This window comes from Grus americana, chromosome 19, assembly GCF_028858705.1.
Source record: "Grus americana isolate bGruAme1 chromosome 19, bGruAme1.mat, whole genome shotgun sequence".
NCBI classification, from domain to species: Eukaryota; Metazoa; Chordata; class Aves; order Gruiformes; family Gruidae; genus Grus; species Grus americana.
Window position 1 is genome coordinate 9062633 of NC_072870.1, and position 60439 is coordinate 9123071.

General features: G+C 42.8%; 3 protein-coding genes and 4 non-coding genes across 20 annotated transcripts; 2 read left to right on the forward strand and 5 right to left on the reverse strand.

Moving 5' to 3' along the window:
* Positions 1-1702: 1702 nt before the first annotated feature.
* LOC129214988 (pinopsin) lies at positions 1703-4542 on the forward strand. Its single transcript, XM_054847450.1, has 5 exons — positions 1703-2051; positions 2639-2821; positions 3319-3464; positions 3686-3925; positions 4399-4542. The coding sequence occupies exons 1-5, from the start codon at positions 1703-1705 to the stop codon at positions 4540-4542; spliced, it is 1062 nt and encodes a 353-aa protein (XP_054703425.1).
* Positions 4543-7547: 3005 nt separating this feature from the next.
* Positions 7548-41159, reverse strand: TEX14 (testis expressed 14, intercellular bridge forming factor). 7 transcript variants are annotated; one of them, XM_054847677.1, is made up of 32 exons: positions 41128-41159; positions 40506-40659; positions 34150-34264; positions 33688-33853; positions 32831-32967; positions 32079-32160; positions 31506-31636; positions 30562-30675; positions 30011-30134; positions 29021-29199; positions 27694-27845; positions 26707-26897; positions 26342-26495; positions 25011-25996; positions 24199-24302; positions 22992-23068; positions 22168-22434; positions 21515-21615; positions 21012-21176; positions 20317-20410; positions 19518-19608; positions 18154-18216; positions 16955-17082; positions 16166-16356; positions 14595-14646; positions 14048-14119; positions 13159-13236; positions 11527-11644; positions 11234-11329; positions 10148-10260; positions 8727-8790; positions 7548-8545 (listed from the first exon to the last, which is right to left on the reverse strand). In XM_054847677.1, exons 2-32 carry the CDS (start codon positions 40639-40641, stop codon positions 8512-8514), a joined length of 4575 nt encoding a protein of 1524 aa, XP_054703652.1. In that variant the 5' UTR covers positions 40642-40659; positions 41128-41159; the 3' UTR covers positions 7548-8511. The 7 variants fall into 7 exon arrangements, 2 of the variants coding, with proteins under 2 accessions (XP_054703652.1, XP_054703653.1); XR_008579877.1 differs by lacking the exons at positions 11234-11329; positions 11527-11644; positions 13159-13236 and having other exon boundaries at positions 8727-10260; XR_008579876.1 differs by lacking the exons at positions 11234-11329; positions 11527-11644; positions 13159-13236; positions 14595-14646 and having other exon boundaries at positions 8504-8545.
* On the reverse strand, positions 34732-34945 carry LOC129215306 (small nucleolar RNA U3). The gene has a single exon (XR_008579947.1). It is a non-coding gene; the product is annotated as a small nucleolar RNA U3 (small nucleolar RNA).
* Positions 36131-36344, reverse strand: LOC129215316 (small nucleolar RNA U3). The gene has a single exon (XR_008579956.1). It is a non-coding gene; the product is annotated as a small nucleolar RNA U3 (small nucleolar RNA).
* Positions 38030-38243, reverse strand: LOC129215318 (small nucleolar RNA U3). The gene has a single exon (XR_008579958.1). It is a non-coding gene; the product is annotated as a small nucleolar RNA U3 (small nucleolar RNA).
* LOC129215317 (small nucleolar RNA U3) lies at positions 39429-39642 on the reverse strand. Its single transcript, XR_008579957.1, has one exon. It is a non-coding gene; the product is annotated as a small nucleolar RNA U3 (small nucleolar RNA).
* A 165-nt stretch (positions 41160-41324) lies between the features above and the next one.
* RAD51C (RAD51 paralog C) lies at positions 41325-59962 on the forward strand. 8 transcript variants are annotated; one of them, XM_054847686.1, is made up of 9 exons: positions 41325-41483; positions 42682-42940; positions 43204-43370; positions 44364-44497; positions 47228-47359; positions 49667-49733; positions 53307-53367; positions 55956-56016; positions 59650-59962. In XM_054847686.1, exons 1-9 carry the CDS (start codon positions 41366-41368, stop codon positions 59749-59751), a joined length of 1101 nt encoding a protein of 366 aa, XP_054703661.1. In that variant the 5' UTR covers positions 41325-41365; the 3' UTR covers positions 59752-59962. The 8 variants fall into 8 exon arrangements, with proteins under 8 accessions (XP_054703661.1, XP_054703663.1, XP_054703664.1 ...); XM_054847688.1 differs by lacking the exon at positions 55956-56016; XM_054847689.1 differs by lacking the exon at positions 53307-53367.
* The last annotated feature ends 477 nt before the right edge of the window (positions 59963-60439 follow it).

The following is a 60439-nucleotide window of genomic DNA, read 5'->3' on the forward strand; positions in this document are numbered from 1 at the left end:
AAAATATGTGCTATATATACTATATAAGACACATGATAAATATATCTCAAATATTATATAAATAGATATGTGAATGCATATTATATATACATGCAGCTATAGGTAGCTATATTTAAAGGCATACACATGAAAGCATGTATATATAAGCATTCTATATAATATATATAATAAGAGTATATACTGTAAATGTCATAGTTTATAGCATATGTTTTTATATGTATTCTTTTGGTACAAATTAATATGCATATATGTGTATACAATATTTTTATTGAAAATATTACCTAAGTATACACTACACATTATATATGTAGTATGTATTGTACTCTATATAGTTATAGGTAGCATGCTCTGTCACACTTTCTCGCATGCTGTCTCCACATACATCCATGTATGACTGTGTATGTGTGCATATACACATTAATTCTTCTATATAGTATAAATATATATATTATATAGTTTGCATTCTATTTATTATTAAAATATATGAATACCATTGATCTATTTAATACATGTATATCAAGTACACGTATAAGCAGCGCAGCAGAACCAGACGGGACCAGCCTGTGGGTGCTGGCAGCGGCCGGCGTGGCTTCCCTGGAGGCTCAGCGTGGCTGGCGGGGATTTTCCTTTGCTCCTTTCCACGCACTCGCCCCCACCCAGCACCCCGCCCCCCCCCCCCCGGGGTTGCACAGCTCAGGGCTCCCCCTGCTCCCAGCACCCGTCAGTGGGACGGGAGCGCCCGCAGCCCGGGAAACCCACAGCACGGCACGGCATGGCACTGGGGGGTAACGGCTGGTGCTGGGCGCCGAGGCTGGGCGGGTGCCCTGGGTTCGGCTGGGACACAGTTAATGTTCTTCCAGGTCTAGTGCTGTGTTTTGGGTTTAGGAGGAGAATACCGTTGATAACACACCGATGGGTTGGCTGGTGCTGGGCGATGTGTACACCAAGTCAAGGGCTTTTCCGCTTCTCATCCCGCCCCGCCAGCGAGGGGCTGGGGGTGCACAAGGACCTGGGAGGGGACACATCCAGGACAGCTGACCCAACCGGCCCAAGGGATGTTCCATACCGTATGATGTCGTGCTTGGTCTATAACTTGGGGGAAGCTGGCCGGGGGTTTAGACCACAGCTCAGGAATTAGTTGGACATCGGTGGTCTGCAGGTGGTGAGCAACTGCGCCATGCGTCACTTGGTTTGTGTATTCTATCATCCTCATCTTCCTTTTCTGTCGTATCGAACTGTCTTTATCTCAACCCACAAGTTTTTCCTTCTTTTTTTTTTTTTTTTTTGATTCTCTCCCCCATCCCACTGGGGGGGGTGTGTGTGTGTGTGGGGGGGGGGGGGGGGGTGTTTTTTTAGCTGCCTGCCAGGTTAAACCACAACAGGGGGCACGCTTATGGGGGCAGCTGGGAAGCACAAGGAGAAAAAAAAAAAAAAAAATCTATTTACTCAATTAAATGATGCACCATTCAGTCATCAGATTTTTTTTTTTTAAGTCACTCTTTATTCCCTCCGGAATAAAAAGCTGATTATAAAAAGAGGGGGTGGGAGGACAAACCCTTCAGATTAAAGAAAAAAAAAAAAAAAAGCTTAAGGTATTTTAATGCAAAGCATGTCAGGCCCTCCTGCTTTATAAAGAGGCTTTGCTTTTGGGGAGGGTCACCTGCATCAGCTGGACCCGCACTGCTGCTCCAGAAGAAGACCGATGTACTCCTCCAACAGCTCGCAGGAGCCCCCAAATAATGGGACCCCAGGGCCTTTCGATGGCCCCCAGTGGCCCTACCAGGCCCCACGGGGCATGTACCTGTCGGTGGCCGTGCTGATGGGCATCGTTGTGGTCTCTGCCTCGGTTGTGAATGGCTTGGTCATCATGGTTTCCATCAGGTACAAGAAGCTCCAGTCCCCCCTGAACTACATCCTAGTGAACCTGGCCGTGGCCGACCTGCTGGTGACACTCTGCGGCAGCTCCGTCAGCTTCTCTAACAACATCAATGGCTTCTTCGTGTTTGGCAAACAGATGTGCGAGCTGGAGGGCTTCATGGTCTCCCTGACAGGTAAGTTCATGAGCCTCAAGGCCTGTCTTGGTCTTTGGTTGGTGCTATTGCATTTAGCAAAGAAGCTTTGGGGAACGTTTCATCAGTTTGCTGCATCTCCTAAAGAAGTCAATGCTTTCATGCATGATGTACAACTTGTGTCCTTTGGCTGTTCTGTAGCACAGGGAAGGGTCAAGTAGTGGTTGGCTGTGCCAGGTCACCACATGCTTCGGTTTCATCTTCACGGGGTGGGAAATGTCACTTGGGCACATGAGGAGTCCTCGCTCAGGATGCGCTTTGTGGCTGCTGGCTGCTGTGTCAGCACACGGATGGGTGTGTGTGCACCAGAAACCGCACAAAACCTTTTGTCAAGGACATGCCTGTGGAGAAACTGTGGTCGTAACCACAATGCGTCACAGACACTCAACTGCCAACTTCATTTTTAAGGGCCAAATATCCTCACAGTTATCCCTGCCATAAGACAAACATCTGACTTCTTGTTACAACAATAATTACTTCAACAGCACTTAATCTGCCACGTCCCAGCGCGGGCAGCAGAGCGGTAGGACAGCCTGTTCCTAAGCCGCAAACCCTCCTTCTCTCCCCAGGTATCGTGGGGCTGTGGTCCCTGGCCATCCTGGCCTTCGAGCGCTACATTGTGGTCTGCAGACCCCTGGGAGACTTTCGGTTCCAGCACCGGCACGCCGTCAGCGGCTGCGCCTTCACGTGGAGCTGGTCGCTGCTCTGGACGACCCCACCGCTCATGGGCTGGAGCAGCTACGTGCCCGAAGGTAGGGGAGATGTGCTTCATCCACAGCGTTGTCATCTTGCATATCGTTTTTCAAGCAGGGGCTAGTTGGAGCTGTGCTGGTATTTGAACTGTTAACACCTCCTGCTCGCTTGGTCAATAATCCTCTCTTGGAGGTTGTTCTTCAGAAGTCACCTGCTGCACGGCACGCTGCAGCCGTTCTTACACGCCTGATGGGCATCGGAGCCACGAGCCGCTCCAGCTGCCGGAGCACACCGAGCAGCACACCCAGCCCAAATCTGCCTATGTGGAGGCTTGGTGTAACGCCGCACGCCACAACAAATCACCCTCCTCCACAGAGTAGTCGGCCAGCCAAAAACTGCAGTGGCTGATCTCCAGGTCATCGGGGATGGAAAAGCGAGAGGTGCTTGGGCAGCGCGGCTGAGGGGACAGTGCCAGCGGCTGCTGGTTTGGAGCCTGTCGCTGAGCCTCGGGCAAAGCCCAGCATCAGTTTAGGCTTGGTTCAAAACTTATTTCCAGGTCTGAGAACCTCTTGCGGGCCCAACTGGTACACCGGTGGCAGCAGCAACAACAGCTACATCTTGGCCTTGTTCGTCAACTGCTTCGTGATGCCCCTCAGCCTGATCCTCTTCTCCTACACCAACCTGCTGATGACCCTGCGAGCGGTAAGTACGGCGAGTGCAGGTGGGTTAACGGGTTTCCGCTCACAAAACCGCTGGCGAGGCACACCTCCGTCGGGGTGAAGGGCCTCACGGCAGGTTTTTGTGACGGTCAATGGAGCTGACATCTCCTGGCGCTGATGTCAGGGCACCTAAGGGATGAAAATGCTGTTGGAGGTTGTTAACAGGCGTCTCTCCCTCTCTCTCTCTCTTCAAAACTGCCCCAGGCTGCGGCGCAGCAGCAGGAATCGGACACGACGCAGCAGGCGGAGCGGGAGGTGACGCGCATGGTGATCGCGATGGTGATGGCCTTCCTCATCTGCTGGCTGCCCTACACCACGTTTGCCCTGGTGGTGGCCACCAACAAAGACATCGCCATCCAGCCCGCTCTCGCATCTCTGCCCTCCTACTTCGCCAAGACCGCCACGGTTTACAATCCAATCATCTACGTCTTCATGAACAAGCAGGTGAGAGAGAAAGCCATTAGCTAACGAAACCACAGCTTCACTGGGGCTTCTGGAGAACAACTTCATGGCCTCATAAAATGGGGAGGAACCATCGAGCCTATCTGGAAGCGTAGATGCAGGCTTGATACGGGAGTCGCTGTATAAGCAGCAAGGTTTTGGGGCATAAACCAGAAAGGTAGGGCGCAGCCTCCGAGCCCGAACGAGAGCTCATTTTCTGCTTCTGTGATTTTATGGGGTCAGGCAACTTAATTTTCGATCACAAATTGCTCATCAAGCACACAAAGCAAACAGAATGAAACTTTCATCGTCAATAAACTGCCAGGGTCCGCAAAGAGTTGGGCTGGGAACTAATACAGCTCTCGCCCCAACTCCAAGGGGCGGAGGAACAGCCACCCCGCAGCCTCTGCCTCCAGGTCTCGATGCGGATGCCAGCTTTCTTCCACTACATGTAACCTGCATTTTTCCCTGCCCAGTTTCAGAGCTGCCTGCTGAAAATGGTGTGCTGCGGTGAGCACTCCTGGGGGACAGGGAAAACCGCCCCAGCTGCACCCGGCCCCCGCGCAGGCATCGCTGCAGACGGGCTGCGGAATAAGGTGACGCCATCTCACCTCGTCTAACCTGCACCAACGTCAGCTCTGGGCTCTGCCTGTCCCACCCAGCCTCGTTCAACATGGGCACAGAGGACGGCCCGGTGCTGCGGCTGCTCCCCGCACCTAGGAGATGGGCGGCTCTCGGAGGTTAGAGAGGTCCCCAGCACCCCTCACGCTGCTCCCCGGAAAGACACGACACTTCTCACGGGAGAGGAGCCCCCCCATCACAGGATAACCGGCAAACCTTTATTTTGGTCTCTGAGGAAACACCCCTCCCTTCCAGCCCCTCACCTCGGGTGAACCTCAGGGAGTTGGGAGTCTTTAAAGAACAACAACAATAATGTTTTCTCGACGCAAACCATCCCACGTTGCTGTTCGGTCCCCGGCGTGAGGCTGAACACGCTCGGCTGTGGCACCAGCTCCACAGCGGCCTGTAGGACAGAGCCGCGCCTCCGCCATCGCTAGAGAGACCGAGTCCCATTTGCATCGCCCCATCTCGCTGTGGGGTTCGAGGTCACGCTGTGAAACTGGCCAAAGGGCAGCGGGTATGTTTTAAGTGCAGAGTGTGTTAATAAACATTAATAAACGTTTGCAAGTTCAGCGCATCTGTTTTACCAGCTGATAGAGGGTTCGACAGAAAACACTTCACCTCCCGCCACTACAGCTGGCACTGCTCCTGTGGCAAGCGCCACACGTGCCATCGTAATGGATAGCAAGAAAAAACCATAGTTCAAAGACACGGAGTTATATATTTTATTTATTTGTAAGGCAGTAAGTTCTTATAATCCACTGGTTTCCCAGCAAGGATGGAACCCCTGGTTGTGACAGACCCTGAGGACCAGGCACAGCAGAGCTGCCGCTGCCCCAACAGCCGGGACCTTAACAGAAAGCAAGAGACGCCAAAGTCCGTGAGAAAAAGACAAAAACCAAACCCCTCCGTAGGGTTCCACAGGTACACACCTCACCTTGAATCTCGAAACACAATGTTTATCTACGTCAGCTGCAATGACACTTCCGGACTGCGATGCAGCTCGCGTGATGTAGCAGCCTACGGCTAGGGTTCTAAGCGCAAGATTGAGACAATACCACAGACAGCAATCCCCCGAGACCGTTTTATCAAATCCCTCGATCTTAAAAATGCTATCAGCAGCTTGTCTACCTTGATAGTTAATGCTCTTTCAAAATTTGATTCTGAACACTTAAATGGCTGTCAAAATGAGACTGATCCGCAGTCACAAGATGTAAAGGCTCTCTCTCCCTTCTGCAGTTTTGCTTCTCTCGCCCCTTGTCCCCGGGGTCGGTCCCAAAATACGCCTCACTGCTCTCCTCCTCCCACCCCCTGCCGCAGCTTTTGCCGTTGCAGCAGATGCACGGAGGGGTCAGAGGGAAGCAATGCTAAAAGCTCTGCATCACCTCGCGGGCACGCAGCCCGCCACCCGGCAACAAGCAGTGGAAGGCATTTGGGGCTGCAGGGATGATGGGATTTGGGGGACCAAGGGTTTTCCTCTCTCTCTGAGATTCTCTGCTCCAAAACAAGAACAGAACGAAAAACCCCAAACCAAGACCAGCACGATGAGAGGTACAAGGGAGCTGAAACACGGCTGCTTGGAGAACGAACATCTGCTTTTCTTCTTGTCTTCACTCACCAACGTCCCGCAGGCTCCTGCAAGCGCCTCCGGAGAAACAGCCACAGGCCGTGCCGCGTCCCCAGCACAGGGGGACAGGACCCCCCTCCTCACCCCCATCCCCTGTCTCAACCTCCCTCTCTCCACTTGCTTTCCTACACGCAAACCCGCTCGCACGCTGGCGGCTCAGAAAGGAATTAGAACAGCTCAGTATCACTGTTTTAATTTAATTAATTGGCCTTTTATTCTCAGGGAAGCTGAAAAGCAGCATTAGATGAGCCCACTCTGATCTTCTCTGCTGTCTTTCGCTGGTCCTCATTTAATTGTTCCTGTTAATTACAGCTTTTGTGTCCACGCTTTATGTTATTAAGATGATTTACATTCATGCGAAACATATGAAAAGTACGAGCAGCTGAAAAACTGGAATCTCTCGCTGCTGCATTCTGGCCTCGACAAGGAGAGGAGACGGGCTACGGGACTGCTTGAAAGGCTCTCTACCAACAGAAATAAAAATTCTCCACATTAAGATTTAAAAAAAGATAGGGAAATGGTTCACAGTCTGCTCACCATTTGGTTTGACAGATAAAATAGTAAAAGAAATCCAAGAAGCTAAGGAGATTTCACGTGTTGCAAACCAAAGTGATATATAATTACGTGCATGTAAAAATGCACGTGTGCTTTCTTGGCTCCACCACACTGCTGCAGCCCTACAAGTTTTAATTACTTTTTATTTAACTGAGCAAGTCCACGAAACATACCAAAACATCACCCAAAGTCAGAGGGAACGACCCTCGGCTACCTGTCAGAATCGCACCATAAATTTGCGATGTCACCTCTGCACGTGTTTGCCATCGCAGCCTGCTGGAAGGAGCAGACGGTAACGTAACACCATGCTTTGCACAGCCCCGGGCCAATGTAAAGTAGGACCTTGTTCCAGCAGTTTCTATCAAAGGTATAAAGTTCTTCTGCCTGCAGGAAGGACACAGAACTCGCACACACAGAGAACCGGGTACCTGCAGTTCATACGAGCCTGGGTTAGAAAGTATTAAACTGCCTGAATTACGGAACTGTAATGCCCGAGAGCGAGCCCTGTTTCCGCGCGCTGGCGCTGCTGTTAACCTGAGGTGCAGCAAACTGCAGCCCCCCTGCTGCTGGCGCGTCTGTTCTATCCCCCCAGGACACGACTAAATGGATGAAAGATTTTTATTTTTTTTCTTGATCTCTTCTGATGAAACCTCCCCCAAGTCTGCCAGCTCACAGCATTTTCCCTGGAGTAGCTCTATCAGTATCTGGTTGTACACCAAGTCTGATGATGGAAACATAGTTAATAACAAGTAAAAAAAAAACCAAACCCCCCCAAAACAGAAAGAGAACCACACAGCAGCACAATAACCTAGGAAACTTTTATTAGTATTGTTAAACCAAATTAACTAACAGTTACAGATAGGTAGAATTTCCCTACATGAACAGGAACAAAAAAGCAACACGTGGTACTCCCAGCTGTACGACGGCAGCTAAAATCCCAGGGTCTGTTAAAGAGGGACAAGGACAGTCTTCATGCACCTGAACAGCGTTTATCACAAGAAAAGTTAAATATGAAGTTGCTGTAACCATCAAAATCCTGATCCAAAGTTCAATTTTTTTTTTTTTTTTGATGAGGCCTACCAAAAGTGTTGTTTAATTAAACAGGTATCTTCATTAATACTAACCAGATTTTATCATATTCTTGTCTAATGCTGTCAGGGAATGTATTGCTGCACTTGCAATCTCTGGAGAACACTGCCTTTTTCTAATTAGCTTTTTGCACAGCAATTAATCCCCTTAATCAGTCAAATCAGTTCAATGCTAGATCACAAAAGCACTAAGAAAAGAGAAAACAAGAAATTACCTTGTTAAATTTAATGAGCAAGGAAAAACATACACTACATGGGCTGTAACAGTGCTCCACACTCCAGCATGGAAAAATTTAACAAGTGCCTGAGCAGGAACAGCAGTCCACAGAATTACAATCATTTTGTCTCTAACACTAAAAACTGCATAATGCAACCGAGCAAGAAAGTCTTTTGCTTATGAAAGCACGCATGCTCAGAACCCCACCACGCAGCCACTTTTGTAAGGATGTTCTATTCAGAAAATGGTTCAATTCTGCGATATTACTGATACTGCCTTTACACGCGATGATGGCGTAAAACCACTTCAAACTGTGTTATAAAGCAAACCATTAGATTTTCTTCTGTACTTGCTGCTGCAGTTAAAGTCTGAGCTTTATAACTGGTTACATGGCCGAAAAGGGTTGCGATTCACAGGCTGTGTACTGCACAAATAGCAGTAAGCAGGTGATGTATTAGAACTTATTCACTAGCCATTTTAATCACGTAGGAGAGCTCTGATCCAAAACAATTATCCTGCAGGGAAAAAAAAAAAAAAAAGAATTACAGACTTGGTTTTCTTCTTGTATCAAACTACAAGTTGAAGGGAACAGCCACTCACATTGCCCCTTTCACCTCCTGGGGAGGGTAAACAAGAATATATTTCTTGGAGCCAGATTTCTGCCAGAAGCCCAATTTAATTCACAGAGAGGCTCACCTGAATGGTGAAGATGAAGGCAGCTGTTCCCATAAGTGGAATTTCTGATCTTCAGGACGTGTGTCTAAAAAACATGTAAATTCAGCTCAAAACCTAGAAGAACATACACAGCCACATACCACTTCAAAGAGAAAGCTCTGGTTTTGCAGCACATAGCAGCATGCTGAATCAAGTGCTACGGATCTCTTTGCTAGAGCCATTAAGTTGCACTTGTAACCAGAAACCAGCCTCGGTGCTGTTGCTATTGGGTGCATTACACGGGACCCTCTTTATGATCAGAAATCATTCTGTTTTCAAAACCCAACGCCTGATCCCTACCAGCTCAGTTCTTCTAGAAGTCTGACAGAAAATAGGGTCATATGTGCTAATGCGGTGCCAATAACAAGCACAGTGATGTTACCTCCAGATCTCTAGGTTTAAAAATCAACATTTTAGGGTTAAAAAAAAAAAATCATTTCCAAAAGTAACTAGTGATTTGGAACATTTCAAACTTTGAGCGCCTAACTGGAAAGCAAAACACGTGTTGTACAGCTGAAAGCTGTAGAAATGTTACATGCCCACCACGCTGAAGATCGGCTTCCTTTAAGTCCTCTTGTGCTACACACTGAAAAAATCAAAAGTTCTCTCTGAAAAGGAAAGGTTACTGCCTTTTTCTTTCCAGACAAAATGCCAGTTCTTTCATATTTTTTGCATAGCACTAAATGCACATTAACTTAATGCAATATGTCAGCCCCTTCCCTGTACCAAGAAACATCTTTGATTAAGAAATGCTGAAAACAGCAATCTTTTACTCTAGCTGCAGATTACCAGTCAGCTTTGACAGCTCCTAATGGAGATTTGGACTTAGAGAGCAGAGGAAACGCTTTTATTTTATCTTGTGTCTTCTTACTTGTAGTTTCTATTAAAGGAAAGCCAGGGGAGATGAGACTGCAACAGATGTTTAAGGGATTTGATGGCATTAGCATACACATCACAGGTACATACCAAACCATACTGATAGTAACCAAAGCCCTCACAGTGTGAAGCATTTAGGTGCCTAAGCCAGAGAGGTTGAGCACTAGACAGGACACAGGTACAGTATTACCAGCTGTCTTTCAGTGTTTCTGAGTCAGTAGAAGAAACTGCATTCTATGAGAAAGACACTCTGCAATTCCAGCAAATGGTCCACAATGCTGTCAGTCTCAACCACCCCAAAGAATTACAAAATTTTCAAGTGTCTCTGGAGTTTAAGTCTAGAGCAGCTTCCTCTCCTTTAAAAGCACAGGGTAGAGACAGTACCCCAGATGAGGGGGGCCGTGGGGGTGGAGAACAAGAAAAGCGAACAAAGTAGCCTGTGCAAGCTCGACAAAGTCAGTGCTACCAATATAATAAATGCGATACTGCCCAGCACGGCATCCAGTAGCTTTACAGATTAAGAGGACCTTCTGAACTCCCTGCACGGCTTTCTTCTGGTGCTCCGCCTCTGGCCCCGGTTCCACCTTCCTCTACTCCCTTCTTCCTTCCAACGTCTTCTGGATCTTGCAGGCTTGCAGCCCTTGAATGAGAGTTTTGTGTATCACTCCAACTTGTTGGATTTTCTTTAGACAGGATGAATACATGGCACTAAAACCAGAGCTCTCTGTAAATACTAGATGCATTTTTATTTTTGCTGTGACCTATGATCTGCCCCCTCCCATCCCAAAACAAAGTGCCTCTCCCCTCCAAGACAAGAAATGTGCTTTAGCTTTACATCCATACGCAGACTCCAATGATTCCTTACGTAACAGCATAAAGTAAATGTAGTTTGACTGCAAGCGGCTTTGAATCGAGCCATTTATGAACATGGCAGTGTATGTACTGCAGGAATCTGTCTGCCCTGTCAACAAGATCCTCCTGGTTATCATGACATTTGCCTCCTGTGTTCAATTAAAAAAAAAAAAAAAATCCTGATGCCAAACACAAGAATATCTTGTGTTCCTTAGTGAGATGTATGTTAGGAATGACTTATGACACTGGCATTTACTGTGGAGTAGTTCACAGTTACTAGGCTCTGATCTTTGGTTCAAAGAGGAAAAAAGTTACTTGGACTATGAATTCTTTTTACTTAAAGTGACTTCTGCCACTTTCTTCATTTCCGCCTGTATCATCATGACAGTCTAACCATCTTCCCAAATTCTTCTTTAAAGTCTTTTCTAAAGAGCTTTCATGATTCTGTTCTCTTAACGTACATTCTTCTCTATCTCAAAAAATCCACCATCCTGTCAAATTATCTCCTATTTCTGTGAAGACTATGCACTGCTTTCCAAGCCTACTGAAGTATTTGCTTTCCACCTACAGGAAATTATATTAACAAAACATTCTTTTCCCTCTCAATTTAGTATGGAGAGTTCAGATAGATGTCTCCAGGCAAGTTCCCTTACACACCACAGTCTAAGGAGCAACAGCCCATTTTCTGAGAAGTCCTGCATAGGTCTGTACACAGAACGTACAAAATAAACTTATGAACAAAGCACCAATTATCAGCTAACCCAAGAGTGTGTCCCTGAGGTTGTTCTTGGATCTCCTTATCTCCAGGAATCACATGGAGCATTCTTTCTAAAATATCGTCAAGAGTAGAGTGAGCCCTGTTGAATAAAAGATTTAAAATGGATGCTGGCAAGTTTAATACTACACATTTTAAAAGAAAGAAGTCAGAATTATCAGGGTTCTTAAAAAAGTTGGCTTACTGTAAGCACTGAATCTTATTAAAATAGACTGGAACCGTTATTCTAAATCTTTGTTAACTCAAAGCCAAACATGCCTTATTATCCTTTTTTCATACCTTTCTGTTTCCTCTGCTAGATTAAATGACTCCTTAGTCCATAAACTATGATTTCTCTTCTCATTTCTCTCAGATTCTTTTTTTGACTCTCTGTCTTCCATTTTAATTGGATCAGGAACTATCCATATAAACAGAAAGATTTTAGTAGCAAAAAGTATGAAGGAAGATAAAGAAATTAAAATGTGTTTTTATTTACAGCACTTGGGAAACTTCCAGTTGTCCACTTCTCAGTTACTCTTCCCTCAGTCATCTGATTTTCCACCAGTTAAGCAAATGAACATTATCTACCAAAGGTGGCCAGCAGCAAGACCTAGATAAATATTTTACTGTAGCACATTTTTAGATTCACAGGACTGAACATTTTGCTTCATACTAAAATGAAAAATGCATGTGGAAATTAATCTTTAATCTTTCCCCTTACAATCCTAGATATGGGAGAAAAATCAAAAGAAAACCTGTGGATGTTAGCTTTGTTACCCTACTTAGCAAAATCCAATGATATCCCCCCCCCAGACTTATCTCAGTAAGTTCTGTTCCCTACAGCATGTGAATATATTCAGCCACCTTCTGCTAAGCTATGATAAGCAGGAAGCAGTAGGCTGTCACAAAAATGGAGTCTGAAATAGCTGTACTTTATGCAAATACAACAAAACCACGGTGATTGAACAGCAAGCAATACAGGCTGCTGCATTCCTTACCGCCTAAAAACAAGATACTTCTATGAATAAAGTCACAGTAGCTTCTATCCTTTGGGTAACAATTTTAAATGGGAAAAGATCTAACAAAGCTGTAGGATAACACAAGTGCCAATATCATTCTCAAGTGACTATGCTATTTAGCTTTTTTACAGACTAACTCATGTTCTGCCTTTTTTTTTGTCTTTTTTTTTTTTAAACTGCTCTTCACTTTCTGACTCATTGGAAATAAATGCAGAGCCTGCAAAGATTTAGGTTTTCTGCTCCTCTGACATTACTTGCTGTACATCTAATAATTATTCCCCCTATTTGCAGTTTCAGAAGCACAAAGACTCACTACTGCTATTATCTTTGGTATCTTTATTCCCGAACAGGAAAAAATAATATTGATTATTCCTGTGGATGCTATTTTCTTAATCTATGAGATCAGAGGCATTATTTCATTATGGTGAATAAGAAACATAAGCAGTTAGCGTACACTGGCCACTTTCTCAACTGAACCACCCTCCCAGAACTGAACCACCCTCCCAGAATGGAAACTCTAGCTCTGTTTTACATCAGCTGCCCACCACCTACCCATACTTTTGTTTGCACACAGCATACACTACAGTGGCATGATAAAAGTAGAAGATTGATTCTGATCAGACCTAGAAGCCTTTCACACCAGATCCCCATAGACTTTAGAGAGTGCATACGCAGAGAAAGACAGCAAACGCTGGTGGAGGGGGTAGTATTTGCGAAAACACTGCATATAACCTTACCAAGGAAGGGAGAATCCTCTCAAATTTCTGCTGAACCACAAATACCATAAAAAAGCTAAAGACTGAAGTTTATCGTACAGCTGAACATACAGTGACAAGCATTCAGAGTAATTTTGCAGCAATGCAAAAGTAATTCTCTATTTGTAATTTCTACGTTACGATTACGATCAACTAACCATTTATTTGCACTCCGCAGTTGTACAATCCCTTCTCTTTAAATTCTTGAGTGATGGAATCTTGCTGTTTTAAATATTCTGTTAAAACAGCATATTTCCTTATTGATCTGGATACCCTTTCTAGATCGACTCTATACAACCTGAAGTACCACGTTACTTTATCCATCCAAACCTAGATGAAAATCTTTACATAACCTGTAATTAGTTCATATATTAATCCTACAAATTGTCTCTGACAATCATTTATTCACTGGCTGCCAGTCTCCACATGTCCTTGTTTTGGTGAATGAGGAAATAAAAACCTTAGAATGTGTCTGGGTGCCTCATTTCTAAAGAGTGTAGGACCTACATGCATTTAATTATCTCAATGCCTGGTGCTAGTTTAGGAAGAGTTTCTAGCTGAATAACCAAAGCAAATTCTTCTGTACACACCAGTAAAACCAATGCAGTGTTTTTACAGTGTTCTGTCTTAAGATGTATGTGATTACAAAAAGAAAGGTAAATCGCTGAGACTAAGCTCTGCAAAAATACCTGAGGGATGCAGCTGCCCGGCTTGCATTCATTTTAATGGAGAACATGCATTCCTCCCGGACACCTTTCAAAAATTCAGCCTACACAAAATTCATCTCAGTGTTAAATTACATCTGCACTCAATAGGCTAGCTGCTGTCATGAGCAGCAACTAACCATTACGTGAAACGCAGAAACTTCAAGGACTAACTTAAATAACTGCCAGTGACTTAAGCTGTTGATGCCCAACTTCCTAATTATTGACCTGACTGCAACTAATTTGGAAGCTCTTGTGTATTTTAGTAGTGAATGATTTGTGAGAAATCCTGATGGAACACAGCTGGCAAGCCTCATACCATTTTGGGTGAAGTGCCTCTTACCAATTTCATCCAGCAGCTCTTGGGCTGGTGGAGGCAGCTCATCAATGAAGTGGTTAGATGCCTGTGAGAGTGCTGAGATAAGAAAAAAAAAAGTCTAGTTAATTAGTAGTGATTAATCCTTAATAACTGTGATACAGGCTTACATTATGACAGCATCTTGCTGACATATTTCATTTAACAACCTGCATGAGCCTGGCTCATTCACATTTTATCAAATATCCTTAAATAATTTCATAACGGAAAAATCATTTAGAGCTAGACTTGCACATTCGGTTCTCAATCCTGTATTAAAAATTTTAGGCCAGTGATATTTCCACTTCAAATATAGGTTGATTAGAGGTCAGAGTTCTTAGTCTGCAGGTGCAAACACAAAATCCATAACCTAATGACCACTAGCAATACACAGTTGTGTGCAAAGCTATTTATCTCTATAAAAAGAGATGCGGGGCGGGGGGGGGGGGGAGTAAACCTGCAAAATTTCTTTTCAAATCTGTTTCTCCATTTATTGATCATACTACTTGGGCTGGGGGCAGGTTAAGAGACTTACCCGATGCCTTCCTGGTGCTTCTCAAGGATGAAGCAACTACTAGCAACCCATCCTGTGTAAGATCACATAGAATGAAATTAAATGAAACACAAGAAGGTAAACTGAAGAACTGCTGGTCTTCATTCCTCCCCATGCTAAGTCCAAAATGAGGTAAGGTCTTAATTAAAGCCTTAGCTGACCATTACATTTTTAACCAAGCTCTTCAATCAGTTCAGAATATGAAAACAGAGGTAGCATCCAGGTAAGCTAGATGTGTCACAAATTTTGCTTAGGCTGCTGTGCACTCATCTTTTAGCCGGCCATAAGATACTGTCAGCTACATCATCTCTACTCATTTCAACACTGCGTATGGAAAACTGGATGAGAATTCTCTGAAAGGACAGTTGCAACATCTCTTGAGCTCCCATTCTCTGTTTTGAATCTCTAGTTATTAAAGCCCAGCACACCTATTTACCAGAGGAGCCCCCAAAAATCAAGAATTTGTAATCATAGGCCAACTCCTCACTGTCCTCAAAATGGAAACAGGTGCCTCATGCGCTTAATGCTAGAATATGATTTTAGACAAGAAAATGACACAATCAAGTATCTTCACAGAGCCGGTCAAGGCAGCGCTGCACTGTTAATGGGCTTAATGAATTCCAACTGTCTGCTACACAGGCAGAAAGACACAGACCTGATGACAATGAATGCAGTCACTACTGTTCTGGTTGAACAAACTCTAATTTAATCTTTAAATGACAACCACATCAGTGAGTAACAATAAGGCATAAAGGTGACTATTTTATATATAACTGTCTGAAGAGGCAGTTAAGATAATGCTGCAGCTCCAGAACACTTTTCGTTACAAAAAGATTACTGGAAATCACTACAGCGACCTTGGAAAGTGTCAACTCCAAAGGGAGGATTTTTTTCGTACAACAAAGTTCATAACATATGCCACATCTGTGCATAAAAAGGACAAACTTAATCCCCTCATACAAGGGCTTTCTGAACACTTGCTTACTTCCAGACTACTAGATGGAGGCTTCCACCTTAGTTTTCTTCCTCAAGGAATCACTCATTTACCTTCCCCACCTAGTTTTGAGAATTCTTCAAAAGCCCACAGTTCTCAGATCACTCATTAATTCAGAGTGGTTCAGACAAGCATCCAGCTGTTGACTCACCAGAAGACCAACTCATCAACCCCCTCTCCCCCAACAAAAACCTTTTCTACCCAATCATTTTGCTGATACTTATCACTTTGGTGTTCCAGCATTACTGGATCCAATGCTGGGAAATGGCAATTCTTTACAGCCAGGAAAGGTATGGAGGGCAGGCAAGGACATTTTGATGGTGGTCAACATTTACATAAGATTCGGTGAAAAGGGAAGCCAACTCTTTGTATAGTGGCACACCATGATTGCTTTGAAATCAATCAGAACTTTTGTCATTATGTCAACAGATCCAGGATTCCAAAATACCCACAAAGACCTAGAAGTATTTCTGTCCTTCTCATCTTGCATTTATTTTAAGAAATATTTTAAAAAATATTTTAAAGAATGGCTGGCATAAGGTAAATTTTCTAGACTTACAGGCTCATTCAATTCAGATGAGCAAATTCCTGAAGGAACAGAGGGAATTTCAGTGCTCCTTCCCTCTTCATAGGCTGTAGTGAATGTCCTGGACACTGCAGAAGAGATCTCTTGAGAACTGCAAAAGGAAGAATCTGAAGCTACTTCATGGCAGTGTTTGTATTTCTCAAAGGCTACTGGATCTTTTTCTTCTAGAATTAAAAAAAAAAGAAAGTTCCATCTCAGACATTATTTATGCAAAACTTTGCCAACTGAGAAATTTCAACTACTATATTACACCAAATTGATGAAAGTATAAAGCAAATAATAATTCATTGCTCTTAAACAAGTTCAACAAATATTGAGATCACACTGTCTGTCTTTAAAATGCCAAAATCTACACGTATCACTCCAAAGCAATTTTAAATGTCTAGAACAATTTCTGATTTATGAAGGCTACCATTAACTACCAAGTAATTATCTTTCAGAGACCGTTCAGATATGGGCTTTTCAGCCCATATTTTCCCCGTAAATTCTCCTTTAGTTCTGTTAGAGATTTCTTTTGACCAAACAGGCTTTAACTAAAAGTTGTCACTACCCAGACCAAAACAATGAGATTTCAAACAACAGGTACAGCATTTCTTGTGGTTACTTATTCCAAGCCTGACATTTCTGCATTGGTACCACGTGAACGGAGTTTCCATGATTCACATCAATAATTTTACATTAGCAAGTCTTGGCAGAAAGGTCTAACTCCTGAGATAGAAAGGTTAAGTGATTCACTGCTCCTCCCTTCCTCTCTGCAGTTACCTGAGCTGAGCGGAGTGCTGACGCTCACCGGTGCATGACTCACTCTGGGTGTTTTACAATCTATATCCCTGTAGTAGTTTTCTTGCTCATAGGGAATACTTGACAAATCCTGAATATCGGACGCTGATCTGAAGCATTGGAAGATGTTCTGACAGTTAGAATAGCCACTTCTTACACCTGTGAATCACTAAACTCTGCTATTTTCAGGTTCTTTCAATTTTAATTTTGTTCAGCCTTATCTAGCTTTCCAGAAGGAAGACAGACATTCCCTTTGAAAACTTGCCACAGAATTCTTGGAAGACTAAAGATCACCATCTTCAATAATCTTGCAGAGATAGAAAAAGTTAATTATTTGCCTTCCCTTCCTTTACAGAATTTCTTAATTTTAATAATTCTCCTATAAAACCAAGCTCAGGAAACTGCCTCCAGAAAGGGCAAGAACTTCGAATGTGAACCACTAGGTAGAAAACTCTCTCCAAAGCCACAGGAAGACCTCAAAGTTTAACAAAAATTAACAACCCATTAATTAAGACTAAATGTAGGTCTTGGGAGCTTTTAAAAGAATTACTCAGATAAACCAGAACTGCTACAGATCTGCACAGGCAGTACAAAAATTTTGAAGTGGCTGCAGGACTGGGATTATACGAAGCAAATCAGCATTTTCTGCAGATATACTCTGGATTATATTGTCCTCAGAAGACCGTGAAATGAACAGACATCTACTGTTACCAAATCAGTAATTTCTATGCAAATCTCCATTATCTGTAAAAAGAAACTAACTTAACTAGTTAAAAGTCACAAACCTATTCTGCACATTCTTCCTGAGAATCTCAATCTCAAGACTATTCTTGTAATAAAATGTATTTAACTACATACTACGATTTGCTCTTTAAAGTAATTTTATTTCTTCTGTGTAATACAGACAGAAGAAACAACGAATTGTAACACTTTAGTGTAATTTCAGTATGCTTCTTCACATTAACTTAATTACTTATAAATATGAAAATATTTCAAACTAGGGACAACTATGTGTGATAGCCCTTTTACACCAATTATCCGACTTATAAAAAAAATATTCTTTCAATTCTTCAGATAGTTTTCTCTCTCTACTTTGGTCTGTTTTGCATCAACACAAAACTTTTACAACAACGATGATCAACTTGCTGAAGTTTCAGTATAAGAAGGTCTGTGGCTCTTACACATCTTTTTCTTTGGATTCTTCCTGTGGCTCCCACAGTATCACTTCTTGTGCTGCTTCAACACTATAATGAGGGAAGAAAGGTCACATTCATTGATCCTCCCAGAAAATTATGAAAATAAATGTATTTAATCTCCTCTCTCTCAAAACATTTAAAGGACTACCTGCTGTCTGAGCTAGACTGCAGTTCATAAAAACTTTTTGCTTAAAACCTTAGAAGATGGAGAAAGCTCTAGGAGAAAAATGCCATTTTAAGCACATTATGGATTTGTACCCGGTAAGGACAAAACTTCTAACTAACATATGCAGTTTCAAAATAAAACTGAACATTAAATAAAAATCTTTGAACATACATCACTACATTATCATCCATTGACTGGTCTGTATCATAAGCTATTCTCTCAAACTCTAACAACGCATTCAAGGTCAGAGGCATTTAAAGGGGATTAGTCAGATGGTCAGGCAGCAACAGTCCCCTCTGTCCTGCTGGCAAATTCCCAAGTGAAGGGTGCAACCAAAACCATTACCTTTCATCTTACAGCCAAGTATTTACACACTTGCTGCCTACCTTTGACACTGATAACTCCTCCAGTTGAGGGGAAGGAGCGCAACACTGACAGACAGTAAAAGCAGTTCTCACTCCCACACTCTGAAAAAGTGAGCAGCTGCTAACTCTGGAGGAACACACAGAAAGCTGAGCTACAGGGAGGCTAAGGGCTTTTAAGCAGCCTGAAAACCACTGCTGAAAGACCTTCAGGGTGAGGACTGTTTCTCTTCAAGTGAAAGTACCCCTTCCAGCATGAGGTGGTGATTCTGGACATCTCTGCAAACTAGTAGAATATAAAATTTACAAAAATACTGGATATAAACACCTCATGTTTGACAGATGAGACTGCTAGTCTCCAAGCATGGGCTAATGTTATCTGCAGGCAAGATGCAGCAAGCATACTTGCATCCGATTCTTCCCACGGGAGGGGAAAAGGCATGATATTCATGCCACATGAGCTTCAAAACCAAAGCACAACAAAATCAAAACAGATGACTGAAGCCTTAATTTGAATTATCTGTGCTCTGTTTAAGATTGTAGTTTATCAGTGTAAAAGGAATTATAAAATGTACATGACTTATTTTTCCTCTTTTAGCTCCCTCATTAAGCAAACAAAAAAATACTGAACACTGTAAAACCCCACAAGACTTGTGAAAGTCATTTTAATATTTTCTTGGCAAGGAACTACGATATGTAGATAATCATTAAAAAACACCACTGGCATCTTATTTAAATATTAGATATATAAGCAGAATTAATAAAGAAAGCACACTTCATAACCTAATTTATGCTTGAAGTAATGATGAAAATAAGTCTACCTGGCTACGGGCATATGGCTAAGTTGATTCACTCCTTGTGTGCTATTGCCAGAGTTCTGTGCTGCTGTGCTGCAGAATAGTATTTTTCCTCCTGAATACAAACAACAAATGTTCCCTGTTATTGGGTTTTGCAAATACAAAGGAAAGTGACACAATTCATTGAACAGAAAATTGCAACTTTATTAAGTTTTTTTAGTTCTTGTGACCTTTGCTGTTGTCAAGAGACAAATGTGTTTTAAAGATGCATTTTCATAAACACACCACAGCTGCCAGACAGTCAACCACTGAAACACTAGGGAATATGGCAACATTTACAAATTTGAGCTGAGAGGCAACAGACTGAAGAAACGGCGATGATCCTTCCATTATTCTGCACACACACAATGTCAGCTCTTAACATTTTTAAGCTCAAGATCCTCCTAGCAATAAGAATATTAATGTGTAAATACAACTCTAATTCAGTTTCCAGCACCATAGCAAGTTGCATAAAAACATTAAACTTAGCCTTAGGGTGTAAAACAAAAAGGTTGCAAACAAGTTTTGTTTTTTTAACTGAAACACAGCAAGTACATAATCACTGAACTCAACGAGGTTTCAGTGACTGCAATGCCCAAACCTCATCTTCCAAAATCCTGAGTGTCCTGAACTCTCACTAAAATAATGAAGAATAACAGACCAACTGACCCTGAAGAATCAAGCTCCAGCCTTCTGATAGGACTGCTGCTAACACAAATGTTATGAACAACAAGACTCTGTCTCCCTGACTCAAAAGTACCTTCAAAAGAAAGAGCACATTTACCTGAAACCTGAATACCTGATCCTGCATCTTCAGGTAACTGTTTCTGTAAAAATCCTTCACAAGCGTCTTCTAATTTGCCCTCAGCATTTGAGGTCTGAAAGGGGGGTGGGGGGGAAGAAAACAAATTCAATTTCTCACGGGCAAGCTGTGAAGGGCAGGACAACTCTCACAGGATGACAACTCTCACAGGATGACAACTCTCACAGGATGACGTTTGCAATAATCAGAACGGAGACAAACTTTGCAAGAGTTTATCAGCAAACAGCACGGCTTGGATTTAATAGTCCACACAATAGTTTTGAATCTTCAAGAAATGAATGAAGATTGGTTTAAGACTACCAAGTACTTTAATTGATAGAGCTGTGAAGGAAAGGCTGAGATTATCAACTGCCTAAAACTTTTCCCAGCCACACATTATTAATTTCCTAGTAAATAAATTAAAACATGCCCTTGGTGTTTTGGGAGTCCAGGTGTTTGTGGGGTTTTAGTTGTTTGAGGTTTTCTTTGTTTTGGTTTTTTTTTCAGGCAGGGATGTGTGTTTTAAAGGAACAGGGTTAGAATTTTCTTACTCTTAGATAAAGCTTCATTTGTAGCTATTATTTCAAAAGAAAATAAAACCTGACATTCTCCCATTTTCTACAGCTCTTCTTTGAATCAAATGGAAGCATAATAAAACCACATGTTGTGTAACTTACGTCCAGAGTTCTTGACACAGACTTCATTTCTGTCTTTTCTGTTATTTTTACCTCTAGTTCTGAGCGTCCCTGAGTAGTAGGAGGAAGGAAATAATCAGGAGTCAAGAATTCTTCAGACACATCAGGAGATGAATTAAGGGAACAATGTAATTCCCTTGAACGCCCCTGTGAAAGATATCATCATCTGAGGTGCTTTCTCCACTCTCTATTAAGGAATATACACTTTAGTCAAAAATGTTAACCAGTACTGCATCAAACCGAAATTATATTTCATTTCATCACTCTGAGTTCCAACCTATCTCCTGCTTCTTACATTGCCCTGATAGTTTATAAAACAAACCAAACCAAACAAAAAAAAAAAAAAAAGAGGGGGTGTTTGTTAGTCTGATCACAACTGAAAAGATCAGCTGTCTTGGTAGTTCAGTGTGCAACATGGAGAGACCAGGCTAAACTCTTTTACAGATAACTAGCTGCAGCTAGATTTCTTGGATTACTAAACATACTCTAGAGAGATTCTCGACTTGTTGAAGGAGGACTGAATTCTTATGAATGGCTATTCCAGACTCTGCTTGTTCATCTTGTGATGGTGACTGGCAACTTCTCCCTAGGATGTCAGAATGGAACAAAATTAGGCAAAAAATAATATGAAGCGAGTGATCTGAAACACTGATGGAATATCAACAAGAGCAGACAGTAAGACTACATTGCCTGTCAGGAACATGGACAAATAATGACATTTAAATGCTTATTTCATTAATCTAGGCACGTGAACCCTTCCTTGTTACTTTATCCATAACTATTACAAAATCACTGTCCACTATGCTGCTACAGAAAAAGCATCTCTGTCCATCTCCAATGGAAAGAAATAAAGTGTGAAAGCATACTCGTGGATTTGAAAGCTCTGGGTCTCCCATGCTGATACATGGTAATCAAAGACGATGAAGGGTCTCCAAGCTCAGCAGACATTACCTGCACCTATTAACATAACACTCAGTCTATTATTTATGTCCACTAATGACCGAGTGATTGACCTGCTTTGGGAGCAAGACTCTGGAAGATAAAATTGACAATTATTGTAACAAAACCACAGAAGCTGAAATCTCCAGGGAGATAGAGACACAAAAAGGGAAGTTATTTTTTTCTTTTTCAGCCTTACCTCCAGAATTTCCAAATGCAGACTCCAGATCACTCTCCTCAGATTCAGATCTATCCTCACTGCCCAGATCCCAAGGCTCAACGTTATCACCTGTCTGCCACCTGTATCTTTGTTGGTCTTGACTTTTTTGGAGTCTAACAGTGACATGTTGAAAGGCTTCCTTTATACTCTCTGCTTCACTTTCAGATGTACACTCACTGGCTGGATATGGACAGCCGAGTTCTAGTTGTCCTGAGGCCACTCTTCTGGCCATTTGTGTTACTTCAGCTACACAAGAACAAAATTACCAGTTCACCCAACAGAATCTGGACCTTCAAAGCATTCCCTGTGTTCCATTGTGTCTACAGACTTGAAAATGCTTAAGTTATAGCCTGTAAACTCCTTTATTGTGAAGAGTGTTAAACACTTCCTTCTGTTTTAAGGAAAGCTTAAAACCTGCTTAAATTGATTTGGACAAGTCTTTACATGAACAATTTTTCTTAGTTTGCATTCTCTATTATTCATGCCTGTACTGCCATCCACTGGTCGTTGCTATACTACCCCTTCTAAAATCATATGCTGTCCCTCCCTTACATCCTCCAAAAAAAGGGTAGAAATTCTTTGAGCTTTATAATCAAACCATCTTAATGCGGTTCTGATTATTTCATGCCCTGAATGTGCAAGACACAGGATCCTACTCATATGGATTTCATCCAAGAACAGCCTAACAGAGCTTTGGCAATTAAGGCACACAGACCTTTCTTAAGTAACAAAACGTGTTAAGTTTTAATGCACTGCAGTAAGACTTGCTAACATAAATGCCAAGTTAACACCGATTTACTTACTCCTCCATTCTGACTGCACCGTCCTCTCCTCACTTATTTTTGTATTGTAAATTTCAGATCTTGATTTCGGATAGCACCTATAAGAAATCGCTATGAGATGCATCAAACTCTGTTAATGCACAAGTGGATGCGTTAAGCATTCCCCAGTCAATAAAAGACAAGAAGTTGTTTTAATGCTAATTAAAAGGCTCAGAGCACACATGCTCTAAGAACCCAACAGAAGTAACAGATTGAGTCGTCAGAAGCTTAGAAAGCACAGACAGTTATTTAGGTCTATTATGGATTAATCAGACAAGCTGTACATTAAAATCTGTATTTCAAAAGCTGTCAACTGCCTTCAGATGATGTATCTATATAAACACTAACAGACAGTGAATGCTATGTAGATGTGTTTTGTTCGGGTCAGTAAGGTGATCAGTGGACAACTGAAGATACTCAGAACTTCAGACTTGGATAACAAAATCCTACCACCAACCCAATTCGAATCCAGAGTTCATTCACTTGACCACCTAACCATGAGTCAGCATCTGGCATATTTATGGTCTAACCAAGTATGTCCTCTACCAATGGGTCTTACTGATCCAACTGGGTCATGAAGCAACTCAAAAACTGCAACCGTTTTCCTGATTGATTTGACCCAAATGTTGAAGGAGGTGCCTGTCCCCATATTTCCAACTAGTAAGATACATTAATTTGCACAAATTTTGCCAGGTAATTTTAACATGTACTTTCCACCCATACTTAGAAACATAAAGGGACATTAAAAAGCAGAGCAAACAAAAAAGTAACGTACGCTCTGTTGTCACTGGGTTTAGCAAGACTGTTCTACTCCCACAGCCCCTAACATAGGTCCTAGTCCTACACCTGTGAAACACAAAGTATTTCTACTGAGAACTGAACAAGGCTGTGCAGAGAGAGGAGAACCACCGTTACTAGTAACTTCTTAGATTGCTTTCCTCAGGCACCGCTACAGTTTTGGACCACTGACCTCGAATCTGTCTGAACACCACTCTTTAAACGTAACTGCCCTGTCAGCTCTGCAGCTGACAATGACTCACAGTAGGGTCCTAATTGGACAGATGGCTTTTGGCTTACTGGAAAAATATTTAATGCCATCCTTGATCCTGGATGTGTCTGCTTTTGACAGTGGCTGTATCAAGATAAATCTGGTAGGATAAACTCTTTTGTGAATACCATCAAAACTCACCACCTCTCTTCACTTCCACTTGCTGCAGAATGTGAATCACCTCCTCTCTGACACTGCAAGTTGAACTTTTTTTTGCGTCTTACAGATACACGTGGGAGTAAATGCTGAAATGAGTCCAACAAGCCATGACTCAGCTCACATCGGGCATTCTGGTAATTACTAGTCAAGCTGTCTATGAGATATACTAAGAACTGGACCATGCAAACTTTATTCCCTAGGTTTTATTTTAGTAGCACTGCTCATGAGAAAGGATGACAACTCCAGGCCTTAGCCTAGTAAAAACTCTGCCCTGGATTTACAGCAGGTTTCATATATACACAGGCAGAGGATAACAACACATAGTTCCCAGAGGAATGAGTGGACCTAAATTACTCAAGATTATGCCCACAGCAGATACATACATAAGTTTTTCCTCTCTTTATGCTATACATGTCAATTACTTATATTTAATAATGAAAATTATCTAGAAGCCCTTACTAATGACAACTTAGACCTCCATAACTAAGTATGCAAACAAAAATATTTCTCCACTTGCCTTTTTCCCCTGACAGTTCCACCTCCACTTTAGTACAGGATTTTATTCCCTCCTGAGTCACTGGACTAGTATTCTGCCAAGGGTGGGGGGAAGAAGAAATAGTACTATTGCACTGCTGAGCTGACTATTTTCATTCCTATATATAATGCATATGGTATGCACATATATTTTAAAAGACAGATTCATCCCTCCTCTTGGACACCATCCATAATTATGTCTCTTTACCTGCTGAAGAATACAGAAGTGATAAACACAGTTGCTCTGCTCAACACTTTACCTCATGGTCTAGGCTCATTTGATCATCCAGGCTTTTCACCACACTGAAGCTGAGATCACGATGGTTGTTTTCATTCTTACTCTTACTCATCTCATGAAAGCATTTCCACTTTTCATTTTGAATTGCCTCCATTTCCTTTGCTGCCTTTGAAACAGCTTGGAAACTGTCTCCACCCAACACTCCTTGTGCCTGACATGTTGTCGGTGGTGGAATATAGTCACTTGATGGTGGACCTATAGCTTTCCATAAAAAAGTATTTACTCCAGAAAAAGGGTCATTGGTATTCTGGGAAGTATCATCAGGTCTATTCCAGGGTCCTTCTTGAAAAATTTGCTTAGGAAGTTGATTCATTCTGATCTCCTGGAGCAGCTTCTTTTGTTTTTCAGTGGCCTCTAATTTGTCCAGCTTCTCCTCTGTTCTACACAGGGAATCTGCTGCCTGCTGTAACATGCTTTGAACGATCTTTAAATTAAGGACACATTTGCTTATGTGCTGCTCGTTTTGGGACAGACTACTCCTTCCTCTCCCAGCATCTCCTCTCACCTGTGCCAGCATGCATAGGTCAGAGACCTCACTTATCCTCTCCTTCTCTTCTGTAGTATACGCTACACTTGATTCTGAAAAGCCACCTTCCTCATAAACTGGCTTTTCCTCACAGTGGACTCCAAGGGATGCATATAGGTCTCTGAGGGTAGCCTTATCTCCTTCCTTTTGCTGCCTTTTTTCATCCTTTAGAGTTTGATCTAATCTAGCTCCTTCTTCCAGGAAGTCTTCGTGAAGTTCTGGATAACTGGCAAAGATTTCATTGATTTCAAAGCTACAGAGGCTGTCATCCACATCACTGACACTGACGGTCATCTGGAGTTCAGAAGTTACATCATGATTTTTGTCCTGCCCAACTGGCTGTAGACTCGTTGATGCCTCTTGGTCCACTAAAGCACAATTCTCCTCAGAAAAATTAGAGTATCTTGGGGCAGCGGAGAGGTCTGAAAAATTTGATTTTAAGTGTTAACACCATTTCTCCAGATGTCCGAACACACTGCTTTCGTACGTTTAGTAGGAGTTAACGGCTTTTAGAGTTTACATGAGCAGCGTTTAACACCTCTGCTGAAAACAGTGAGCCTGAACTTCAAATATTAACCAGGCTTAGAGTCTTGAGTTTACATTAACAATTAGGGTAGTAGCTAGAATCCAAAGCTAACTGCTTTCTATTTTCAAACTATGTCATAAACTCTGTAAATGCTCACATTTTAAATAATTGTATTAGAACTTTGTGGATTGAGGAACATGCGAAGTGAAGGACATGTGAGATCTTGCTAGAAGAAACTCACCAGCCTCGGTTATCTCTTTTCCCTGCAATTCCTGTGTTCTCTTCTGGTAGCTAAAAGCTGATGCCAAACAGATGTTGTTCACATCGGCAAAAACAGCGCGTCTTGTTGCTTTTGACATTTCATCAGCATGACCAGTTTGAGACTTAGTTAAGTCCTGTAATACAAAAAACAGAATGAAAGACAACTATATTTGACAGTTCAATGTCTCTACCTTCTCTTTTAAGGTACTTTGCCTCCATGATTAGAAAAGGACACTCAATGTTTAGATTGCCTCCCACCTAGATTTAAGCAGAACAACTTGAATCTAAATGGACACAAAACTTGGCCTGTTTAAATACATGAAAGGCTACAATCCTGGAAGTCACCTTTAAGTCATTTTTCAGTATATACTGAATATCCTGAAGTTTCATGGAGCGGTTCTTCTGTTTAGGTTCTAGCCCTGACTTCACGATACTGTAATAGGGCATAGGAAGTCTGACATCTGCTTCTAATGATTTTCCTGAAATTAAGAGCTGTTTAATAACCGAGTCTTCAACACCTTTCCAGGGAGGGGTCTCTGCAAGACACAGACTTTATGTCACAAGCTGTGTATCAATGTTGGTGAAAATAAAGAAAAAAAAAAAGAAAAGAATCAGAGATACTGAAGCATTATTATCTGCACATTTCCAAACTTACAACTACTGCCACGAAACAAATGCCAGTCTGGCATCTCCTCCCTGTCTTATTTCAACAGTGGATGCTTTAAAGGGAGCCAACAGCAATCTCTAGAGGACAGTTTCACTGTAAACCACAATCTGGATTCTTCATTACCACGTAGCTAATAGAGGGTTTAGGTTTTAGGGTAATTGTTTATCCCATTTCACTGTCAAAATAGTCAAAGTCAATACATAATAACAATACATTATCTGTCAGTTATGTTGTTATTACAGATAACGTAATGTATCTTAGTGATCAAAAAGATGAAAGCTGCACAGGCTTGTTTTGACATTGCAAAGAGTTAACCGAATGTTTTACTGTCCTCGTATGAAGAAGGAAGATAAACAGCAGAAAAACACTGTACACAAAATTGTATCTCACCAATACCAACCATTAATGTCATCCCTTAGTTACGCAATTTTAAATTTCCTGATTACATTTTACCAAAGTTTCCAATAGTCTTTGCTATTGTCATTAACATTTGGGGGTTTTGCCTGAAGGGTTCCTTTTCCAAGTGTCCTCTGTATGAGCCATCACAGGAGGGTTTTCTCCAGTCACACAGGAGAGTTGAACAGACGTTTGGGGGCTAACAGTCTGTGTTGAAAACATTCAGCAGGCTACTCTAGTGACAAAAGCCTAAAAACCTATAGATATACCTGTCAAGGCCTCCTGCATTACTGTACAGAAGCTATAAATATCTGATTTCACTGTGACAACTTTTTCAAGGATTACTTCAGGAGAGCACCATTTGTACAGCTGGACTGGGACAGGAATACGTGTCAGATCACTGTGTTCTCCACCATCTTTGCTGTATAAAGGGAAAAAAAGGTTGTAAATTGGAACATACAGCATACTCAACCAGAAAGTATATCTTTTGGAATTACGCACCTGAGTTTGGTATATCTGCTTTTAGTTTAATTACCTAAAAAGTCCAGTAGACTTGCAAATAAACACGTGTAATATTTTCACACCAATAAATGTATTTTGTCACATTACATCAAAGACTTTCTGGTGAAAGTAACATCTCCTTTAACAAGTTTACACTCAAAAAGAAATCAGAGAAAGTTGAAAATTTCCCTATAGGAATTTTACAAACAACTCTTCAGTTCTGGCCAGCCTTCTCTGACCACGCACAAAATACACAAGGTGCCTGTCAACATTTATTCTGCAATGTATGCATATATCTAGAAGATAACTTCCTCCTCACATTTAACTATAGGGGTTTTTTTGTTATTTATTTCACGGTAAGCTGTATCCGTACCTCTAAGAAATAGCCAAGATTTATTAACAAATTGAGTTTGCAAGGAGGTTAGGAAGTATCTTTGCTTCTTTCAGGACATTTCCATCAGCAAATTTTTGTTTATTATCAATTTTACTCTCTTTACAGTCTAACCAGCCATTCACTTCCTTTCTAATCAGACTGCACTACAGGAAAGAAGTAAAAGATGTATGTACGTAATAATTTACTCAGATGAAATGAATGGTTTCCCTCATAAAAGAAACACTCTTTTTGTCACTGGTGGCACTTAATTACTACCAGTTCAACGAGGTGTGGAATCTTCAGCCATTTTAGGTAAGCCTTCATACGTACAAGTTCAGTGTAACAAGAGGAGACTCAAATTATTTCCAGCTCAGCAGCAGAATTAGCGGCTCAAAGAAGAATTTCATCTCTGTTCTGTAAGATTAGGTTCTATTTCTTTACAATGGTATTTTTATACTCCAGTAAAGAGCTGCTTCTCTTACTAGTTTCTATTTTCAGATACTTATAACACTGAAACTAAGCCCACCTGAAACTTGCTGTACTGCCTGTGGCAAAGTTAACGTACCTGAGCAGTAATAACTTGGAGTTCTTTACTCCTGTAACTCTGTTGCCTGACTCAGGCAGGAGACCCCAGTCATCAAGAGGGGCACTTCAGTAGAATTTAGCACTAAATTTGACTTTGCGTTTGTCCTTTTCACAGAAACAGTGAGGAAGTTCTTTACCTCTCTATCATGTATTCCAAGTTGCACAGCTTTGCCTCACCAGAAGAAACAATTTGAATAGCATAGGAGGTAATCGAACGGTGGATAAATCCACGGGAGTGTAGAAAACGCAAAGCGTCATTAATTTGAAGTAGCACATGCAAAATTGTCTCCATGTGCAGTACTGGGAATTCTGTACGCTGAAAAAAAACAGAAGTACCAAGTTTGCATTGTAGGTCTTCAAAGCTTGATGTAGTGAAAAACTATTATTGTACAGAAGGCGGCAAAGAAAGCAAACATGAAACACACTGTAGTAAAAGTCAAACAAATTGCACTTGCTAAATAATGCTCATTCTCAATACCAAACCAACTAATAATACCTTAAACAGTAATTAAAGAAAAAAAAGATATTGACTATGCCAAAATTCACTCTGAAGCAGAATCAACTCTTAGAACGTCTTGCTTTTGACTTCAATTTCTCCAGTAACTTAGATGTCTGCATTAACAATTAAAAAAATAAAATAACAACTCACTTAACTGCAAAAAAGGAAAAAAACATTAAATGACAAAAATAAAATACAGATCAGTTGATTTAAAAAAAAATAAATAAAAAAAAGAACCAGAACAGAGTTCAAGCCTTACTTTTCTATACAGGCAGTTTGCAATGTACTACGTGCAAATACTCAAGGGCAAAAGCTGGTCTCGCCATATTTGCAGTATACAACCACATGCAGAGGACTGAAAGTTCAACTGAATTTAACAGCAGCCATTTAAAGACTGACAAAAACCAAGAACATCAATGCAATTGCACCTAAATAGTAACTGAAGTATTTGCCAGTCACAAACTTCACCAGCTCACACAGAGTATCTGATACTGTGCAATGAAACAGAAACCCAGATACACAGACCGATGATCTTGTCTTCTTGTGCTTTGAGTAAAGATGGTAGAGGTAGATACTAAACTTCTTCCTTTCAATTAATTACTACTTAAAAAACAAGTATTCCAATTACCCTTTCATGAAGGATGCTGTACAGAGAACCAAAGTTAACCCTTTCATATACTAAGCGGGTTTTCTCCAAGTCACTAGACAGACAAACAGACATCAACTGTAGCAAATGAGGATGACGGAGCTTGCTGCAAAGGGAGAGGGAAAAAAAAAATTGTAAGGCAAATCTGAGATTAAAAGAGAAAGAGTCCTGGCCTTCTAGGCCTTTTTACCAATACAATACAAATGCTTCTAATTTATCATTAAAATACCCAAAATTTTAAAAGAACCATAGATTAGGACACATTTAGGAAACAGTTTTACTGTTGCATACAGGAGAATCTATAAATAAGCCATCCAGAAAGTGTGCAATGAAGCACCCAGATGGATGAGAAGAGAGTATCATCTTCTCCTGTATTATCCACTGGGGAGCAAAGGGGGTGGGAAGAGCCAGGAGAAGAGACTGACCTGTAATTCTCATTTGGAGAGAAAGCACAACCACAGCCTGACAGGGCTCCTGAGGTTAATCACATTTCCTCACATCACTGGAGATACCCAAACCACATTCCTTCTTACCTACTATGTTCTTGCTCTGCGATGAGAAGATCAGCTAAGCGTAGTTTACAACAGTTCTGATGGGGCTCAAAGCTGAGTTCCTTCACTGTAACTCTGCTGCCTCCCCACATTAAGCTACAAGGAGAAGAGGAGGAATTTCTGCAAGCTGCTTTCTGCAGTATTTTTTCCAGTTACAGGATTACTTACAAATAACTTTGTAATTCTGAAATGCTCTGGTGCTGTCTCCTACTGTTAGTAACATTACTTTGATGATCCTGGCTATAGCATATACTCTTTCAAATTGACAATAAATTTTCGTGCTGTTAAAGACTGGATGTAGCAGGACAGGTTTGCTGTCAAAAGACGCTACCCTTCCATGATCCAAAGTAAAGAACAAGGACACTCTAGAACTCCTTTCACTAGAGGCCATCAGCCCACTGTGATACAAGCCAGAGCTTTGGGAAGATCACTAATTTGTCAATTCTCTGGATGCCTCTGAGGCACAACTACGTGCTACACAATACAAAAGATAAAAAAAAAAAAAAAACAACCAAAAAACAAAAAACAAGGCTCAGACTGCTACCTTCATTTCACCATAGGTTTGAGCGAGCGGGCTGCCGACGTACCTACACAGACGTCTGAGGTCTGACCCAACAATAAAAGGACTAAACACTGAACAACGCAATCTGTGCAACCCCAGCACAAAAGGAATTAGTACTGAAACATTACTATCAATGAACAACCATAACTGGGTTAACATTGCTGGAAAGGACAAGAGCAACCTACAGATATCAAGAGGGTCTAAAGAAGATATTAATCAGTGGACTGCAGAAAACAAGTTGCAAGCAGAAAGCAGTGGATGAATATAGAACAGACAAGGAAAACTCTCCAAAGTATTTGGTACAACAACTTAATAGTAACTGATACACACTAAGAGAGGCTAAAATCCCCTGGATTCCACTCACTTTGTCATGATCATGTATGGTCCAACATGGTAAGAAAACGTCGGTTCGTCATCTGCCTGAACCACCTCTTTTTCCCCAATAATAGGGAGAGACGCCAAGTACCCGAGATGCCCACTGCCTGCAAGATAAAACTGACACAACACCAGGGCATAACCAAAAGGAATACGCAACCATTCCCAAGATCCATCACATCTGCCGCAAGCTCACTAAAAACTTGAGTGCAATCACTTCGATGGGAGCATCAAAGCGTAAAAATGAAACGTTAAGATATCTCTGCCAAAAACTTAACTTTCTAGTGAAGCTGAAATAGGGAAAGCAGGAACAGTCACTAAGAACTCCCACAGGTGACTAACAGGAGAGTTTCTATTGCCTGTTCCAAAAGAGCTTCCTCTGATAGGGTCTACTAATGAGTAAAGGCCTGAATATTTGTGCTCTCCACAGGTTTTTTCCACCATTTCAGTAGAAGTAAGAACACACTAAAAATAACACAGGTGGGCTAATTACTGTGAAGAATACGTGACTCTGAAAAACTGTACTAATATCATTAGAAAACCATTATCCATAGCATCTTACCTTCCCAAAACCAAAGCTGTAAATGTTCTTGGCTGCATTAGCTCCACCTTTTAGAAATCTACTCAGGGGACTGTCAACATTTCTAAGTATCAAAAACATAAACAGTAAGAGTAATTAATACGCCAAGGCTTTGAGTAAAATACAAAAAAAGGAGAGAGACAGAAATGCAGAAATTCTGCAACAGCCATGTATTTCAAATGTTGCATTAGACTGGTCCCACACAAAAAGTGTAATGCGGATGCTGAAATTCCAAATTATTGTGCAACTCTTTAAAACTATTTAGATACACTGTCATGACAGTGTATTTATTTAAAGCAAGATAACCAATTTAAAAAAAACCCATATATTTACAGGCATCCTGCATCACTTTTTGTTCAGAAGCATGTGTTTTTCCTAACACATATCTGAGACAAAAGCTCTTGAAATCATTGGAAACACACCCCCCAAAGATTTACAGTGACCTTAAAAGGTCAAGAAACAAGCTACTTCATGTTACCGCCATTTTAATACTATTAAAATCCAGTATTTCATATTGCTGATTTCAAGAGTATCTCTTGATATACAGATATTTACAACTATCAAAATTCTGTTTGGAACTCTCACAACAGAATTAAAAAATATCATCATGCCTAACACACATTGGTTTTAAATCTGATATTGTCAAAAAGAAACAAGAACATGTTAATTTTAAGATAACAGAATACAGAAGTCCTTGTAGCTCAACTCCTCAGTACTGGAGAATACATTCTTACCCTTGAACAAGGCCGCCAAACCTAGACAGGCTGCAGACCAGCGCTTTTGATGAACCAACCTTCTTGAGTAGATCAGAGGGAAAATTTTGAATGGCAGCCTGCATGTGGAACGTACAACGCTGTATAAACTCCAGCATCTGGAGAGGAGGGGAAAGGGAAAAACAACAACAAATTACTTCAGAAATGTAAGATTAACCATTTTAAATTAATAGATCATGACTACTGAAAAAATAACTAGTTACTTGCAATATTTAAATAGGCATTTCAGGAAATGGATACACAGAAAAATTTGAAGAAAAACAATTACATGAAAATGTAAGAGAAAGCTTACTCCAAACACTAGATGACTAACTTTCAAGAGATTCACCCACTGAAAAATGTAGGATCAGGTTTCTTTTTAAGAGGAGCATTGTAATAACAGGAAAGAGGAATATTATGAGTTTCAAATCAATCTTGCAGTCATGAATAAGCTACCATTTTGCTGCCATGCTAGCAGAAACGACACATTTGCTGACACTGTTCATGCTCTGACTGAGATGCACTTGAAAACTACTTCAGGTTTACTCCTGAATTGCACATACATGCAAATAAACTACATACATCAGGGATAGAAAATAAGGCCCTGTCATTCTCCTCACTGCACACTTACACGTAAGTGTCCTAACAAGTAACAGACATGCCTTAGTTAAATAATCTGAATCATGAGGACTTCAAAATACCATTACTGACATTGAAAATTAATGTTAAATAATTATCTAACATGTAAAAGCCAAGAACTTCTCCCTGGAACGCTGGAGTTTTTTCACTGCAAGATGAAGAGGTGAGCATGTACCTAGCACATATTCACACACACATACCTGAGCACTGCTTTCTTTCCCAGCTGACATAGCCCAGTACTGTGGATTTTTTCCATCTTTATCATGTACTCTCAGATCACCTCCTTCATCCAATAACTTGCTAAGAATCCACTGATTTCCTGAGAACGCAGCTGCGTGGACTGGGGTGCTTCCATCATAACAGCGACTGAGGAACATTAAAGCAGAAATGTTTCGACCTACCCATACTACACTCAGCCAGCTGTGCTTCTGGGAAAAAAGCAGCGTAACTTTATGTACCTCCAAACAACAAGATACACCATGAAATAAGGAAAATTATGTACCTGCTTACCTCTAAGGATCTTCAGCTAAAATAGCAACATGCATCTTAAGAACTGCTTCATTTATGTACAGTGAAGACTGTGTATTACATAGACTAAAACCACTAAAGATTAAACATTAATTTCAATATAAGAAAAAAGAATTATTATTTTTATACTTAACTGATTAGCATCTGAGCCATAATCCAACAGCACATCCACTATTTTACCGAGACCTAGCAAAGCAGCAGTGAAGAGAGAAGTTTGGCCCATGGAATTCACAGCATCAACAAAGATACCTACAAGAAAACAAAAGATTACGAGGCAAAGTACTTGTTCTCCAGTCCGAATAAAAAGCAACAGTTCATTATCACTGAAACTGACTGCAATATTCCCTCTGAGATACTGGAAATAGTACCACAATGATAGTGACAGAAATTGAAATAAGAGCAAACGACCTTCCTTGTAACTTTCTGTACATACTATGCACTGCTTGTACACAACATTTTCAAAAAAAGAACGTGTAACTGTCAGAGGCAAAGCATTAACCTGGATAAGGAGAAATAACACCGGAGGAATACATTAATGAAATAAATTCCTCTGAAGTAAGAGTTAAAATAATATTTTATTCAAAAAAATATACCACATAAAAAAGGTGGCTTAGGGGGACACAGGCGTGAAGCCAAAACTCCGTGGTGAGTTCAGGCAGTAACAGCAAAACCATTCTGTTTTTGGAACCGCAGAAAAAAAAAAAAAGAGGCCACAAACCACTCAGCCCGTGCTCTCTCCCTCCCGGCCCTTCCACGAAGGACCGGGAACGGTCATCAATGGCGAGCGGCTCCTGCCCAGGCAGCACCGCCCGCCCGCTTCGCGCTCAGGAGAAAACACCTCGCTCCTCCTCGTGGCTTGTGACGCCGTACAGGTGCGATCACTCTCCTCTAGTGACCAACTACAGAAATGATCCCTGAAAGTATAGTCTTGACAAACAACCCCACAAACCACACGCCCCACACGCACGCACTGCCCTATAGCACACGGCCACCCCACGCACACCCACCCAACAAACCACCCACGCCCTCCACGCGCCACCGCCCAACACTCGCCCCCGAACAAACGCGACCCGCGACCCACGGTCCCGCTCCGTGACCCACGGGACGGCCGCGCGGGGCCCCACACCGGGACGCGCCCCCTCATTTGCATCCTCGGCCTCACACGCCCAATCACGCGCGACGCTCCGCCCCCGCTCCCCGTGACGCCGCAACCGCGCTCAGGCCGCCTCCGCCCACGCACGTCCCGGGCCGCAGAGCCAGGGCTCCGCAAACAAAACGCACAACGGGCCCAGGCACCGACACCCGGCAGCGCTGCGCGACTCCTGCCGCTGCTCTGCACGGCATGCATCGGCTTCCGGGGGCTACCGAGGCCCTACGCTTCCAGGCGCACTCTCACCTACCAACTACGACCACCCCACAGGGTGCCGCCTTAACTGGCGCTGTCCTTTACAGCTCTCGATTCAGCCTGACTACCGACGACACCCACGCCATCGTGTCAACGTAACACCCACCAGCTTCTCCCACTCCCTAAGCCCAGCAGACACCCTGCGGCCCCAGGATCCAACCCGACGGGTCCCGTCTTCCACGGCACTGCGCAGCACAAAGGGCACAGCAGCAAACAGTTTCTCCCTGACCCCATCAGACCCTGATCAAAGGTTTACCCTGCTCCAGGTCTAGCCTGAGCGACACACGCTCCCACAACGTGTCACGACAAGTGAATCCCAAACAGTTTCACCCCAGCCCTTTGTCACTCTCTGATGAACACTGCTCATCCAAAACAACCCCACAGCACCTACTACCTCACCCTGTCCTACGCTAACAGATGGCTCGAGAACACCATCCATTGCCGAACTTGCACACCCACCTACGAACAAACTTCCCAAGCATTTCTTTGCACTGAACAACCCCACCCCTCCGGACATTAAATCCTAAACCCGTCCAGCTGCTTCCCCCCTGGAATGGGCACGCCGTCACTGCTATCGAAAATCCACCCACGGGCAGCCTCTGTGTTCCACTGGGCCAGGTTGATTCAGGGCAACCAGCCCTGCCACAACCCCCCACTGCTCCCCACTCCAACTGTTTTTGCAACCGCAGAAAAAAAAAAAAGGGCCACAAACCACTCAGCCCGTGCTCTCTCCCTCCCGGCCCTTCCACGAAGAACCAGGAACGGTCATCAATGGCGAGCGGCTCCTGCCCAGGCAGCACCGCCCGCCCGCTTCGCGCTCAGGAGAGAACACCTCGCTCCTCCTCGTGGCTTGTGACGCCGTACAGGTGCGATCACTCTCCTCTAGTGACCAACTACAGAAATGATCCCTGAAAGTATAGTCTTGACAAACAACTCCACAAACCACACGCCCCACACGCACGCACTGCCCTATAGCACACGGCCACCCCGCACACGGCCACCCAACAAACCACCCACGCCCTCCACGCGCCACCGCCCAACACCCGCCCCCGAACAAACGCGACCCGCGGTCCCGCTCCGTGACCCACGGGACGGCCGCGCGGGGCCCCACACCGGGACGCGCCCCCTCATTTGCATCCTCGGCCTCACACGCCCAATCACACGCGACGCTCTCACGCAGGCAGGCGCTACGCTCCGCCCCCGCTCCCCGTGACGCCACAACCGCGCTCAGGCCGCCTCCGCCCACGCACGTCCCGGTCCACAAGAGCCAGGGCTCCGCAAACAAAGCGCCCAGCGCCGGGGTACAGTACACCCACCCCAGCCTGGGCTGGCTAACTGCGATGCCAACAACTCGCTCCTTTCCGGGAGCAGACATCGGACCCTGGTGGTAGCACAGCACATCGCATCACATCCAGGGCTGGGGTGGCTGCAGCTCTGTCAGCTACTGACGAGGAACATCATCTTTCAAATGCTAATTTCTGGAGTCCGAAGACACTCCCGATCCCAGGTACTGCAGAGCCACAGACAAGTTTCAGCTAATATAAAAGCCTATGCTTTCTTCAAAGTCACCCAGAGGTTATGACAAACCTCCTCTTGACAATTGTTAGGAAAAATCTCATTTCCTAAGTAGTGTACCAATTAGGCTTTGTAGTATGAAATCATATGAACTTTTTTAAGATATATGATGGCATACAGCATAGTCATGGCTGAGTGAGCATGACTAAAGGACCCCGGCTCATTGCAAGGACAGCCCCCACCCTGAGGATGAGGACCTTTGTTTCTCGGAACCTTAAAAGCTACCCAGGAGGAATAAAAGATACCCCTGGACTACCACGACAAGGCCGGCTCCCTACCCCCTCCAACACTTGTGTGAAACCCTCCCATTATTTGGCATCATATATAAGTAACTGCAACAAGAGTGACTCTGTGGATGCCTACATACAGAAAGAAGTAAATGGACAGTGACACCCTAGAATTAGAGTTCCTTTGCAAGACAGTAGTGTGCGTGTGTGTGTTAAGTAGCGACTGGTCAAATCATCTTGTACCTGAATGCCTGAAAGGTACAAGAACCATGTGGAAAACCACATCCAGGGTGCCCCAGTTTGAATGGGACACCTCATGCACCTGTATAGAGAATTATTATTATAATTCTATACCTTGCATGCCAACCTCTCCTCAGACACGCAAGCCAGTTGAAAAGTTTTCATGACACAATACAAGAGACAGCCATCTCAGTCTGTGCTCCTTCCACCCACGCCACCAGAGGAGAAGGTGCCCAGGCACCAGCGTCAAGCAGCACCACACAACTCTTGCTGCTGCTGCAAAGGGGATGCATCTGCGCCACGTTGCCCAACACAACAGAGTTTCCAAGCATTTCTTTGCACTGAACCCCACCCCTCCGGACATTAAATCCTAAACCCGTCCAGCTGCTTCCCCCCTGCCCTGCCTGTGGAATACGCACACCGTCACTGCTATCGAAAATCCACCCACGGGCAGCCTCTGTGTTCCACCGGGCCAGGTTGATTCAGGGCAACCAGCCCTGCCACAACCCCCCACTGCTCCCCACTCCAACTGTTTTTGCAACCGCAGAAAAAAAAAAAGGGCCACAAACCACTCAGCCCGTGCTCTCTCCCTCCCGGCCCTTCCACGAAGGACCGGGAACGGTCATCAATGGCGGGCGGCTCCTGCCCAGGCAGCACCGCCCGCCCGCTTCGCGCTCAGGAGAGAACACCTCGCTCCTCCTCGTGGCTTGTGACGCCGTACAGGTGCGATCACTCTCCTCTAGTGACCAACTACAAAAATGATCCCTGAAAGTATAGTCTTGACAAACAACTCCACAAACCACACGCCCCACACGCACGCACTGCCCTATAGCACACGGCCACCCCACGCACACCCACCCAACAAACCACCCACGCCCTCCACGCGCCACCGCCCAACACTCGCCCCCGAACAAACGCGACCCGCGACCCACGGTCCCGCTCCGTGACCCACGGGACGGCCGCGCGGGGCCCCACACCGGGACGCGCCCCCTCATTTGCATCCTCGGCCTCACACGCCCAATCACGCGCGACGCTCCGCCCCCGCTCCCCGTGACGCCGCAACCGCGCTCAGGCCGCCTCCGCCCACGCACGTCCCGGGCCGCAGAGCCAGGGCTCCGCAAACAAAACGCACAACGGGCCCAGGCACCGACACCCGGCAGCGCTGCGCGACTCCTGCCGCTGCTCTGCACGGCATGCATCGGCTTCCGGGGGCTACCGAGGCCCTACGCTTCCAGGCGCACTCTCACCTACCAACTACGACCACCCCACAGGGTGCCGCCTTAACTGGCGCTGTCCTTTACAGCTCTCGATTCAGCCTGACTACCGACGACACCCACGCCATCGTGTCAACGTAACACCCACCAGCTTCTCCCACTCCCTAAGCCCAGCAGACACCCTGCGGCCCCAGGATCCAACCCGACGGGTCCCGTCTTCCACGGCACTGCGCAGCACAAAGGGCACAGCAGCAAACAGTTTCTCCCTGACCCCATCAGACCCTGATCAAAGGTTTACCCTGCTCCAGGTCTAGCCTGAGCGACACACGCTCCCACAACGTGTCACGACAAGTGAATCCCAAACAGTTTCACCCCAGCCCTTTGTCACTCTCTGATGAACACTGCTCATCCAAAACAACCCCACAGCACCTACTACCTCACCCTGTCCTACGCTAACAGATGGCTCGAGAACACCATCCATTGCCGAACTTGCACACCCACCTACGAACAAACTTCCCAAGCATTTCTTTGCACTGAACAACCCCACCCCTCCGGACATTAAATCCTAAACCCGTCCAGCTGCTTCCCCCCTGGAATGGGCACGCCGTCACTGCTATCGAAAATCCACCCACGGGCAGCCTCTGTGTTCCACTGGGCCAGGTTGATTCAGGGCAACCAGCCCTGCCACAAGCCCCCGCTGCTCCCCACTCCAACTGTTTTTGCAACCGCAGAAAAAAAAAAAAGGGCCACAAACCACTCAGCCCGTGCTCTCTCCCTCCCGGCCCTTCCACGAAGAACCAGGAACGGTCATCAATGGCGAGCGGCTCCTGCCCAGGCAGCACCGCCCGCCCGCTTCGCGCTCAGGAGAGAACACCTCGCTCCTCCTCGTGGCTTGTGACGCCGTACAGGTGCGATCACTCTCCTCTAGTGACCAACTACAGAAATGATCCCTGAAAGTATAGTCTTGACAAACAACTCCACAAACCACACGCCCCACACGCACGCACTGCCCTATAGCACACGGCCACCCCACGCACACCCACCCAACAAACCACCCACACCCTCCACGCGCCACCGCCCAACACCCGCCCCCGAACAAACGCGACCCGCGGTCCCGCTCCGTGACCCACGGGACGGCCGCGCGGGGCCCCACACCGGGACGCGCCCCCTCATTTGCATCCTCGGCCTCACACGCCCAATCACACACGACGCTCTCACGTAGGCTCCGCCCCGAGCTGCGCAGCGACACCCGCCGGAGCCCAGCACCGTCACGGCGCCGCGCAGCGCGTCGTTCTGCGCACAGGGCCCGCGGGCAGCCTGCCGCCTCTGCTATAGAGCTGTCACACCTCTAGGAACAGCACACGCTGTTCGAGTTGATTTAAAACCGAAATAGAACTGCATCAAACACTGGGGTTCATTTACGAAATTCCTTGTTCCCATCTAGCTAAATGTTTAGGTGTCTAAAATACCAGTATCTAAACCATACCTGAAGCATTTTGTAATTGGAATTACAGTTAAAATCCCATTTAAAGAGCATATTCCTAAAGTAGCCTTTCAGATTTTTAGTTTTACAATACCTCAACCATTTCCTGATGAGCACCTTTCAATTAAAAGCTTAGTTTTCTTCTTGATTTACTTATTATGATACAACATTTTTTGATTCAATTAGTGCCACTTAGAAGAAAAGGCCAACTGTAGTTAATTTTGTAAATATATTTCACTCACACGACTGAACTGTACACTGAGCATGCTATTTTTTTACCACAAATATAAGCATAAAGGAAAAAGTAAAATGTTTCTGCTAGTACTTGCCTAAACTTAGCTTTTACCTTTTTTCAGAAGCTTCTTCACTTTCACATAGCTTCCTTGCCTGACATAGTCATGCAGCTGAGCTTCCAGGGAGTCACCTTTTATACTTCCAAGCTGGACTGGGCAGGGAATCGGGAGAGGGAGAGCATGAGCCATCTTCTTTCCTCAACAGAACTAGAAAAAGGCATGAAACCTAACGAAGCTGCAAAATGCCATAGCTCAAAGATTTCAAAAACCTCAATAGGTGACACAATGAATCATGGCTGCTTCCTCCAGAGAAATTTTGAGTTGCGGGTGACAGCAGCTCAGCCCTCTAGTCCCACTGGCTACCTCCCTCCGCCAAAAGCGTGCCCTGAGGAAAGGCCTGCCCACGAGACACACCGATGAGACGCTCTGTTAGAGGGCAAGGCCTGGCCAAGGGGGAACACAGTCCCAAGGAGGGAAAGGGCGAGGTGACAGCCAGGGGATCACTGAAACACCCCTCAGGCCTGCCAGGTGCGTAGGCCTTTCTTGACAGGATGAAGGCAGGACAAAGCCAGCACCATTCGGGGGTCAGGCTGCTCGGGCCCAGCAGCCCTTTGGCTGCTCCTGCCCCCTTCCCACGACTAATGCCCCCCCACTCCAGCCCCAGGCTGCGCACACCCCCTGTCACAGCCTGTCGCAGTCTGTCGCAGCCGCCTCATCGCCGACCTCCCGCACGGCCGCGCCACGCGCTCACGCTCCAGTGCGCATGCGTGGCCACCTCCTCCCCCTCCCGCCTCGCTCTGGCCCGAGTTTGGCGCGGGGCCTGTGAGGCGCGCGCCTGTGAGGGCGGTCGGGAGGGGCCGGGAGGGGCGGGGCCTGCGGCGGCCTAGCGCGGCCCGGCGGCGGCGCCATTGGCATGCAGCGGGACCTGGGCAGCCTCCCGCTGGCCCCCGCGCTGCGGGCCAGGCTCGTCGCCGCCGGCTTCCAGACGGTGCAGGAGCTGCTGGAGACCGGCCCCTGCGGGCTGAGTAAAGGTACTGGCGGGGGCGCGGCGCCCCTGCTGTCGGAGGGTCCGCGCCCGGCGGCCCTTGTCCCCGCGGGCCGCCTTCCCCGAAGCATCCCCCCCTCCTCGGGCAGGTCTGCCCCTCAGCCCTTCCCTCAGCCCTTCCCTTCTGCGAAACTTTCGTAGTAGCTTGTCAGCGAGGATGGGGGTTGAGCAGGGTTTCGCTGATTTAAACGGCTGATGTATGTTCTGCAGCTTGGGCGGAGGAAGGCCCTTGATCCACAGCGAGGGGGCAGCTCCCTTGAGAAACCTCACTGAGACCTCGGGTGGGTCCGGAGGAGTGGGCAAAGCGAACGTTTACTGGCTCAGGTGTGCCTAAGCAAAGAAATGTAAATAAACAACTCCCCACGGTACTGATAAAAGATCCTCCTTACACCGAGCGGTAGGTGTCAGTGGGATACAGGAGGATTCGGTCTCTCTCGTTCCTCTGCTTGCCCCAACTGTGTGTGCTTTAAACAAAGTAAGCTTCTATGAAGTCAAAAAGTTGCCTTTTTCAAGAAGCTAAAACAAGATTTTCACAGCCACTGTAAGTGTATCATGATTTTGATTATCAGTCGTTTTATTATCTATTATAATAATGGTAATAGTTTTGCCTCGAAGACCAAAGTGAAGTAGCCAGATCCTGACAGGTACGTGTGTATACAGACAGACGCACAGATATTTGCAGGTATCTCATCTCTGCTCTTAGGTCTGTGTTTCAAATCTGGAAATGGTGCGTAAGGTGCTGAGCCCTGGAGCACCCTGACAATTCAGAGCACGATCAGTAGGTGTCACTGTCACTTACGAGTCTGCAGCTGACTTCCTTTACGGGACCTTCTTTGCTTCAAATGAAATTAATGTGACAGCACATTCAGCGCAGAACAGGTGAATTGCTCTGCCAGATCTCATCCGTGTGTGTGAACAGCAGTTTTGTGGTTTGTTTTGTTTTTTTTTTTATTTGCAGTTACTGTCACCTGAATCTTGAACGTAGGGCATCACTGCTCTGAGTTCTTTTGAAAATTACATCATTAGTTCCAGAGTGCACATCGTTATACTAAAAGGATTAATATTTTTGTGTTACACTGCAGAACAATCAGGTTCTGTCAAACAAGTTGAATTATCTTTTCATAATTTAAATAAATCACTGTTTATAAAAATAAGGCAGTGTTTCATGATTTTGACTCTTCTAGAGATTGGAATCTCCAAAGAAGAGGCACTGGAAGCGTTGCAGGTTGTGAGGCAGGAATGCCACGGTGATGCAGCAAGGACTGCCGGGGGATCGGGTGCCACCAGAAAGTGCACAGCACTGGAACTTCTGGAAGAAGAGCAAGCCCAGGGCTTCATCATCACCTTTTGTTCAGCACTAGACAATATTCTGGGAGGTGGTGTGCAACTAACAAAAATTACTGAGATCTGTGGAGCACCTGGTGTTGGGAAAACACAGCTATGGTATTTTATTTTTAGATTACTTTTGTGCTACTGAGAATCACTTTGTTTAGTTTAACTGTGAAGAGAGTTCATTTTTCTTGTTGTCATGACTGCAATCTCTGATTCTTCTGCAGCATTATAAATATAATCACAATAATGGCTGTACTGCTTCCTGTTCCATGTATTCCTCGACAGAAACATCACTTCAGGAGTGAGTTGGGAGGGGAGAGCTTTGTGATATATAAATATATATATTTATGCCTTTTTTCTGTTTCCCATGGCAGTATGCAGTTGGCAGTAGACGTACAGATCCCAGAATGCTTCGGGGGTGTAGCTGGAGAAGCAGTGTTCATTGATACTGAAGGAAGTTTTATGGTGGACAGAGTAGTGGATATTGCAACTGCCTGTGTGCAGCATTGCCAGCTAATTGCTGAAGCTCATCAAGAAGAAGGTACTTTGCTAAGTCGTTTCTTTCTGCCTAGTAAACTAGGATCTGAGTGAAGTGAGTGTCTTGTAGGATACAGTTTTACAGTTTGAGGGTTTCAGCAGCAGTGCTGGCTTATGAGTTCTTGCTGCCAGCCTTTTATATCCACCTGTATGTATCATACCCTGAAATGCGTCAGTATGACCGTGGAGCCATGCTGCACACTGAGCTCATCTACTTTAAGAATAATTCTCTTTCTACATGACAATTTGTGGGGGTTTTTGCCTTTTTTTTTTTTTTTTAAACGGATCGCTTTAATGATTAAATGTACAGCAAAACCCAAACGCAACTCTGTCAGCAAAACTGAGGGATAATGTGCTGTGACTCAGGGACAGGAAGAGCAGCTGGCGAAAGAGAAGAAGAATGGCAGAATTTCTTAAAGCAATGTTGCTGCTGAAGCCCCATATTGTAAACCTGTAGCTGGAATTCAGCTCCTTCATGAGGTCAATATAGCTAGTTTGCATTTAATGAAGAGTTTCGTTCTATAAGTCATCAGCCTGTTAGGGATACTGACACAACTTTTATGTTACTCTTGGGGTATTTTATGAGGTAAACTTCTGTTTGAACAGAGGTAAAAGGACACTGTATTAAATGAGCCACTGCCTGTACATTAAACAATGGATGATTAATAGTCACTGTTATCCTCTGGTGGTGTTCTGGCTTGAAAATTACTTACTGGAAAAGTTACTCTTTCAGAAATAAATTTTTCATTTTTGGAGCACTCCCTTGGAGGCTCCGGTGTATCTGTGTGCAAATGCTGAGATAGCATCTGCTCATCACCTCCTTGACTTTCAAGCCAGATGGAAGGTATGTTTCCCACACTCTTTACCTTGACTGTTTCCGTTTCTGGGAGTTTTGCTGTTGCTATATGTGGAAGGCATAGTTCAGTAGAGTGATGAAAGTAGTAATGTGCTAGTACAGACTTCTGACTCATTTACTCATCTGTTTATTTGTTCTCAGATAATCTAAAAGCTTTGGAGACCTTCTCTCTTGAAAGTATCCTTTCTCACATATATTACTTCCGTTGCCGTGACTACACAGAGCTTCTTGCACAGGTCTACCTCCTCCCAGACTTTCTTTCAGAGCATTCAAAGGTAAGGGTTATTGCAGACTTACCAGAAGATATGACTCATCTTCACAGTAAAGATTTTCTGGTATAATGAGTAACACGAGTAACACCTTAGTACCTCATCAGCTCGGCAGTAATACATTGGCTGATGCCAGAGTACAAATGTAACGTACACTTGCTTGTTTGCTTTTTCATTCCCATCTCAATTACTCTTGAGAGTCATTTGCTTTTGCTACCACTGCTGCCATCATCCTGCATCTCCACTTTGAGGTGAGGATACTCAATCTGTGTTGCCACATGTTGTTACGTTTCTATGAGCACTGAGTTATGAATCATCACAAAACTGCTTTGCAAAAGAGTCTCTGAGCCAGGTAGCCATGATGCAGGGGGATCAGAAAGGCTTAGTGCCATTTTTTTTTTGTGCTAGAAGATCACTGAGGGCCAGAAGCATCCTGCACCATCTTAGCATCCAGAAAGTGACTCTTCTTCTTTCCAACACATCTTCTGTTGCTACAAGCAACCAGAGCCTGCAGCTTGACTCTCGGGTGGACTACAGCCAAACAGTTTCCTAGTACCTAGTGTCTTAGTGAAATGCTATTGTAAGGCAGATTTTCACCACCTCCCCTCCAGATTTCTAGATTCTGCACAGCAGATCACTCCCTAACAGGATTCAGGGAAGATGACTTGTGCCTCGTTCTAACAGAGCACAAATCAGTGTTGTTTAGTTAGATTGTCTTTTGCATATCATTTCCATTTTTGGAAACTGTTATGTTCTTGAAAGTGCAGATGGGAGTCTTACTTTTGCTTAGTGTAGTCTGGTATTTCCCTTTCTCTGCCAGGTACTAACGGTGCCCTGTTGTGTTTGCTCTTGTGGAAAGTACATGGCTTCATTAGCACAGTTACATTGGGCTGCAGTTCTCTGGTACCATCTGCGCTGATTATCTGTGCTTGGCCTGGAGCCTGAAATACTGAAGGTTGCAGGAGAACCGTAAGACCTTCTGGTGGTTCCTTGGACAGGCTATAAGTGACTTGACAGATTGCTCATTGCAGTCCAGCTCTCATTAAAATTAGTCTGATCCCCCTGTGCAGACCTGGAGCTGAGACTGAGACCACAGGAAACCTCCAGGTTTTAGGGGTTTTTTTTTGAGAGACGTAGTTGTAGAAAGTGTCATTTGGAAATATGAATCAGTTTGAGATCTTGTTAATAATATGAGAAAGACTATGTTAGAAAATATTCTTGTCCTAATAAACCGAATTCTTTAAGATCTAGTAGAGACCAACTGACATGGAGAAGGTATGTGTTACCAAGCTTTCTCTATATAGCCTACTTTTGAATGTTTTAAGTCTACTTGTTTGCTATTTTATAACAAGTGCAACTGGGAGAAAATAAACTAAATTGCATCCTACCTGGACATATTCATCTGATAGGCAAGTTATATAACTCTGTATATATTCCTTTCTAACATGAGTCATGTTTATACTGTTAAATTGATTGTTCTTAAAGTCAAAAAATTATGCATGAGAAGATGTACAGGCTCATAGAAAAGAATTTGCAGGAAGGAGGAAAAATGAGAAAACAATATCTTCTTTTAATTATAACTATTTAATCTTCTTTTTCAAATTAAGATTGTTTTTTTTTTTCAGTTGAAGCCCCAGGGCCATTTCAGAGAGCGATGTTTGCTGCAGGCTTGTATGTTCTAGTCACAAAGCTACTTCCCAGAAATGAGTAAAATCAATAATACAGAAAATCAGTTTTCTTGTGTTGTTTCCAATTTGTTATCTTGTGCATTAGTGCAGGAACTCATAGGTACCTAGGCTTTGAGTGACATCTGAACATGCAGACACTGTAAGACTATCCATCTCCCTTCTGTATTTCATACAAACTTGGGTCATCAAAACAGCTACAACAAATGAAGTTAGAATAAATCAAAATCCCAGACTAATGTTCGTATAGTGTTTTGAGGGTGATGAGCCAGCAGCAGTGTTGTGCTCTAGCTTCAGCTAATGATTGCTGCAAAAGAAATAATTCAGCAAAGCAAACGTCTTCAGGCAAGATAGATACTCAGATCCATTGCACAGTGTCTGGATACCTTTAAGCATCTGTTAAAATTCTAAGATAGATCACTGATACGAGCCTTAGAATCAGATGAGTTAACTGACTACAGACAGCATGTATTCTAATTTTGGTTTGGATTTAATTTTTGAGGGAGAAGGTGAACTAAATTAATATTCACAGAGAGTTGATTGAAGTACAATTCTGATGTTTAATGATTTCTTTTTTCTCCAGCTTCTCTTCTGCAAGGCTTTAAGTCCAGCTTTGTTATTTTGTATTCTGTACCAGGTGCTGCAGAGATAAGTCAGCTAGCTGTAAGTGAGCGAGCTCTGAAACTGGAAACAGTCAAAAGGGCAGCTCTGTGCTGAGTTAACTAATGGGAGAGCTTAATGCAGCGTTTTGTTTAAGCTAGTGCAGCTATGGTCTAAGCTAGTATCTATGCATAATGCGCTTAGTGAGTGTACCAGCGTGTTTGGAGTTTGAGGCTCTTTACCCTGCGCTCTTGTGGAGTGCTTATTTTCTCCAATATACATATAGAGAGAGACAATAGGCATTATACTGTCATGCACACCTGAGTATGAAATAAAAGATTGTCATCACCTTATATAAAACATTCCAATGCACTTAAAAAGAGGTCTTACTGCTTTCTGACATTGGTTGGTAGGATAGTAATGGTATTTTTTCCTTTTCTTCCACATTTAGGTCCGACTGGTGGTAGTTGATGGAATTGCATTTCCTTTTCGCCATGACTTTGAGGACCTGTCACTTCGAACAAGGCTTTTGAACGGTCTGGCGCAACAGCTGATCATCGTAGCAAATGATCATAAATCAGCGGTAAGTCCGGGGCAGGTTTAAATCACAGAAGATGCTACTTTGGAATAATTACATTACAAAGAATTAAGCAAATGTGATTAGTGATTGTCTGTAAATAGCTAAATAAAACTGCAAGAATGTCCTCTACATTTGTGTTTGCCAGTTTGATTAGTAAATATAGATGGATCGCACAGGCAAAACTGTTCAGGTGAAAAATTCCTAGACTTGCCAAAATAAGTCAAATTTGCATTAAAAGCATCCTGTGGATCTTAATTAAATGGTAGCATATCAGTTTGTCATGCTGTTTCACATCATCTTCTTTAATGATTTGGTTGGACAAAGAGTGCTCCTTTGGTGACTTTTACCTACAAAGCGCAGGCATTAAAATCCATCAGAATATTGAGCAGTTCCAACATAATTTACCACTCTTTGTTTAAAACTAAACTACTGTCTTAGCAGAAGAATTCTTCTTAGGCAGGAAAACCACTTTATCTGCTAGTTTGGATTGCTTTTCTGGCATCCATGGAAACCCATAGCTTGCTTCCTGGGCATTGTTTCTACGTCATTTACGCCAACATGGAGGCCAGCAAATCTGCAGCCACGTAGCCAGCAGATGGCACTCAGAAGCTACATCTGTTCCAGAAGTTGTTTTGGCAAGTCTTTTTACAGCACGGAAAAGAATTGTTCAGGAATTAGAGCTTGCACAGTCTCAAAATGGTGCTTGTCCCCGTAACTGTTTCCAGGTGACTTGCAACCTTGTCACCCACAACTCTCTGGCGCAATTGGCTTTTGTTCGTAACTGCTAAAAATAAGCCTCCCCTTGTGCTTCCTCTGATAGCTGCAGGAAGGGAAAGAGCACAGCTCTACGTTCCGCCTGGGTTCGGCGATTGGGCTTGCTGCTGAAAGTGTCCCCTCTCTCTTGCCCTGACATGAATTATGAAGCTTCTTCCTGCTGGTGTGGGCACCAAGGGAGATGAATGTTACACGACTCCTGGATTTGTACAGCCTCCAGTTTACTGAGTGCTTTCACTCATAAATTGGGTACCTGGTGACCTTGAACAGGAGCAGTTGTCATTGTACAGTCTTTTTTTCTTTGGTCAAGGGAAACATATAACTTATTTCTGTTGAACAAGTGAGCAGTTTAGGGCAAACACTTGCTAAACAAACACTTGCTAAAGAAGTGATCAATCACAGAGCTTCAGAAATTATTTAACTCAGAGTGGCCCTATTAGTTTTTGAGTTAGCTCCATGTAGCTTGCAAGCAGTCTAAATTCAGCTTGTGTGCCAGAGACGGCTTGTCAGGCAGCAAAGCTGGGCAGCCCGAATGCTCTAATATGGTAGGAAATAAGTTCCTTTAGTTTCTAAAGCCAAACTCAGGGGGTTGTGCTAGGATGCCCAGACCAGCCCTTCTCCAGCAGTGAGATGGGGAGCCTATTTGGGGCTGTTACCATCCATACATGATGAGTTACTTCTCTAAAATATGCAATATATGTCTTGGGGCTTTCAGCTATGTCAATGTTTTGGTGTGTGTCCCATGTCCTCAGTGGAATTGTTTGCTCTAGCACACTCTTCTAACTGTTCAAGCAAGAATCATATAAACATGTCAAACAATGAAAACCCCTAGGGTTTAAGATAGGTACAATTTTTTATTTTTCATTTTTAATGAACTTTGCAATTAACATTTCTGGCTCTTTTCTGTCTCACCCACCCCCACTTCTACCAGGGATCTAACCTAGACTGTCTGTGAACCTCCTACGAGTGATTCGTGCTGCGAAAACACTCCCCCGCTCTGTCTGTTCACTTTCATTCTGCTTTGTATTGTACCCACTTGCGCATTTTTAGACTACAAGGTGCAGAAATTCTGTTAATCACTAGGCTTATGCATGTTTTGAGCAGCACCACTGAGTTCATTTGTGCCACATTAACTGAAGTCTATCTCTTTATAGAGGGCTAGGACGAGTCATGTGCATCTAAATACAGATCCAGTCAGTGGTTAGTACAAATATGGTGGAATATACAAGTTGTGTAGAGTTTGCATCGCTCGGAAAGGGAGAAATTTAGGTTTCTTTAAAGTCTTGAATGAAAGAAATCTACCTTCCGTGCAAATTGAAAATACATTTTGCTGGGTTTTTTATTTTCTTTTGAGGAAAGATGAGGCACCTTTACAGTTTTTTCTTCTCATTAACATGAAAGTTTCATTACATACAGTAGGCAAGAGTTTTGCCTGAGTAACTTGATAAAATGCTTTTTCAAAAATCCCTCTCTTCCCTCCCACCAGTATGCTTCTTTTCTGGAGATTTTCTTGTTGTTTGCTTTTGTTTCTTTTAGGTAGTTCTGACAAACCAAATGACAACAAGGATTGGACAAAGACAGTCCACATTGGTACCTGCTTTAGGTAGGTGTTTAGCTTGTGAGCTGAAAACTGAGTTAATCTTCAAATATATTACTTCCTTTCTTTTGGCATCGTGTACAAAGACAATGAAATTGTTTGCTGAATTTCTGCACTGTAGCAGAATCCATGGTGAAACTATTAGATGCATCTGGAACTGCTAGCATTGTGGAATGCTACAGTGGTGCTTATCTATGTCAACATTGTAATTATAATTAGCAACTATCATTTTTTATTCTAAACACAAACATGGTATGCAGACTAGAATCTTGGTTAGATTTTTGAGAAGGAATTACAAATATTTTTAGAAGCCATGACACTTTCAGATTGCAGAAACTCACAGGTTGAAAGTGTTGCTGGATTATTATTTTTTTTCCTTTTTAAACCATAATTTTTAATACTAAACTTGATGTTATTATTGGTATTCCTTAAGATGACTGAATCACCCTTTATGGGGAAGCGCTAGGTACTAAGAACTCTCTGAGTAAGTAGGTTTTTAGACACGCAGCTAATGTATTGCAGCATTCCCCTGAGGACGATGTTAGGCTGTGGAGTTACCTCTATTCCAGCTGCAGCTGTGTCAGCTAAGGAGGCTGCTACCACTGCTGGAGGTCGCTGCCGCATCCTGTATGCTGGCTGAGCTGTTTATGTGATTGCCTCTCAATTGGTTTCTGCCAAAAGTGGGCTTAGGTAAGCTTGAGGTATTTAATAAGTAAACCGGTTATAAATCAGGTAACTTAGACTGAAATTGGCTGGTGAATGATCATACAAAAAAAGTAGGGATGGACCTGGGGGCAGTAAACCTCTAGCAGGAACGTGGTGATGAACAGGTTAAAGGACTGACAGAAGAACACAGATTAATGGTTGCACGCCTCAAACTATGCTGCAGTTTTCTAAATTCCCTGAGAATCATTCATTGCCTCTCAAAAACAGTTTAAATTGTTTATTTTGCTATTAGACTTGAACATGTTCCATTAATTATTTGCAAAGATGTTTCATATTTGGTGCATAGCTGGAACTCTCTACTTGTTGCTCTCTATAGTTATGATGTAGGGGGAAGTTCTATGTTGGATCCTCAACTGCAGCCTGCCCGTAGTGAGTTTAAGTGGTTTTTACAGCCTGCTCCATTTTGCCGTGTAATGATCAGACTATGTAGACTCTGCTGCTGCGGTCACCAAGGAAAATAGAACAGTTCTTCTGAAGTAGAGATTTTGAGAAATTAAGAAAAAGCTCAGTGTTTAAATCTTTATTTCAGATTGTAATTTTATATTATTTCATGATGCACTTAAAGGGCGCAAATTCGCTGTCCACAGCTTCAGTTTCTGTGACCTAAGTAATGATTCTCTTCTTTTGGAGGGGAGGGAGAAGAAGAGGATAGCACAAAGGCAAAGATGTTCTCAGTGTCTGTACAGGCATTGAACCATTTGACACAGATGTAAGATAAAACGAACAATACAGACCAGCTCCTTTGAGAACGTGAAGAATGTGGAATTTTGAGCTGTGCATGCAGATAAAGACTCAGCTTCCAGTATCTGACCCTTTTTGTCATTTTTGCCTCTTGCTCTCTGATGTATTATTTTTGGCAGCCTTTCTGGCTACAAACTCAATTAAAGCTAATAGATTCTGTCTTTTTTCAATAGCCAGTGTTGTTTGAGAGCTGTTGTGTTCATTGAGTCACAGGGACAGTAAAGAATGTAAAGACATTCAGAGTAGGTTATAATTCAAAGATATTGTGTGTTGTCTTTTACATATTTTCTTTTACAAACATTCAATTTGACATAACCTCATATTGACCATAAACTTATTGTGACTCTCACCAGAACATGCGTGTAACCACAGAGTGTTGTTAAACTGAGTAGTGTCTACTTTTGCAAAAATGAAACTTTGTACCAGTTGGTAAAATATTTAAGCTAAGAGATATTCCCCTCATCCTAAACAGCAATATCTCAGGTTGAGAATTTCAGAGTGGTACAAAGCTGTTTTCATTTTGATGTGAATTTATTCCATAGACTCTGTACAAGTATTGAGCTGGTGGATTAAAGGTGATTTTTATGACCCGTTCTGAAAGGATGCTATTTCAACAGTCTCATCAAAAAGGCTAAAGAACCTCCTAGTCCTCCATGGTTGGTTGTAGCCAGAGGAGCTATTGAGGGAGGGGTCGGCAGCAAAACCCCAAGTAAAATCGATCCTATTGCCTTCCCTAAATAGGCTTTTTCCCCATTGATCGGTAAGCCTTAGAAACAGCCTTTTCCAAGATTTCACAAGAGCATTAATCTCTAAACTCTTATTCAGCTTCCTAGCAGAAGGGAAGTTCTTAATTATGGAGGGGGAAAAAAAAAAAAAAGGCACAGATGTTGCAAGATATTAAGTCAAGAGCTTTATGAAGGGGACAGCTTTCTTTCCTACTAGTGATAGCTAAGCTGGGTGTTCCTAGACATTTCTACTGGATATATTTAGAAAGAAGGTCAAATATTAATCTACAGCCAGTTTAACTCAGAAATATCTCATTTTACAGTAGCATTTTTCTCTCATATTCGATACAGTTGGAAACATTCTGGTGTGGAATTTGTACCCACTGTAAAATGTGTTTTGATCTCTGACTCGGAACGGTATCCGATAGCCACAAGCTTTAATCTCAACTTAGATACAGTGGAGCAAGGTCTGGCAAGATGCCTAGAGGGTCTAGGTCGTCAGTACAGTTGAATAATTTTTTTTCTCCTCTGTGCTGTAATGAATAGCAGAGCACATGTGGCCTGTGGGGCTGATGACATGATGGAGACCAACAAGTGATTGAGAAGTTACAGGGCTGGGTACAGGTGAATAGGAGAGGCTTGCAGCACTTAACCAAAATGGCTGTTTTAAAATGCAGTCTGTCTTTGGACTGTCTCCTGGGATGAACAGAGGAAAACACCCAATAAAACTGGCTATAAATGGACTGAGCTTGTGGTCATGTGTGAACTGAAACAGTAGGACTGTTTCCCCTGAAATAGGATAACAATCCAAACTTCCTTCTCTCTTCCCCCCCCCCCGCCCCTTTCTTCTTTTGGTTGTGTTCTTTTGCATTTTGCTGTCAGAAGCAGAAGACTGCTTCAGGGGCCCTTAATACTTTAATAATCATTGACTTTCTCCCAAAGCTTGTATCCCAGAGGGAGTGATGTTTGCTCATAATTATGCCTGAGAGACAGAATATTGCAATTTTGAAGTAGAATTTAGACATACTGACTAGACTTCTTTAGTAGTAATTAGAAAAATCTTTTCTTCATGCTACCTCTGTTTTCAAGATTTGTCTAGTACCTGTCCTTTATTAGGTATATATAAAACCTTTCTACAGATATGGAATCATTGCATCAGACTTTCACACTGTGAGTACAGAGGTTATTCCTTGTCTCAGTATATTTGATAAACTATTTGTGAAATCTTTGCACATATGGAAAAGATGTGATTCATTACTGCAAGAAAGGTATATATGTTTTAATCATGGGGTTTTTTTCGAAGACTGGTCTAATATCAGTTTAGTTTACTGATGCTGCTGCTGTTGTAGGAGATGAATAAAATGGCTTGTAATTTTGTGTCACCCAGGAGAAAGCTGGGGACATGCTGCTACTGTCCGTTTAATCTTTCACTGGGACAACAGTCAGAGGTAAGTGAAGTACCAGTAAGGTACATCATAATGCAAGTGTGACATTTGAGACTCCGTTTCAGTGACCAGGCAGGGATTTGAATTTGACTTCTTGATCTGCCATGTCCCAGGCTACTGAGGCTCAAGAAGAGCTTTCTAGCTCAGCCTAAGACAGCGTGGGCCGCCCTGTCGTGCTTCTCCTTTTCACCATGGTCAGCTTGCTGCAGTTCTGTACTTTCTTTCTGACAAGATGCCCTGTCTCATCAAAATATAATATCCTAATGGCAGTTGCTCAGACACAAGAATTTAGGATCTGGTGGCAAAGCAGAAACTTTTTTTTTTACTACCTGCATTTTGTAAGCAGGGAGTAGAATTTCCTTGTTTCAGTCTTTTAGACCCCAGTCAGTACAAAGCCAAAGATGCCAAAGAAGGCTTTCCACCTAGATAGTGATTCTGAGGAAGACAGATTGACCCCTGAGCCTCGGTGGCATCCATTGGACCTTTCTCCTTTTGAATGCAGCAGGATGGTTCTGCAAAACTGGACAGCTATGCAGATAGCAAGTTACAACAACTTGCAGAGTGGTAGAAAGAGAGCTGCATTTACTGCCAATGCAGAGCTGACTGATGGAAGATGATTTTAGAAGCCCAAAGGAATGAAGATGACCCTTCTAAAAACAGTATCAAGTTATGTCTGTTGCAATGAGATCTTTTCTGTTTCCTTGTTCTTTTTTCCCCTCTTCACTATATTGCAAGCTCACTTCTCTTTCCTGGTCAGTTAAATTTGTCTTGCATATAGTATCACGATGCAGCAACTTGAGAGTAAGAAGCCTTTCTTCAATTCCCTAATCTTCCGCAAAGAGCAAATAAAAATGCTACTGGAATGTTGTTGTGCATAGTTTTGCTTGTTAAACTTGAAAGAGAAATGCAGTGACACTTTCTTGCGGAGTTTTGTTTTTTAAATTCTAAGATTGAAGGCAATGCAGAATGATTACAGCAGGCTGTTTAATTTGGAATTAAATTAACATCACTGATTAGTTAACAGTCTTTATAAGAGAGAAGTTGCATCAACATAATGATTGCAGAGTGAACAAAAGTTAATTTTATATATCAAAAGTAAAGAGCTTTTTTCTTCTGCAACACAGCTAGGAAGGTTGTAGATGCAGGTTCCAGAAAGCAAGCCAAAGACAGGCAAACATGTTTTATTTGCTGTTCTAAATATGCAGCTAGTATGGAGCAAGGCCTGCAGAAGCATAACAATTCTGATTGCAACTGCCTATCTATAAAAAGCAGAAATCACTAGATTCTCTTGCATTATTTTTTTTACATGAACTGCCTACATACCTACACCTGATGATCCATCATGGGTTTGTTGTTCTTGTTTTTATATTAGGTTATTAAGACACAAAGATGACCATTTGAGAATCCAGTTGCCTTTTTTTTTAAAAAAAAAAAAAATAGTTGTGCTTTGGCCAGATATGATACCTGTCTCTTTCCTTCTATCTACTACTGAAAATATCAGAGCTTAATTATAAGGGTTCTCATTGCTGTGAGGAAAGATCCTGTTGAGTCAGGGGCACGCAGCAGAGCTCCAGCTGAGCGCTTGTAAAGGCATAGCTTCTGCAGCTTCAGATTTAGGCTATTTTGTAAAGTATAACCCACCACTTAAATGTTCTGAGGAATTCCCTGTGTAGCTAATATGAAGTGGCAGTGTTCCTCAGGCTGTAATTATGTGCTGTCTAATAGAATGGCACCTCAGGGAGGAAAAAAACCCCCAAAATAATTAACAGGATCTTTGGCAGGGTGTCTTGATACAGAGAGCAGAACACTTTCTATATTGGCTTTACGTAAGTGAAGTTTTGGGGAGGTGGGCATGGGTGCAGACTAGCAGCGCTGGGACTGGTTGGAAAATCCCTTGCTTTTGAGCTGCTTTGCAATCTTCTATCTATATTATGCAAGCATCTATTGGGCTAGGTGCTGTATAAGCACAAATCAAGATGCATTGCTTAGAGTCTAAATGCACAAAGTCAGGGAAGTGTTAGAGGAGAAATACAAGGGAAACGATCTTCTCAAGGTTATGCTGTATGTCAGTGGCAAGGTCAGGCTTAGAAATAGAACATCTTATTCTCATTCTCCATCCACTAGGTTATATTGACAGGCTTGTGAAACCTCTAGAAAAAACCTCCCTAGAAGTATTTGAATTCTTGAGTGTATCTCCCAACTTCGGGAGGTCAATGAACAAACAATTGCTTAATGGAGTAGGAAGGAGTTGTGTTCAAAATCCTTTTTGTTTGCATTTTAAGAAAGTGGCATTTGGAATGAATTCATAATGAGTATTGTTCCAAAAATGTGATCAAATACTGTGATGAAACAAGGCTAATTAGTCATTCACTCTTTTTAGTAGGTCTACATTGTATTTGAGCTGACAGGTCATATAAGGATGGGAATTCAGCATCCACAGTTTAAATGACTTATATGAAAATAAGAATACATAAGAATTCCACCGGTCACCTACCCCACGATTGTGGGAAAACTTGGGTCTGGTTATTTGGTTACTTGGAATTTTTATTATTGTATTCACTAATGATAATTATCTATTTTTGTTTAACCAGGTTGGCAACGTTGTACAAATCACCGAGTCAGAAGGAGTCAACCATACCATATCAAATTACAGTTAGTATTCCTTTGGGGATGGAGATAGAGATGGGAGTAAATTGTTAGCTGTAAAGGAATTTTCAGACACATAGACAAATCTGAGAATGATGTTTGCTTTCTTATTGTTGCCTTTCAGTTGCCTTCTGAAGGTAACCGGTAATACTGGGATGTCTCCAGGTTTATCAATATTTTTCACCTTTTCTTTTTAGAAAAATGATCCAGCATGTTAGTCCTCTTAGAGTTAAAACATTTGGATTTCCAGATCAAATTTACAGTCAGCCTGTCCCCATCTGTTCTTGCGCTAGCACTGCTTATTTTATCTGCCCTTGATGTTAACTTTTGGCCCAAGTGCAATTACAGAGAACAATCATGCACTCTCTGAGCCTTCATTTTGGGACACTTCAGCAAGCCAAGCTGTTTTCTCCCTTGTCAGGTAGGCTGTTGTTTCCCTAGTGGCTCTTCTCTGCACCTGTTCCAGTTGAGCTTATCTTTTTAGGACAAGGGTGACCAGAATCATACATGGTATTTCAGAGGTCTCTCCAGCGCTTTGTGCCATACATATTTCCACATCTCTGCTTTAAGTGCATTGCCTGATATAACCTCGGTTGTATTTATCTCTTTCATAGCTCCATCGAACTGGTGACCCTGTGACCAGCCAATATATACAGATTTATCTCTTCTGTCACTATCATATGAGGAGCTTCCAGCTTATGGCTGGCGTCCTTATTCAAAATAATCCTGTGATTATTTTGTGGAGTGCTTAGATACATATTAATGAGAATACACACCATCTAAGCTGTATTTAGGTTTAAAAAAACCCCACCACTCAACTCTTATATCTTCAAATGTCAGATACATAGGTACATGCCATAACTATTTGCTATGTGTCCTCATGGAAACACGTTGCCATAGCATTTCCTGCAGATTTTAATGCTGCCATAAGATGAGATCTTCAAACTATTGAACAGAAATCAGATTTTCTTTCACTCCTGAATGTATTCACTTGGACAGAAGAAATACTGCAAATATGCGTATTCTTAGTTCTGTAAAGACTGGAAGGGTAAGTGGGACTACTTGCCAAGGTTGTTTGGATCATGTGATAGGAGTGTGCAGCCCTTTCTCTCCAGCTGACAGACAGATGGATTTTATCTTCAACAGTTTAATTGCCTTTTCCTTTCAGTTTTACATGCATTATAAAACAGCTATGCTCTCTTCTTCTGTGTGAATGCACACAATCTTGAAATATGGTTGAGAGTGTATCCTAATCAAAGATTACTTAAAACTTAAGATTATCCCTGTGTTTTTTCCCTTAATCCTGTTGAGCTCCTTCAGCAGATGGTTTCTGTAAATAAAAAATGTCTTATCCCTGTTTCTTTCATGAAATTCAGGTCTGATGGTAACGGTCTGTTGTTACAGGTTCTCATTCCCATCTCAGTAGTTGAACTGGAAGATGTAAATACATGTTCAATGCTTCCAAATCTGATCTAGCACATTTATGTATAACCAGCATACAAAAAAATATTTTAAAAAAATCTAAATTCCTCAAGCCTAGATCCTCAAAGATGTTTAGGCTTAGGTAAGTTAGATGATTTGGTACCCTTGACAAACTGGCTGTTGAGTGCCTGTAAGCCGATGGAGAAGTGTGTAACTGAGCTCTAGTTCTTTCTCAGCTGCGTCCTTTCCAGCATACTGGCATGTCTGTCACCACTCTGAGCAAGTGTGGAAGCTGTGGAACACCTATCAAATGAAATAGAGTTTCTTTCACAGGCTGATAAGGATTCATTCTTAAATGCAGAGTATAGAAATGTAGATTAATGCACAAGGGAGTAAGTCGATCATCTGATTCACCTGAACTTCCCAGGTAATGTGACCTGATTGTTTCATCGTGAAAGATAGAGAGCCGGGACCTATATTCTGGGTAGGAAGTGTCAGTACTTCCCTGAACTGTGGAGGGTCTGCCAGACTAGCAATGAAAATACTGCTCAAGTAATAAAGCCATCTACTCTTGTGAATCTTGATGCAGTCTGTAGATGCCAGAACACATTAAAGAACAATTAAAAATGACTGTAGACTGTCTGAGCTTTGTAGGTCCTTGGTTCCATTAGCCATGTTCTCTCCTTCTGAAAACCACTAACAAGCTTTACGAATACACAGAAAATCCTTGTATTTTCAAGGCACTATGCCCAGAAGGTACATGCCTTTAGCTGAATGCAAAACATCCATACTAAGCAGCGTACTTTATCATGTTCTGGCCTTTATAACCATTGGAATGCTTTTGCTGGGAGTCTAGCATGCTGGATTAAGTGGATTCTTGGCTACAGATCCACCTTTGTGCCTAAGGGAAATGGCAGAGATTAGATGCAAGCAGCAGTGAAACACTAAACTTGAAGATTCCCCATTACGCTATTTAGAATAACACTTGAGTTGCTTATAATAGCCGAGGGACTGCACAAATTCTGCCCTTGTGGCACCTCTTGCTGTTTGTTCCTTTGAAAACATAGCAGGCTGTGTGAGGTGAGGTGTTCAGAAATAGAAATACAGAGATGGGAGAGTTAAGCAAAACATTTTGATTGGGTTTTGTTTTGGATTGATCTTGGTGTGGGACATGCCGGCATTTTAGAAAAGTCACATGTCTGATAGTAATTCTGCCTGCTTTTTCACACTGCACCAACCTAAAATGTCAGCTTTCCTGAAATGCTCTTATCCCCACATTGTCTCTACCCGAGTGTTTAGGATCTCCAAAGCAATTTCTTCTGATTAACCCCTTTTCCTTGCTAAGTTTGCACTGCAGTGAGAGTCTTCGTTGAGCTGTCAGCAGTGCTTACTGCACAGCATTTGGAGATGGGAAGACAGTTGCAGGCTTTGCATAACATCTCAGTATCTCCATCTGCATTTCTGACATGTTTAACTAACTGATTTTCCAGATCTTTCATATTTTAAAATCTTTCAAAAGTCATTAAATTGTGAGCTAAGGTAACAGAAGATACGAATGGTACTAGGCCAGATAGATCACTTTAAGCTCTCTCCTGAGTAGCAGCATCTAGTTTTCACATCTACATAGTTCTGGGCTGTTAAAGGGTCTCATCCCATTGTGTCCCATAAATTACTGTGCTGGAACAGTGTTTGCAGTCTAGAGACTGATTCAGATATGCTGTTCTCTTACAATGTCTCATTGATGGTTTCAGTTCATTAAGTAGATAGATGAAACAAAAATATCCTAGGTTTTAGAAATTCACGGTTTTGTTTCTGAAAAAGACTGAGGCAATTAATTCAGTCATCTCCTTGCTTCTGTGGGAGCTTGAATAAGGGCTGAAGGATTTGGCTTTTAATTTATTTAAATAGGCAAGATAAGTTAATTTACAGAGAAGCAGTGCTTCATAGCCATAGGGGTTATTAGTGGTAAAATGAAAATGATAGCCTGGTTGGTGAAAATAAAATATCTTTAAAAAATAAAATGAGGAGACACATTTATTAGTTGGCATGTGTGTTGAGAAGCTTGCCGTTCTGAGCTTAGCCTGGTCTATAAATGTTCTGTAGCTGTTCATCTAAAATAAATGACAGCATCATACCTTATTCTGACCTTCTGGGAACTAGTTACTCATGCTTATGTCCGTAGAAGTGTTATCACATGATTTTGCTTATATCTTCCAGTCTCATGGCTTCCGAGATGTGCAGCCTCCAGCTGTCACTCAAAATGCAGAAGGTACTGAAATGAACCCTCGCAAACGGCCACGGAGAGAAGAGGAAAAGTAACAGCAATTCCAAAGTTGAATGTTGAAAAGATGTGTGCTACGTGAGAGGAGTTGCATAGTGAACATGCAACAAAACCTGAGAGACTCTAACTTAAATTCCTGCTCTGGACATTATTTTAACATTAAGACTGCAATATGCAAATTTGTCGCAGAAAATTCCTTTGTGTATGGCATAATTTTACTTTTATAATAAAAATCTATGTTTTCTACAACAAGAGACTTCAGCTTTTTTGGGAGAGATGGAGAATACAACTACTGTCTTTGGGTAAAAAAACAATTAAATGCGAGCATCTAATGCAGTCCACTTAATGACACAAGTCTTGATCACTCATCTGGTTTTGTATGTATCTGAATTTTAACAAGGTTTCATGCAGGAATCTGCTCACATGCTTCAGACCAGGGCAGAACGCAATGGAGTTGCTGATGGATGCTTTAAGATAAATATATGCCTAAATGCTCTGCCAAATTGGGGCATTAGCCCTTACCTGCTGCAAAGTCCTTCATCAAGGACAATCAAAGCATTGTTTTGAACTTCTCATTTATCTTGTAGTGGTAACAATAGAGATGAAAGACTAGCTGTGAAGGACAGAAGATTTAATCCAGCATGGTAATTTTATGTTCCTATCTTAGTAAGAAAGAATATTTTACTGTCACTCGGGCTTGAACCAAACTGCTGCACAGCCCTTAGC

Excerpts from the sequence above, each read along its gene's own strand:
- LOC129214988 (XM_054847450.1), top strand. The coding sequence starts at position 1,703 with ATGTACTCCTCCAACAGCTCGCAGGAGCCCCCAAATAATGGGACCCCA. Across the intron at positions 2,052-2,638 it reads CTTCATGGTCTCCCTGACAG|GTATCGTGGGGCTGTGGTCC; the intron begins GTAAGTTCATGA and ends TTCTCTCCCCAG. Across the intron at positions 3,926-4,398 it reads ACGTCTTCATGAACAAGCAG|TTTCAGAGCTGCCTGCTGAA; the intron begins GTGAGAGAGAAA and ends TTCCCTGCCCAG.
- TEX14 (XM_054847677.1), bottom strand. The coding sequence starts at position 40,641 with ATGGCTCATGCTCTCCCTCTCCCGATTCCCTGCCCAGTCCAGCTTGGA. Across the intron at positions 32,161-32,830 it reads TTTGGCGGCCTTGTTCAAGG|AAATGTTGACAGTCCCCTGA; the intron begins GTAAGAATGTAT and ends TTTGATACTTAG. Across the intron at positions 11,330-11,526 it reads CTAGCAGAGGAAACAGAAAG|GGCTCACTCTACTCTTGACG; the intron begins GTATGAAAAAAG and ends TTTATTCAACAG.
- RAD51C (XM_054847686.1), top strand. The coding sequence starts at position 41,366 with ATGCAGCGGGACCTGGGCAGCCTCCCGCTGGCCCCCGCGCTGCGGGCC. Across the intron at positions 43,371-44,363 it reads TGAAGCTCATCAAGAAGAAG|ATAATCTAAAAGCTTTGGAG; the intron begins GTACTTTGCTAA and ends ATTTGTTCTCAG. Across the intron at positions 53,368-55,955 it reads CACTGGGACAACAGTCAGAG|GTTGGCAACGTTGTACAAAT; the intron begins GTAAGTGAAGTA and ends TTGTTTAACCAG.